At 49.2% G+C, this 67,586-nt stretch overlaps 6 protein-coding genes across 15 annotated transcripts in view; 2 read left to right on the top strand and 4 right to left on the bottom strand.

The window, feature by feature from the left end:
* F8 (coagulation factor VIII) overlaps positions 1 to 18,043 on the bottom strand; it is a 23,797-nt gene extending 5,754 nt beyond the window's left edge. Inside the window, exons 1-16 of the mRNA XM_034064316.1 lie at positions 17,892 to 18,043; positions 14,299 to 14,423; positions 13,893 to 14,015; positions 13,484 to 13,696; positions 12,368 to 12,439; positions 11,817 to 11,924; positions 9,918 to 10,139; positions 9,476 to 9,710; positions 8,596 to 8,770; positions 7,524 to 7,617; positions 6,618 to 6,829; positions 6,038 to 6,188; positions 5,715 to 5,924; positions 1,736 to 4,370; positions 1,311 to 1,476; positions 441 to 647 (exon numbers count right to left, since the gene is read on the bottom strand). Of these exons, the coding sequence (XP_033920207.1) occupies positions 441 to 647; positions 1,311 to 1,476; positions 1,736 to 4,370; positions 5,715 to 5,924; positions 6,038 to 6,188; positions 6,618 to 6,829; positions 7,524 to 7,617; positions 8,596 to 8,770; positions 9,476 to 9,710; positions 9,918 to 10,139; positions 11,817 to 11,924; positions 12,368 to 12,439; positions 13,484 to 13,696; positions 13,893 to 14,015; positions 14,299 to 14,423; positions 17,892 to 18,043 (5,100 nt within the window). The remainder of the gene's footprint in view (positions 1 to 440; positions 648 to 1,310; positions 1,477 to 1,735; positions 4,371 to 5,714; positions 5,925 to 6,037; positions 6,189 to 6,617; positions 6,830 to 7,523; positions 7,618 to 8,595; positions 8,771 to 9,475; positions 9,711 to 9,917; positions 10,140 to 11,816; positions 11,925 to 12,367; positions 12,440 to 13,483; positions 13,697 to 13,892; positions 14,016 to 14,298; positions 14,424 to 17,891) is intronic.
* A 7,415-nt stretch (positions 18,044 to 25,458) lies between these two features.
* FUNDC2 (FUN14 domain containing 2) lies at positions 25,459 to 30,181 on the top strand. The gene is made up of 5 exons (XM_034064346.1): positions 25,459 to 25,533; positions 25,920 to 26,067; positions 27,293 to 27,368; positions 28,411 to 28,545; positions 29,841 to 30,181. The coding sequence occupies exons 1-5, from the start codon at positions 25,515 to 25,517 to the stop codon at positions 29,916 to 29,918; spliced, it is 456 nt and encodes a 151-aa protein (XP_033920237.1). The 5' UTR covers positions 25,459 to 25,514; the 3' UTR covers positions 29,919 to 30,181.
* A 5,137-nt stretch (positions 30,182 to 35,318) lies between these two features.
* On the bottom strand, positions 35,319 to 43,748 carry CMC4 (C-X9-C motif containing 4). 4 transcript variants are annotated; one of them, XM_034064025.1, is made up of 4 exons: positions 43,699 to 43,712; positions 43,327 to 43,378; positions 38,310 to 38,377; positions 35,319 to 36,803 (listed from the first exon to the last, which is right to left on the bottom strand). In XM_034064025.1, the coding sequence occupies exons 3-4, from the start codon at positions 38,365 to 38,367 to the stop codon at positions 36,637 to 36,639; spliced, it is 225 nt and encodes a 74-aa protein (XP_033919916.1). In that variant the 5' UTR covers positions 38,368 to 38,377; positions 43,327 to 43,378; positions 43,699 to 43,712; the 3' UTR covers positions 35,319 to 36,636. The 4 variants fall into 4 exon arrangements, with proteins under 4 accessions (XP_033919916.1, XP_033919917.1, XP_030906744.1 ...); XM_034064026.1 differs by lacking the exon at positions 43,327 to 43,378 and having other exon boundaries at positions 43,699 to 43,748; XM_031050884.2 differs by lacking the exon at positions 43,699 to 43,712 and having other exon boundaries at positions 43,213 to 43,331.
* On the bottom strand, positions 39,356 to 43,754 carry MTCP1 (mature T cell proliferation 1). Of its 7 annotated transcripts, XM_034064021.1 has the most exons (6): positions 43,699 to 43,709; positions 43,327 to 43,378; positions 39,994 to 41,125; positions 39,722 to 39,892; positions 39,517 to 39,568; positions 39,356 to 39,434 (listed from the first exon to the last, which is right to left on the bottom strand). In XM_034064021.1, the coding sequence occupies exons 3-5, from the start codon at positions 40,108 to 40,110 to the stop codon at positions 39,521 to 39,523; spliced, it is 336 nt and encodes a 111-aa protein (XP_033919912.1). In that variant the 5' UTR covers positions 40,111 to 41,125; positions 43,327 to 43,378; positions 43,699 to 43,709; the 3' UTR covers positions 39,356 to 39,434; positions 39,517 to 39,520. The 7 variants fall into 7 exon arrangements, with proteins under 7 accessions (XP_033919912.1, XP_033919913.1, XP_033919915.1 ...); XM_034064022.1 differs by lacking the exon at positions 43,327 to 43,378 and having other exon boundaries at positions 39,994 to 40,975; positions 43,699 to 43,754; XM_034064024.1 differs by lacking the exon at positions 43,327 to 43,378 and having other exon boundaries at positions 39,994 to 40,930; positions 43,699 to 43,754.
* A 382-nt stretch (positions 43,755 to 44,136) lies between these two features.
* BRCC3 (BRCA1/BRCA2-containing complex subunit 3) lies at positions 44,137 to 50,408 on the top strand. Its single transcript, XM_005140353.3, has 8 exons — positions 44,137 to 44,262; positions 44,487 to 44,606; positions 45,192 to 45,279; positions 45,915 to 46,003; positions 46,639 to 46,694; positions 47,223 to 47,354; positions 47,922 to 47,965; positions 48,885 to 50,408. The coding sequence occupies exons 1-8, from the start codon at positions 44,158 to 44,160 to the stop codon at positions 49,034 to 49,036; spliced, it is 786 nt and encodes a 261-aa protein (XP_005140410.1). The 5' UTR covers positions 44,137 to 44,157; the 3' UTR covers positions 49,037 to 50,408.
* Positions 50,409 to 56,007: 5,599 nt separating this feature from the next.
* Positions 56,008 to 66,305, bottom strand: ZC4H2 (zinc finger C4H2-type containing). The gene is made up of 5 exons (XM_034064395.1): positions 66,118 to 66,305; positions 61,727 to 61,898; positions 60,299 to 60,471; positions 59,458 to 59,620; positions 56,008 to 58,363 (listed from the first exon to the last, which is right to left on the bottom strand). Exons 1-5 carry the CDS (start codon positions 66,246 to 66,248, stop codon positions 58,250 to 58,252), a joined length of 753 nt encoding a protein of 250 aa, XP_033920286.1. The 5' UTR covers positions 66,249 to 66,305; the 3' UTR covers positions 56,008 to 58,249.
* Between the last annotated feature and the right edge of the window lie 1,281 nt (positions 66,306 to 67,586).

Raw genomic sequence — 67,586 nt, 5'->3', positions numbered from 1 at the left:
ATGCAGGGTGGGAAGGCCATGCTGGGTTCACTGGGGGATCCCCACTCTGCCCCAGGCTAAGAGAGGGGTGCTGGAAGTGTTTGCATGTACTGTCAAGAGAAGTGGTGTCTGTCTGTCCAACTGTCCAACAGTCTTTACCCCATTAACATTGGACCTGTAGGTCAAATTCAGATGGATTGGGCAGATGGTAGGGGACTGCAGAATGCTGGTTCCCTACAGGTCTCATAAGTCTGGTACAACCAGGGAAAGAGGGGGAAACCCCAGTTAAGAAGAGGGAAGAGGAGAAACAGCAACATGCATTCAGCACTGTCAGACACCTGAGAATCAGCACAGCCACAGCTTTCAGCACAGCACCATAGGAAGATCCTTGCCCTCACACCCAGAATGCATGCACGCTGCCCATCTCTCCTTCCTGCCCCATGGAGCAGGCTCCCACCTACCAGGTCCACGTTGGAGAAGTAAGCCCAAGCCTTGCAGTCGAATTCCTGCGTGGTGGGTGCCATCTGGGGGAGGACTTTCCAGGTGTACTTCCGAATCTGGCCAGGCTGCACCACCTCTCCACCCTGCATTGCATCCTGCATCTCCTCATAGGCTTGCAGTGTGGAGTGGAAGGAGAAGGGCCGTGAGGCCAGGTTCTTGAACGTGACCTGCACCGGAGGGAAGGGAAAGCAAAGGTGCAGCACTGAGAGTGCCCTGGATCCTGGGGTTGGATGCAGCCAGCAGGTGGGAAGGAGGCAGACATGTCCCTGGTACCCAGACCTCCAGCTGGTCCCCATGCAGTGAGCAACCCCTGCTGATCCACAAGCTGTGGCTCTGCAGTGGGACCCCAGTGGAAAGCACATCCTGGTCATGTCAGCAGGATGAGGCCCTCTCTCTGCTCAATGGGAGAAAGGGCAGCTACGCTACAGTCTCTGGAGCCCAGAGGTGATGAGTGCATTCTGGTGAAGATTTCAGTGGAAACCAGGCAACTTCTCCAGGCCTATGAGCCTGGTCAAGAGCCTTTCACCTCTTCCTTAGGAATGACCTTTGGAGGTAGAGGAATCCCAAACCTGCCCTCACCTAGAGCACCCAAAGAAGCTGTACTGACCCTGTTTAGCTCACTGCTCTTTTTACAATCCCTTTACCTAAAAGGCTCCTCATGGAGCCCAGGAGCTGCTCAGCCTGTGCTGTTACAGGGATTGGCTCTGTCTCAAGCCCAGGGCTTTGCATCCAAACGCCCTGATATTCCTGCCATTCACTGAGGTCACTCTGAACAGAGCCACCAATGGCAGGATTTCAGGTTCTGTAGGAGATGGGAACTTTCAACTCACCATGATGACGTCTTCGACTTCTGCCCTGATGTATGGTCCGAGGATGCCCAAGTGCTCGTCCAGCTCTCCCCGCAGCACTGGCTGTGTGAAGGAGTCATCCATGTACTCTCGGAATACCACCTTGCGGTACTGCTGGAAAGGCTTCCTCCTGCCACTGCGGGGGTCCCTGCAGGGGTGAGGGCAGTTAAAGCAACAGAGCAGAGCCTGGAGCATCCCTGACTCACTTGCAAGGAAGCTCAAGGCTCAAGGTTGCTGGAGTCACAAAGTTCCCCAGGAGAAGGGAAGGTGCTGGGAGCATCCTTCCATTAGGCTGCTTGGTTGGGTTGTACATAGACCTGTGATCCTTCCTTCCAGGACATGCCAACACCCGCACCAAGCCATGCCACACAGTGCAGGAGGAATACATGAGGGACAGTCACACTTACATGGCTTTCAGGAAGTGCTGGGGTCTCTGGTTCCTGTATTCCCACATCACCTCCACTGCCGCAATGAAGTATTGCCGTACCTCCCCCTGGAAGGAGCGCGGGTCGTGCTCCTCTTCCTCATAGATGTCAAAATCCTCCATGGTCTGCTCTGTGTCACCGTACTCATCATATTCTGGCTTGTTGGCCTTTGGCCTCGAGGGGCTGGAGTGGGTTCCATTGTTCAGGGCCAGTCTCTCCCTATGACCTGGGCTTTGGCTGCTCTTCCCAGCTGTGCTGTTGCTTTTTCCATCTTCACTGGGCTCTCCTAGGTCCTGTCCCTCTCTCTTCCTGGTTTCTCTGAGGACATCTTCCCCACCAAGCTCCTGCCATCCATCCGGACTGGCTTGCACATATCTGGTTGGACCTGTGGCATTGCTATGGTTGTGAGCAGGGCTGCTTGAAGACAGGGAATAGTTCTCTTTGGAGGCTGGTTTCATAGGGATTTCTTCTGGGCTTTCCCCATATGGTTTTTCAGGCACATAGTCCTCAGTGGCATTGGCCTGGAGCTGCTGATGCTGAGAACTGAACTGACCCGGCTGTTCCACAGAATTGGTCTGCTCCTCCATCCGGCTTCTCCCCTCAGCTTGCTCATTCCCAGCACCTCTTCCTGGATGGAGCTCAGCCAAAGCTGCGCTCCCCAAGCTCCCAGCGTGTCCCACTGTTCCCAGGGTGACCATATCCCAGTTTGAGGCCAGGTCTGCAGCTTCGGAGCTGCTCGCTGCCATTGCTGCCCTGCTCCCCCCTGCTCCCCATGTAGGTAAGGAGCGCCCGCTGCGCTGAGCCCTGTCCCTGCTGCTCTGAGCATGGCCATCTGTGCTCAGCCTCCCCTCGGGATGCACCTCATCAGTGCCATCTCCCTGCAGAGCCTGTGGAGCATCCTTGCCTGGCTGTGGTCTCCCCTCAGCCATGTTAGGTTTGGTATCCAGGCTTTGCTGGGCCACCATCACCTTGGGCAAAGTGTGACTTGGTGTCAGGGACCTCTTTCTGAAGCAAGTGCTGCTAAAAGGGGAATGAGGTCCACACACTTTGCTATTCACTGCTGGCTCAGGGGGCTGGCTGGTCACATCCTGCTCTGCTCTGCTCCCCAGTGACCTGACCTGCCGAGGCAGCTGGGCAGGGCCACTCACGCTTGGAGCTGGAGCTCTGTTGGTTAAGAAACCATTTGGGAACTGCCTTGTGTCACTGGCCACGGTGCTCAGCTCAGACAAGGCAGGGTTGTCCACCTCTGGCAATTCCTTAGTGGCTGTGGCATCCTGAAACACTGCTTCCAAGACTAACTCATCCCTCTCTTCTGTTATTATATAGCTGGAAGGCTCGAGATCATTGGTTTGTGCAAAGGTGGTTTCTAGATGGTTTGTGCCTTTGGCAAGTCCCCTGGCTTCTTGTTCTGGGCCACTTTTTGCAGGCAAGAAGTTACTCTCCTCTGTGAAGATTTGTTCTTGCACAGGTTTGCTGGGTCCCGGATCCATGGAGGAATAATCCCCCCTTTTGAAAGGCTCATGAAAGCCTTGTGAAACCACTTTGTGAGGTCTTTCTTCCAGCCTGGCATCGAGCTCATTTGATGAATGATTGCTTTCTGTGGTGTGACTGTGAACCGCAGCATGAGAAGTCCTGTTGTTCTCTGTCTCATCTGAAGATGCAGAAGGATTGTCCAGTGTGGAAGAAGAGTTATGATCAGTACTTAAAGCTGCCTCTGCATTGATTGTCTCCTTTGGCTCATCTAGACTCGAGGATATTTTATTAGTCCCTGTTAGTAACCTGTCCTCAGCACCCTGTGAAGATGTGTCTTGGAGCCCCAGATTGTGCTCCAGGTCATTCTCATGAAATGAGCTCCTATTCTCTTGAAGAAGAGCTTTGTCAGCACCAGAAGCAATTGAGTCCCACAAGCTTGGTGCATGAGTAGCTGTCTTCCGAGGCTCTGCTTCCAGGATCAATGAGGTACCACCAGGCTGCATCATTGTCCTTGCCACTGGCTCCTGCACCTCTGAGATGTTTGTCATCTTCTTTCCTGCCAGAGCATCTTCTGGAGCTGGCATGGTTTGGTGCAGCCATTGTTGACCTTCTGAGCTCACAGCACCACGGACCCTTCCACTGGCACTCACCAAGTGTTCTCCAGGTGAAAGAGCTCCAAACCCTTCCTCCTGGCTGATTGTTTTTGACAACTCTTTGTCATCTTCCAGGAAGGATTCATAGGACACTGGCTCATAGTTTGTATCTGACAGAGAAGACATGGGAGCATCAGGTGGGTGTGGGACTGTTCCTAAAACTGTTGATGTGCCATTGGGAATGGGGTCAGAAATCCTATCATTGCTCAGGAGGGCCCCATGGCTGGGTTCTGTCAAGCACAACCTTGGCTTCTCAGTCTCGTTTCTGGAAGAGGTGATATTCGGTTCCCCATTCACACATGGCCTGCGCCATCTCTTTCTTTTAGAGAAGCCCCTGGGTTGGAAGTCAAAGTCATAGGCATCCTCATACTCAAAATCCACATAATCTTCCCCATCAGGGTATTGCTCCTGCTGGCACTGTGAGACTGTGAACTTGGCACGCATCCCTCGGTCTCTGTAGTCGGGATTCAGGCATCCCAGCATCCAGACACCTGTCTCAAGAGGGCAGAAGAAGACACATCAGCCCACCACAGTGGGAAACCAGAAGAGATGCCTTCCTCATGCAGCCCTCTTGCTAGTGCCTCCTGTATTTACATGATTTCATGCTTTCATAACCCCTAGAGCATCTTACAGCTGGACTCAAGACATCAGGGTTGCTGGCAACATCAGAGCCAATGCTGACAAGCACCATCAGCAGGGCCCTGAGGATAGACTTGATGAGACCAGTTAACCCACTGAGAACCCACAAAGCCTCCAGCAGCAGCGTAATCACCATAATTCACCTCCAAAGACATGCTGGTGCTGTCAAACACACCTCTGCCCTACACATCATTGTCACAGCTCTCCCACTCAAGGAGGGAGAAGTGCGAAGGCTGCCTCATGCTCACTGACATCCCCGGCCAACGCGTTTGCTCCCGGCAGCAAGTGCCTCTTCCCCAGGTGCCAGGAGTGGGTGAGGAGTGTGTAATAACCAGGCTCTGACACTGGAGAGAGCTGTCACCTGCTGCTGCCTGAGCTGCTGGGTTGCTCCCGATCTGCAGGCAGAAAGCAGAGCCCAGATCATAGAATCATAGAATAGTTTGGGTTGGAAAGGACCTTAAGATCATCCAGTTCCAACCCCCTGCCATGGGCAGGGACACCTCACACTAAACCATATCACCCAAGGCTTCATCCAAAATGGATGCACTGTTTGACTGGGTTGTAGACAGCTACCCGGGGTATGTCGGAACCCTGTCAGCTTGGCTCAGAGTGCAGTGCTTGTGACCATCATAGCAGTGTTTGCAGCCCCGTGATAAATCCTATGTTTCCTCTGCGAGTGAGGAAATGGTTAATGGCACCACTTCTGCAAGAGCTAAGGGGAAAATGGGGAGTGGGGGGAAATAAAACTGAACTCTGAAGCAAATCCCTCTAGGATTTCCCTATGGCTGTGCCTTCTGTCCTTGCAAATGTACGGAGATAAACGGGATGCTGTGACCAGTGCCTGAACCCACAGCAGGGACAGCACTGCTGCTCCCCTCAACCTCCAAGCTTGGAGCCAAGGGTGCAGATCCAAGGTCCACTGTACTTATGTTACTGCTGCCAGCTTACTGGTTTATCAGCATGTGTGGCCTTAACACACCCCATTGATGAAGTGAAACATGGTAATTTAATTTCTTTGATTTAAGCTTTAGAAAGGTTTAATCACTGCCTCTCACTTTGCTGTTCCAGCAGGTTGTGCATCCCTTTGCTCTCAGGGCTGCCAAAATGCAACTGGGCACCAGAAATGGCCAGAGGTGCTCATGTATCTCTGCTGTGATGCCAAGCCCATGATTTATAGAATAGCCCATTTTACCAACCTGGCTTTTCCAAGCTCATGAAGACTGTTTCTCCAGAAAATGGGAAAAGGGTAAGCACATCCTCAAAGACCATGTTGCGCTTGAATGTGTTTCCAGAGAAGAAGATAGAGAGGAAATCTGCTTGGGCTCCGACACTCAGGACATACCAGTACACAACTTCATGCAGACAGAGCTTCAGTTCAAGGTTGTCAAACACAAAGCCATTAATAGCTGGAAGAGAGCAGAGGTGAAACATTTTGTCAGGACCTGATGACCCCGTGGCTGCTACACGTTCCCTGTTTGTTCCCGAAGGCTTTTCAGGAGGCTCCTGGCTGAGCACTCACTGTGCATCACGTTGGAGGCATAAAACTCAGGGTCCTGGATATCCACATGGGCTGCGTCAGTGCAGAACCTCCTGATGTTCTCCTCCAGGTACCAGCTGCGGTTCTCATCAAAGACTGAAAACAGCACCAGCCTTGTCCTGTCTGACATGATCTGGAAGGCAGAGAGGGAAGCAGCTCCTCAGAGTGCCCCAGGGCCCAGTGTAACTGCCAGGTCTTAGCCTGGGTGCATGGGGAACAGTTTACTGCTATTTCACAGGAGATAGGGTTCATGGTGGGAGAGAAGGGAGCATGCAAGGGAGGATGGAGAAGGCAGGGGCATTGAGACTGATGGGAGGGCTGGAGAGAACAGGACAGACAAATCTGGTTCTACCCAAACCCAAGCTTGTTTGAGGCCAGGTTGGACAGGACCTCAAGCAACCTGGTCTAGTGGGAAACATCCCTCCCAATGGCAGTGGGGTTGGAACTAGTTGATCTTCCAACCCAAACCATTCTGTGATGCATCTATGATTCAAATATTCCACTCACTGCAGTTATTCCATCCTTTCAGCCTGGCAGTTGAAGCAGCAAAGGAAGGACCCACCTGATTTCCCCTCTGATCCATGGACTTCTTAAAGCAGATCAGGAGAGGCCCAATGAGACCCGAGGCTGTGTCTCGCACTGGGTCGATGGAGCTGTAGTAGAAACGGGTGAGGCAGCGAGGATCTGCCTGCGTTGGCCCATCCTCAGTGGTGACCTTCCAGCTGTAGGTAAATGACTGGCCAGGGGGGATAGGAATGTCCTTCACATCCTTATCTGGCAACACAGAGCCCAAGGGCAGGTCAGTTAGGTCTGGAGTGCTCCTGCAAGGGCTGACCCTGCTGTTAAAAAGAGCTCAGAAAGGAGGTTTCCTGACCATACAAGTTGCATAGAAAAGTACCCAAACCAATGCACATCCCAGGAAGGTGCACTTGCTCGCATGCACGTGCATGGAGAGTTGATCAGGACAATGGGAGCCCTTGGGACCAGGTGAGCATGGAGGGGCAGATGCCTTTTTGAAAGCCCTTGAAACTCCTGCAAACCGGAAGATTTGCCCAGCCTCAGACAAAGAGAAACCCCCTTGAAGCTGTGAGAGGGAGAGTGTGAATCACAATGAACCCCCACTTTACAGCAAGGCAAGGGTGAGCCCATGGGGTGAGGGCTATAAGCAAGCTGGTTCCTGCCTCCTCAGAAAACGGAGGCCTCCAGGATGGATGGAACAACATGGTCCCACCTCCCTGACTGAGAATGCCCCTTCCTCCAGCCATCATCCAAACCCTTCTTCGAGAGGATTACATGGCACCAAAGGTGACATGGACCAAGACACATCATCACCCCCAGGATTCCAGGGTTCAGGTGCTTGGACGGGTGGGTTAGACAACCAGTCTTCCTACAGGCTTCAGGAAGCTCTACTGGCCCAGGAGGTTGGCAGTGGCCAAGTGATGTCCCAGGTTCCTGTGGTCTGCCTTACCTTGAGAAGGCTTCATGGCATGGTATGGCTTGACGCTGGTGAGGCCGTGAGGGTAGATGTTGTATGGTCGGCTTGCCAGGTTCTTGAACACGATCTGAAATGAGGGCAGGCAGCAGGAATGGTCAGTGCTTTCTGAACAGTGTGAGCCCTCTGTTTCCCCAGGGGGCAAACACTGGGCAGCAGTGCTCTGGGATCAGATACCTGCCAGTGTCCAACTGGGATTAAACCAGACATGTCTGGGACCATAATGTGGGAGTGAGGATAGAAGAAATAACTCTTTCTCTACCAGCCTACACTGTCCACTTTTCCAGGAGGTGCCCATCTTAGGGAAGGCATGTAAATATCAGATTCATTAAAAGGAAAGTCTTTAGTCTCACTTTGCATATGAGACAGAAGAGGTCTGTTAACCCAGGAGGCTTCAGAGGACAAACACACCAAGTATGTACAACAGTCAACAGCTTCAAAGTGACCCCCACTTCACTGCTTGAAACCCTTCATTTACTTCTCTAAATAGCTTTGGGGGGGTTTGCCACAGGCACTGCCTTCAGCCTCATGCCCACAGCTGCACAAGGAACCCCAGGCAGGAGCAACAATGTGAAGCTCCTGGAAATCATCCCCTTCCTCCTAACATCAAACAAGTCAAGTGGTCAGTAGAGGCACCTGGGGAGACACAAGCAACAGTCCCCAATACTGTGTGATAAGAGCACATAGACGGAGAAGGGCAGAGGATGAGAGGACACTCCTGCCTCTGAGGCTGAGGCTGAGAGTGCTGGATGCCATTTGTCATGGATTGATGCACACAATTCCTACAATGTCTGCAGTGAAGGCTCAAGGAGACTGGGCCATACCCTGTGCATCTCTGCTGATCTTACCAAGAGTATTTTAGCTTTAACCCTCAGTAACATCTGCTTTTCTGGTGAACTTTGGACATTACCAAACACAGATCACCTCAAGGTGACAGAGCACCTGAAGGACTTATGTCCGACCCTAGTTGTAAACCAGGTGCTATTAGGAGGAACAGCATCAAGCTTTGAAGTTTCCCCTTCTTTGTTGAAAGCAATCTCCCTCTTACCTTAAACTGGTCTCCAATCTCCCCTTTAATGACAGGCCCCAGAATTCCCTTGTCCAGTTGATCTGACACCTTGCGCTTCTTGAAGGTTGCATCCTCGTACTCCACAAACATCACTTTCTTATACCTTGAACCTATCCGATGAGGACCAGCCTCCAGGAACAGGCTTGTCATGTTTCTGCAGGCAAGGCAGAGAAAGAGCAAACAGACACATGTGGGACACTGTCAGAACCAAAGCAAGACCTTCCATCATCCAAGGACCTACACAGCTGTCTGGGGACTACCAGTGCAAAGTGGGGACACCAATCACTGAATCACAATATGCATCATAGGGAATATCATTTCAAGTGACTCAGTGCTTCTTTAATGGAGAAAGCTTCATCTAGGTTGCACAGTAGCAGCGTTGGGCTGAGAATGCCATGTTCTGGAGGGAAGTGGTGACTGTGAGAGCTGAGAGCATGGCAGGTTGTCCTGTGTCAGGGAACACTCCCAGTGTGTGAGCATCAGGCAATAGACATGTGCCTTTCTTGATCATCCCAGCTCCTTCCAAGGAGCAAGACCAGCCCAAAGGGTCACCAGGCATTGCTGCCTGGTCAGAAGGGGTTGATGCCAGAGGTCCGGGTGGCAGGGAGACAAATGCCCTGGAGGCAAATGCTTCTGCAGGACATTGAGTAAAATAGAGCAAAGCCTGGTCCTGCCTTCCCATGCCCTACCAAGCCCATCCTTGTCCTGCATCCGCACTGTTAGCATTAATGAGGAAGAACCAAACTGCCCAGGTTGGGCAGAAGGAAAACAGATTTCTGTGGAAAAGCAGAAGAGCTGGTGGGGCTGCTGGTGGGGCTGACTTAAGAGCAGCCTCATGGGCACACATCCCCACTCTCACCTGTCCAGGGACACTGGCTTCACAGGGGCATAGTCCCAGTCCATTTCCTCAGCAGCAATGTAGTGAGTCCAGGTCATAGGCTTATCTTTGGCAGAAGAGCGCACTTGGATGACATGATAAGCTTCTTCATCTTCTTCAGAGTAATCCATGTCCTCTGGCTCATCTGACAGCTTCCCCATCTTCACCAGGCGCTCCTCCAGACACTCCTCCACCTTCACAAAGGCCTCCATGCCAGCTGGGTGCAGACAAGCCAGGCAGAAAGGGTCACACTGACAGGCCATCACACACATCAACCTATGCCATGCTCATCACGGGCTACACTGCATGTAGATGTAACCCTGTGCAACAGGAGGGGCCATGGAGCTGCAGCACTGCACAGACCCCTGAGCCCAGGCCATCCCCTGCACTTCTTTTCCCCCATGCTCTTGTGGAATAAGGTTACCTTGCTGATGGGATGGTATCTGGCAGAACATCCGAAACCAGCCAGCAGTTCCTGGCATGATCTGGGCTGTGAGATAGGTGGCAGGGGAGATTTCTAGGCTGCTGAGACGGTGGCTTCTCACCAGGAATGTGTGGGCTTCGAAGAAGATGGAGTGAACTTCTGCTCCAGTGCCCAACCCGATGACGTGCCAATTGACCTGCTTCTTAAGGCACAGGGTGAGACCTGCCAGGAGAGAAGGAAAGCACCTAAGGGTCAGCACTGTGTCCATCCCTTGTCCCCACTCAGAGTCTGACATGTGCTGAGTAGAGTCCCCTGCCTAGCAAGGTGATGGTTGCAAGCTGGAAACGTCATATAGGTATGTCAGTATAACAGTCACATTATCCCCCTGACATAGGGCTAGATGTACAGAGTGGCTTGACTTTGGCAAGAGCTTTGGGAGGTGTGCTATGGGAGCTCACAGCAGGACACAGTGGCAAAAGAGGTGGATGACTCTATAAATAGTGGGACTGCAAAGGGGAATCATTTGTCTCATCACAGCACTGCCAAGCCTGACACTAAAATATTGGATCAGGGGCACTGCTCCTCAGCAGCAGTTGATATACCCCAAAAAGGGCAGAGAGAGGTCACTGGGATTACTTGGAGGCTGGAGAGATTTCCTTCTCTTGGAGAGACTCAAAGAGCTCCGTGTTCTTTGGAAATGGGAGAGGACTGTAAAAATACATTCCTAGGGAGAAATCTGTGTGTGCTGAAGGGCTCTGCAACATAGCAGGGATGTAAATAACAAGTTCCTGGAAGCTGAAACCAAACCAAGTCAAATACAGAGTCAAGCACTTATTTTTGGCACTGGAACGGATCCCAAGAGCCCAGGAGGAGACAGGGTGGAGGCTCCATCCCAGGGTCCTCAGCTCTCCATTGCCACATCTCCATCAGACACCTCTCAGGCTAGGTCCTGCAGACAAGGGGTTGCTGGGTGAAGGTGGATACCTTCCGGAGGGGAACCCACTGTGCAGACACAGCAGCTGACCATGACCAGCTCCTGAACTCCATCATCACCAGGACAAGGAATTCAGGGGAATTTTGCCTTTTATTGGAGAACGGCCAGGCCCAGGAGGGAGATTTCAGGGTGAGGTTCAGGCACATTGCTGATGGTAATGACTCTCCTGATGGTGTTTCCCAGTTTGCCCTGGAGATTCGCCACACTCAGGCAGCTCCTCACCTTCTCCCAGAAAAACATCATAAAACATCAGCCTTTGTCTTCATTGAGACCACAAATGGCCTTTCCTTTTGCTTTCCTGGAGAAAAGGAGGCTGAGGGGAAACCTTGTCACTCTCTACAACAACCTGAAAGGTTGTAGTGAGCTGGGTGTTGGTCTCTGTTCCCAAGTAACAAGGAACAGGACAGAGGAAACAGCCTCAAGCTGCACCAGAGGAGGTTTAGATGGATATTAGAAACAATTTCTTAACTGAAAGGGTTATGAAGCACTGGAACAGGCTGCCCAGGGAAGTGGTTGGGATACTTGAATGATATGTAGATGTGGCTCTTGGGGATGTGGTTTGGTGGTGAACTTGGCAGTGTTCAGTTAAAGGCTGGACCCGCTGATCTTAAGGGTCTTTTCCAACCTAAATGATTCTATGATTCTATTCCCCTTCTACACCTTCTGCAGAGGTGTGTTGTCAGCCCCAGGTGAGGAGAGCTGAACTCTGCCCTCAGCACTACCTCCAGCATCATTCACAGGGCTGCAGGAGATGAAACTCTTTGTTACCAGCACAGGCAGCCAGAAACAGGTCCTGTCCCAGTGTAAATGAGCAAGGCAGATCAAGGTGTTGGGATGTGATAGTCCCTCCGGGGGAATACAGCCTAACAGGTCCATCACATGGAACCTCCTCTTGATGTACTCACCAGGCAGTGAGCCATTGATGTAGCCATTGATGGTGTGCAGCTCTGTCCTGTTGTGAGGCATGGGCTGAGGAGCTGCTGAGGAGCTGGGCTCAGAGTACCAGCTTTTCCCTGTGGAGAGAGAAGGTTGCAGTCAGCTTTCACTTGAGAGTACTTCAAAGAAAAAGGAAACCTTCCCACTGGGCTGAAACAGGATGAAAGCCAAATTCCAGGGAGGTCAGATGTGTGGTGCCTGTTGGAAATCCACGGCAGTCCTGGCCATGGCTCTGCATGAATGTGGTGATGACTACTGCATGTGACAGGGCATTACTCCCCACTGTTTTAGCCTGTGTGATGGGAACAAGGCCAGAAGAGCTGGGGAGACTGCAAGCTCCCTGGCACCTCACAGGGCAACAGAAGGAATGGCCGTACTGCACTAGGAGCTCATTCCCTGCAGGGACTGTACAAGGCTTGGGACGCAGAGTGGAAGCTCAGATGTGCTCACACCACAGCCAAAGCATGTGCTGTGGACCAGGCTGAATTCAGAACCCAACACCACTCAAGAGGGTAGTTACCTTCATCAAACACTGCAAAGAGCATCACGAACTCTTGATGCGCGTTCTCGTTCCCACTGCTTGCCAGGGTCCCTGCAAGATGCCACAGGATAGATCTCTTTAAAGGCCAGAATCTCCTGAGGGGATTCCCTTTGTGCCCTCCAAGAACTGGTAAGTCAGGGCCAGGCTGTGCTTTGTTTTTACCACATCCCATGACTGCCACAGCCCCGTTTCCAGCCTCGCAGTCCCCAAAAGCCCATGGTTGAGGGACAGCTGCCCCCAGAAGGCATCGAAAGGTCAGTTTGTGCTGCCTCCCCCTTGCAGGCTCTAAGGATCCACTTACTCACCTGGAAGAGCCCATTTTATTCATCCCCCTCATCAGCACTATTGTCTGCACTCCTTGTCTAGACTTGGTGGAGAAACTGCTCTTGGTGAGTCACTGGAGCCTGCAGAGTGATCTGGGAGGAGGTGACTCGTGCCCATTCCTCTCCAGTGACTACAGAGGGATCTGGACAACTACAGCTACTGGAGATGGCTCAAGCAGAGGTGACCAGTCCCACCCCAGGTACACTTCTTGGTGCCTTGCACCCAGCAAGTATTAACAGTCAGGATTTCATCACCTCAATGTTTACCAAAGGAAGGAGAGAAGCACAGGGAATGCAGACCAGGCAGTGCCCCAGGTGTCCTGCCTCTACTGCCTGAGCCTTACTTAATCCTTGCTGATACAAACTTCCCTCTATTTCTTCCAATGACACCCTTTGACAAACACCCTGGCTGACCCTGAACAAAGCTTGGTGAAGGAAAGACAAACACTTATGTCTCTGTAATGATTCTATAAAGACAAATAAGGTTTGAAATTTCATCTGTGGTCTGAAGTCTTGCAAAGGAAAGAAGCAACCAGTTTCTTTCCTGCAGGGAAGTGCAAAGTGTGTTTGAACCCTCCACTGGGGTGAACCCTTCACAGGGACTCTTTGAAGAAAGGCCCAAACCCCAAAAGTACTGTTGTTGATCCCAAAAGTGTTGTCATTGACCACAGCTTACTGACTCCATTGCCTTATGCAGCCTCTGGAAGGCACCTTTATCTGCTTGTCAACCCATGATTGCACACAGCCTCTTCTCATTCCAAGCTGTCCTTACCAGGTCGGCACACAAGCAGGGCTCCGATCAAACCAGAGTTGATGTCCTTCACACTGTCGGTGTTGGAGGAGTAGGAGTGGGTCAGACACGATGAGTCGCCATCCGTCGGGCCCTGGTTTTGAGGGATCTCCCAAACATACGTGTGTGTCTTTCCTGGATCCACCCTGTCACCCTGCTTCTCTGGCTGGCTGGTCTCATCCTCATACCCTGCACCTAAAGGAACAGCCAGAGGTGACTGAAGGTGAAGGTGGCAATACACAGTGTCTAAGCCATCTCTGTAACCGCTTGCCATTGTAGAAGGGATGCAAATAGCAGGATCATGGAGGGACACGCTCCCTCCTGCCAGGAAGGTAGCAGAGCAGGAGGTGATGCCCAAGGGCTTCCAGCACTTGGCTATTGCCCGACTCACCCTCCGATGCCTTCCAGTAGGACACCCCAACAGCGTGGAGGTTGTAGGGGCGTGAGGCCAGGTTCTTAAACATGATGACCACCACATCATAGACTTCCGCCTGGATGGTGGGGCCCAGGAGACCTGAACAGAGGGAGACAATAGGGTCAGGCTGATGGGGTCAGGCAGCTCACACCCAGACATGGGCCCCAAAGGGTCTGGACTTTCCACCTTCACAATCAGCAGTTGTCCCTCATGTAACACGGCACCAGCAAGGCTCCCTGCATCCATCCCAGCAGCTCTGCTGTACTGGGATTCTGCCCAAGCACTTTCCCATTCCTGGCTGAGAAGCTGCCAGCACCCAACCCAATGAGTTTGGCCACTGTCACAGAGAGCCAGGGCTCACCATGCTGCAAGTGCTTCTTACCCATCCATGCTGGTTTGGGCTTGGGCTGCGTGAACGAGGCATCGGCGTACTCCACAAACACAGCCTTCCTGTAGCGGGGAGGGTCACCAGGCAGGGGTGGCTGTGGGCCCGGGTGCCCTGACACACTGCAGGAGGAAGGAGAAGTCAATGCTGACTGCGCAGCCCCATCCATGGATGGGCAGCAGCCATCCTCTTCCTCCCCTCCCTTTGGCACGCCAACCCTGGGATCGCTCACCCTATTGTATCCTTTGGGTATCCTGACAATCTCCAGGTGTGTTTGGAAACGTTTTGCTCAGCTCACTGATGACAACATGGCAGTGATTGGTGTCATGGTGTTAGTCATGGTGGAAGCAGACACAAGGGCAGGAGGCACAGCATCATACCCAGCTGTGCTTGGAGGCACAGCTGCAGGTATCGCTGCAGCCTCCTGCCTCATGCCTTGTCTGGCTCTGTGCTTCCCTGCTGGCACAGACCTGGAGCTCTGGGAGTGCTGCCATAGCGGTACCACAGAGGTCTCTGTCCTGCAGCCCTCATCCCCATCCTCTTCAGGTGTGGCAGACACATCACATCATATATATAAATATATATGTATGTATGTATATGTATATATGTATATATATATACACACACCTATATATATAAAACCTCAAACATCCTCCCCAGCTCCCCCCAGGAAATAGACTTATGTGGGACTCCAAAGCAGGGTTGCAGAAGTTTGCTCTGCAGTCTGAGCAATGTCCCCACATTCGTTTCTTTTCTGACCAAACGGATTTACAGCCAACCCCTAAAAACTATTCCTTGCAGCACGAGGATAAAGGAGCCTTGGATGTATTTCACACCCCACTTATCTCTGCTGGCCACTTTCTATCCAGAAGTGGCTTAACAAATTCATTTTCCAGAAGAAATCCAGCACATTTATTAGGATAACAAAGCCATTAATTTCTCCAGGGAGTTTAGAGGCTGACTTATGAGCCCCAGGACTGAGACCATTTCCAGTAACCATACAGACCACTTCCAGCATCATTTTGTTTGGAGCAAAAGCCAGGTGGTATTTTCATTCCTCTGAAGGAGCAGGGAGCATTGCTCTCCCCCTCTGACTAAGCCTTCATTCAAGCAGTGTTTCCCTCCTCAAGAGGAAGAGGAAGGAGACGGAATGACTCAAATTTAGGAGGGGGTGACACACACAGCCCCTGCAGCTGGAGGATGCTGTAGGGAGAGTGGGCTTCACCTCGCAGGGTGCAGAGCAGGACACACACCCATCTCTTGCCTTTCCCACCCTAGCTATAACCCCACACTTGGGTGGGCAGGAAGCCCCCAGCAGACGTGGGGCCACTGCCTTTGCTTAGGAGCCATTGTCATTCCTGGCTGGATGACAATAGAGTCTGGACCGAGCTTTGCTCTCCAGGGTGACCCTGTGCTGGGAGGTGGCAGCACTGAGGGGTTGTTGGCACTGGGCTATGCCTTAATCTCTAACTTGCAGAAAGCCGAGCTTTGAAAATACATCCCTAAGACAATAAGATCTGGTCCTGCTGATTCTGTGGTAAACAAGGCAGAAATCCTCTGGAGCCAGGGGGATTTTGCTGGCATGTGGGACATGGCTGGGAGGAGACTTGGTGACACCAGGGCTCAGCGCTGGGTCCCAGCTAGCACAACAGAGCCTGACAGCTTTTGCAGGGAGCAAGGAGCCAGAGTTCTGTGCAGGGGCGTCTGATTCAAGTGCTTCTGGCCAGTCCTCTGCACTTGGGGTCCCCATAGACTTCCTACGCCAAGGGCAGCTGAAGCCAAGGCAGGGAGGTAAGTTCCTGGCGCCTTCAGTCCATTGTTAGCAGCACTATCTGCTCATCTCTCAGAGCCAGGAGACAGCCAAGGTAAACACCCTGCGCTGCTCAAGCACTCAAACACAGCCTCGTGCTACGTGGTCACCAGCTCCGAGCCAGAGCTGAGATCCCTGGAGCCGGCGCAGGATGTGCTGGTCCTGGCTCTGACCCTGCCGGCAGGGCTGTGTTTGGGAGGAAGAGAAACTGAAATCATAGGGAAGGTGTAAGCAGCTCCGGGCTGGTGTGTCTGAGCCCATTCATTTGACAGGGCTTCCCACAGCTGTGCCAGAGAATGCACTGGATACCTACAGGGGGTTGGAGGTCCTGCCTGGATGCGCACCCTTGGCTCTGCCAGGAGATGCTGGTACCACAAGGGAGAACATGCACAGCTCAGAGGGACCCCAGCTCTGCCTGCAGCTCTGCTCCTGCCACACTCCCCTGGACCACTTCTCCCCAGCCTGGCTGTTCTCCTGTGCCCTCCTCATGTTAGGGGAGCCAGGCTGAGGCTGCAGGAGCCAGGGGAAGGGCACTGACATCCAACTGGGAACAGCTGCACCAGCAAGCCCCAGTTCACAGCACAGCTCCCCAGCGAGCCACACTGCCCAGGCCTGCCTGGCTTGGAGCATGCCACTGAGTCCCTCTGAGAAAGCCAGAGCTTCCAATGACCTCAGGCTGCCTGGTGATGCCCTGCTCATCCCCAGGGCAGAGACAGGTCCCTGAGTCACTCCTGGGTCAGAAACAGCGCACAAGCACATCATTAAATCAGTGCCAAAATGAAAAGCCACAGGGGTGAATTAAGAGCAGGAGTGGCCCCACCTCCACTGTAGACTAATGGATCAAAGTGCAGTGCTAGTAAGAGCAGGGCAGAGGGGGCATTGGTAAAACCTGCTGGATGAAGTCTTTCTGCTGGTAGCCAAAGAGGAATAAACCAAGGCCACTGACACAGTGACTCCAGCAGCGAGTCAGGCTGACCTGGCCATCACCAGTGCCTGACCACAGCTCCTCACTGCCTGAGACAGTGTGGGTCCCCAGGCTGAGGTCAGAACAGCCCATTCACAGCCAGCTGGGTCTCCAGGTAACACCCTCCCGATGCCTCAGCAATGTAACTGCCACTTTTCCTTCTTACTCCAAGGTATTTGTGCAAATCCACCACATGCCCTCCTCCCTCCTGTCACTGTGTACCAACATTGTTCTTTGCCCAAACACTTAGCAATTATCTTAATTCCCTAAAGGAAAAACTTCAGCATCAGCAATGTAATACACACAAAGATATAACTAACTAAAGCTGGGTTTTACTAGGGACAGGCACAGCAGAGAGCTTTGCTGCTCTATGTCAGGGGGCACAGTCAACCTCCCTGTGCAACCCCCAGGCAGGGAGGCACCATACCCCATCTCCCCTCACATCCCCCCAAAGCTCCCAGGATGTAAGCAGAAGGGAAAGCACAGCCTTGGAGAACCAGCTCTTGGCTCCCCGCACAGACTTGAAAGGGTCACAGGCAAATGACATTAAGATCAAGCAGTGCAGAGCAGCAGTGCAGAATAAGTCTTTATCTCTCTCTGCAGGTATATTCCATATGGGCATTATTAAGGGTTGCACTTAGTGACTCCCCATTGCCCAGAAACACCCATTCCCACCTGTACCACCAGCTCAGTGAACCCCCACCACCACCAGGCTGCCCTCGTGCACCGTCCTGGACCCAAGCTCACAGTGCTGTGCATGCAGGGTGGGAAATCACCTATAGCAGGGATCTGGAATTGCCATAGAAAGAGCTTTACCCTGTGGGTGCTTGCAGCACGGAGAGCAGGTCGCTGTGCATGTAGTCCCAGGTAGTTTCCACGGCAGCAATGTAGTACCTTCTGACTTTGCTAATGCCCTCCTCAACCAGGCAGAGGAACAGGAGGCTGCGCAGGGCTCCCATCAGCATCATGCCTGCTGGCTGGGAACCGCTCTGGCTTCAGGAGGAGAAGTGAGAAGGAAGAAATGAGAAAGGCAAGAGGAGTGAAAAGCCTTTATCTTCCCATCCAGCTGCTGTAATCCACAGGAGATGATGATGATTTAAAGCCAACACCTACAGGCTCAGTCAGAGCACTGGAGAACTGCTCAAAGACATCAGGAGCGGGTTAGTGCGAAGAGGAGCGTGCGAGCGATGGACTCCCCCTCTTCCCCTGGGGTGGCAGTGACAGGAGGAGAGGAAAAAACAAAAGGAAAGGGAGGGCAATGCAGGAGTTCCACTGCAGGAGCCGGAGTCCTGGCTCATGTCCTGGCCCGTGTCTGTGTCCAGGAGTGAGGTGAGGAAAGGGAGGGTTGCAGAGGAAGTGGAATTTAGGTGCGGTCTCTGCCTGGTCCCACCTTCCCTCTCACTGAAGAGGGGAAGAAGAGCAGGTTGCAGGCCAGCACCATGCTGCTGAGCAGGCTACAAGGGCCCTTATTTCCCCTGCAGGTCTGTCTGGGCTTCTACCTGTGGCTGGAGCTGCCTTGTGAGCCTGTCAGCCTGCATAGCGTGAGGAGATGGAGATTTAGGGGGAAATTTGCTTTCAGGGTGCAACTTACTTATTGCTGAGAAGCAGGAGAAGCTGCCCCATACCCCCCAGCACTGGGAGCCTGAAGGGACAGGGCTGGAGGTGAGGAAGTAGCCAGGGATGGATGCACAAACATATGAGAGCTGTATCTCTGTCCCCTGAGTGCCTGCAGCCCCAAGCAGTGATGGTATAGCCACACAACCTCACTTGGAACCACATGGGAGGGAGAGGGTTGGGGTGATCCCTGGGTGTCCTCCTCCTACCTATTGCTCCTCACCCTTTTCCTCTTATCCGTGGGTCCTGCAGCACAGCTCAGAGAAGATGCTCTGGAATGTTTGCACCAACACCTTCTGTTCCAAACTCACCAATCTCCAATAGCTCTTTTAAACAGCCCAGGGAATCTCCTCCCCTTGCTCCCCAAATGCACACACGTGCTGATGCACACAGGCCAGCGCACGGCTCTCCTTTGGCTCACGAAGGCAGGAAGATGAAGAGGAACGCCCTGCATGGTCCCGGCGTCTGCTGGGCGAGCAGCGCAGGGAAATGGCCCATAAATCATGCTGTAGGGCAGCAAGAGTGCAACAGGGGCGGTGACCCCTCTGCTCACAGTCCCAGTGTGTGCAGGAGCATCCATGTGGCAGGGGTTGGTGCCTGGGCAACAGAGGGAAGCAGTGGGGATGGGTGTTTTGGGATCTCAAATGGGAATTCTTACTGTGGAGCGGGTGGGACTGGTAGGCAATGGGATAGAACATAGGAGTTGAGACCCTTGGGTAGAGGTAATCCCAGTGGATGTGGGAACACATTCCCCAATGTTCCACTGCCCTATGTAGCCCAGCAGAGCCTGGGACTGACCCTGAGCATCCCCATCCCATGGGCTCATTGTGCAGTAGCACCCCATGTCCATAGCGTCAGTGATGGTCCTTAGAGAGGGCCCAGTTCTCACCACCTCAATGGGGACACCCCTTCTCTTTCCACCCCTCTCCTTACTGCAGCCCCAGGCCCAAGGGAGAGAACCATCCCAGGCAGCTGTGTCTGGCACAGCAAGGAGCACGCAGTGGGACTTCCCCTCAGCCTATGTAAAACCCCAACCCACTGAGGGGCTGCCCACTCCTTCCTGCAGTCACTGAGGGGCTGATGCAGCAGGAACCGGGGCAGAAAGTGCTCCCCCCACACCACCCAGCCTGCTCCAGGAGAGGCAAAGAGCCAGCGAGGAACACATTTCCTCCTGCTTGTAGCCTGGCTGCTGGCTCCGTGACCAGCCTGGGGCTCCCTTTCTGTGTGGGGAAGATGAGCAACAACCATGTTCCAGTAATCATCCTGGGGCAGAGCAAGCCGTGTGTCACACGTGGGGATGCCCTGCCTGCTCTGCATCACTTTGTCCTGGGGAGGTGAAGTGAAAGGATATTGTTGAGGGCTGGAGGGGAAAGGTTGTCCGGAGGGCTGGGAGACACATGGGAGATCAGGGCCAGGCTTCTGGCACCGGTGTCCTCTGCAGTATGGACGTGACTTTATTCCAGTCATGCTGCCTGGGAATCTCCCTGTGCTGTGAGACTGTGCTCACCCGGAAAGGCTGGGAAAGGTGTTCTTCCAGAAAGGAGCACGTGGGGAAAATGTGGCCAAGCAAAGAGTATGACCATGAAGGGAGCAGTAGGGGGGATGACAGTTCAGGATGGGCTTGTGGGAGGGATGGGGTTGGTTGTCAGGAGGGGAGCTCCAGCTCTGGGTGCAGCACAGAGGCTTCTTGCCTGTAACCCTGGCAGGGATGCTCCAGGCACTATGGGATAACAACACCTGGGGATCACGGAGGGGAGTCAGGCAAACTTCCACTGGGGGCTGCCGTGACAGGAGCCTGGACACAGTCACAGCTCTTGGCTGTGATACTGGCAGGTGCTTGGTTGCTGGTTTTGACCATTTGCAGCTACTGGGAGGCAGCTCCAGGTTCCTAAGCCAGAGATATAAGAGCAAACTGGAGAGATGGGACCCAAACGAGCAGAACCCCCATATTATTAAGATACTCAAGGCTGTGGGAAGGGAAATTCAGGTGTGAAACAGAACACTTGGAGACAACTTGGGCAGGGGGCAGCTCCCATCTCCTGCTGTGCACAGTGGGGAGCTTTGTGTAGGCCCATGAGAGCCAGGGCAGAGGGAAGCGTGCTGAGAACAAGCAGGAATCTGCATGGAGCCCACTCCCAGCCGGCAGAGCCTGCTAGGCTGGAGCCCACATTCCCAGCAAGAGGGGTGACACTGGCAGCGCCGGCACTTCCTGGGCTCTGCAAACCCCTGTGGGTGTCACTGCAAAGCGTCAGCATCACCCGACAAAGAGCTGTGCCTTTGCTAGACCTATGGAGAGGCACCGGCATTCCAGCCCTGCCCAGAGTGAGGCACAGCCGCCTGTTCCCAAACCTCCCCGTGAGACAGTGCCAGGGCATCGTCCTCCCATGTAAACATGGTAGGGAAGCCAGAATGCACTCCTGCCCCCGACAGCCCCAGAGAACCCTGCTTGGCCAGAGCCAAGGACCCACGTGCATGCAGACAGTGCTGGCTGTTTCCCAGAACTGTGCAGTTCCCAGCTCAATACGGTGATGGGCAGATAAAAATGACTCAGAGCAAAGTGAGCCATGTTTAATCTTCTGGGACTTTTTGTGTGTGCATGTGAGAGCAAGTGACTCACGGCAGCTTCTCTGGAATGCAGAGTATCTCAGAAGCAGCAGCCACTCATGGAACCATAGAATAGTTAGGTTTGGAAAGGACCTTAAGAACATCCAGTTCCAACCCCCCTGCCATGGGCAGGGACACCTCACACTAAACCATATCACCCAAGGCTTCATCCAACCTGGTCTTGAACACTGCCAGGGATGGAGCATTCACAACCTCCCTGGGCAACCCATTCCAGTGCCTCACCACCCTAACAGTAAAGAACTTCTTGCTTATACCCGAACCTGAACTTCCCCTGGTTCAGTTCAAACCCATCACCCCTTCTCCTGTTGCTACAGTCCCTGATCGAGAGTCCCTCTCCGGCCTCACCCTCACCCTTCCCAGCACTTGCACGTGCAGAGAGCACCAAAACTGTTCGTGCTCTGTGGCACTGGCAATCCAAGGGAAAGGACCAAGAGCCCATCCCTGCTCTTCCACAGACACACCCTGGGTAAGTCCCCTCCTCATGGGCTTGCCATGCATCATCCCTATGCCGCTGGGCACGAAGTGCCGGCTGGCTCCTGCCCAGGCTGCCAGCCATTCCCACCTGGATGTGTGCCACGCTCACTCATTGCACCAGATGCCACAGGAAATCCCTGGCACCTCTTAAGCATCTCCCTGCACAGCTGGAGTGGGGATTTGCAGCCTCATCTTCTCAGCCAGCACTGGGGTTTAGTCACAGGGGATGTGTTCACTGCATGCACCAGCACCGCTGTGCTCTGCAAAGGCAGAGGTACTTTATGGGGAGCTGCTTTTTTTGTCAGAACCCACTGTCTTGGTTAGGAAGCAAGAATATTCAACCACCAACCCACAGCCAAAACAGGCATCTCTCATGGTGCTTTTGTCTCCATTCAGGCTGCTGCAAACCAGCCCAGATGGACAGACAAACCCTGGCCAGTCAGTGATGGGAAAAGGTGTAGAGGGAGGGATTGTCAAGGAAGATGGCCTGGGATCCTGTCCAAAGGGGCAGAAAACATGCAAGAGTTGAACGAGGAGATTATGGAGCATCCAGGAATCGTTATTCACTTTTTATATAGCTTTCTTATTTATTCACTTTTATTTATATTCACTTTATTATATAGGGGAACTGTTGCGGGGACAGGGAGCAGCAGGACTTGCCCATGGCCACCTGCAAGGCAGCAGCAAGCAAGGAAGATAGAATCTGTATGGTCTAAGCAGCCACTAAGTATCATTTGCCATGCTCCAGACTGGCTGCATCCATTCATGGTCCAAAATCAGTGCTCCACGGCAGGAGGGATGGCTCGAGGGGCAGCCAGGGGCTTACTCCTGCTCTGAGCCCAGCGCTGTGGCTGCTCAGCCTGCCTCCTGTTCCCTTAGCCCACCATGTAGAAACCCCAGCTGCTGGCAGGAGGGAGCAGAACGCCCCTTCCTTTGTGATGGGGGAGAGCTGGCCTGTGCTGCAAAGTCCCTATAGCATCCTGGGGGGAGAGAAGGAGAAGGGCTGTCACCCGCACCCATAGCGGTACAAAGGGCTGGAGCCCGAGTTTGTTTCATTTCCAGGACATGAGAAAAGATTGAGAGAGAAGGCAGCAGATAGAGAAACCCCACTGAAAACCCCTGTGCTCGGCTTTGACAGGGCTGAGCTGCTCATTTCCTTCCTGCAAGCTGCAGCGTGGCCCCAGCCAGCCGTGAGCCGGGGCTGTCCCTGCAAGGCTGCATGACACCAGCGTGGATGTCCCAGCATGGGAAGGGGAATTCAGACTCTGCTTCTCGCTGTACTAAAAGCAGTGACACAGCCCCAGCAGAGCACAGGGCCACGAGGCTGGCAGCATCGGAGCCACATCACGCTGAGCCATTGGGATAGCAGCTTGGGAGCACCAGGACACTGCAGATCTCCAGGTCCCTGCGCACCCGGGACACGTTTCCTGGCTGAAGGAGATGGGCAGGTATGGTGCCTCTCTGAGGTGCACAGAGGGGCATCGTGGGTCCATTTACAGAGCATTTTTGGGGTGTCTACAAGCAGGTACAGGCCAGGGGGACATGGGTTTGGTGACTGCATTATTGCCCAGTACTGCTTGTTCCTGAGCACAGGCTGGGAGGCAGTGGTGGTGCCAGGAGGGAGGGGAATGGCTGTTCTTGCCTGTGTCTCCTGAGCTGAACAGGGCTGCTGGCCAGGAGGGTGCCTTGCAAGGAGCCCCAATGGTTGTGGGGTGCTGAGGTGGAGTGCTGGGCCCCACTGCCGTGCCCACCAGCCCCTGTGCCACCCTATATTGCAGGCTGGGCTTGACCCTGCTGCAGAGGAGCCTCCAGAGCTGCAGCTCTTCTATCAGCCCAGCTCCTTCCCCACCATGATAGGAAGCTGCTCTGGGTGATGGCACACGTGTGCTGGGAAAGATGGGGCTGTATTGCAGATGCTCAGGCCAGCAGAAGCCTCTGGGACCATGTGTATAGGGAACACCCCAGCTAGCACCAAAGAGAAGGCATGAGAGGAACCCTGCCTGGCCCCAGGGCATGTGGGCAGCCGTTTGCCTGGAGGAAGGAGACAACCTGGGGACACGCATGGAGATGGGAACCCACCACATAATGGACATGCAGGAGACCCCAGTGCCACCTGACATCGGTGTTCAATGGGATTTCCAAAATGAATCATTGCCACAGGCACCCGCTTGCCCCCAGCCACCCCTCCCCATCAGCCATCCCCTCCCCTGCCCCATATCTTCTCTTTACAGGGGAAGCTGCTCTGCTCACTGCCTAGAGCCGAGGTGGAGACCCGGCAGAGACATGGTGCTCTTGGCTGCTCAGTAGTCGGTGTAGGATCTGTCCGTCAGTCTCACTAACAGCTACATCTGATTACTGGGTCACCAAAGGGTGACCACACTGCACCTGCCGGAGCTGCCCTCTGAGCTGCTGGGTATGAGACAACTGGGAGTGTGGTGGGAGCAGAGGGGAGCCCTGATCCTGATTGATGCCATGGGGCTTTGGCTGCCCAGGAGAGCAAATGCAAGAGCTTTCCAGTCACAAGAGAGTAAATAAACCCTCGTGGAGTGCAGTTCCCTTCTCTGTGTGGTTATGAGAGCGAAAGCCCTTTGGAGCATCCTCTCTACAGGGTCCCTCCCTCTCAAGGGCTGGACACCTGGATTCTCTCCCTCTGCATCCCCATGGTGTCCAGCTGTACCTTACTGGGCCCTCTGCACCTTAGACAGCCTAGTCCCAAGGCCCAAACTTGCTGTGGGCAGCAGCCCCCAGGGGATGACTGCGTGCAAGACAGCACGACTCAGCCACCGAGGAATCGCTGTCCCCATCTCCCAGCTTTCCTTTGAGTGCACACACACTGCTCCAGCCAGTTCCCCTCATCAGGACAGCACAGGAAACACGTGTGATGCTGCCGCAGCTCTCGACTTATCTCTGCCGGCCTGAAAGGTGGAAGAGGATGCTGTTGGCAACCAGGACGGCCCAGGCACACAGGCTGCATGCTGCCGCTGGCTCCAGGAACGCTGTTCCCCCACCTGCGCTCCAGCTCCACTCATGCACTGCTTCCCCCTTACCCCACACCAGAGTCAAGCCCGCTCCTCCTTTGCTTACATCTCCGGGGGATCTCTATGCTTTTTGCCTGTTGAGTCTCAGGTTTTCGGGCTTTGCTACACCCTGGGCAGCTGCGTCCCCAAGTGGGAAGAAGGTGCGTTTTGTTCTGCAGGAGCTGGAGTGAGGAACGGCTCAGACACGGCAAGGATCATTGTTCTAGGGGAGACCATCAGATGTGTCACTGCCCGGCTGCCCGCATCAGCGCAGGGGCACACCAGGGCAGGACAACGTGCCTGAGCCCCCAGCCCCACCACATACCTGCCCTGCTCCTCTGCGGGACCAACACGGGAAAACCAGTCCCATGTCGGAGGGAGCAAAGCGACGTGGAAGCTTTAAGACGCTCTTCGAACCCGCTTTGTCGCTCCGCTGGTACTACAGGCTCCCCCATGCGGCACCGGCCCCTGTACTGGAACCAGCTCCCTTAGGTCCCATGCACGGCCCCGGGGACACCCGTGGGGACACCCGTGGGGGGCAGGCGGTGCCGCTGCGTTAGCGGAGGGGATGGCGGAGCAGGGGGGAATCGAACACGCGGATTCCGGTACCGTTAGCGCCGCCGCCGCTACGTCACAGCCGCCTTCCCCCGCTGAACGCGCTTACGCCGCCGTGTGGGTTTACTTGGCCGCTGCGGCCGTTGGCGGAGGAATGGCGGCGCGGGGCGGAGGTGGGATGGGAATGGGGATCGGGATGGGAGTGGGGATTGGGATGGGAATGGCGGGGTCCTTCCGTTCCCCTCCCCGTGGCGGGGGGGTTACCGGCTTCCTCCCCTCCCACTCCGGAGACCGGGGCCTGTCCCCTGCGTGCGGCCGTTTCCGTTGGGGTCCCGCGGCGGACAGCGCTCTTCAGCCCGTTCCCCACGCCGGTGACCTGCGGGAGCACCGGGGGAGCACGGGGTCCGAGGGGCTCTGCGGCCCTCGGTGAAGGGCATGGGGCTGGGGGGTCCCAGAGGGATGCCAGACCCTACGGGCTATGGGGCTGGGTGTGGGTCCCGTGTCCCGGGGGGGCTATGGGGCAGCAGCCCCGGCGCTGACCCTCTCCATGTGCCTGCAGGTGCGGAGGACACCTTCAACATCCTGGACCTGGCGGAGTTCACCAAGAAGCAGCCTTGGTGGCGGAAGGTGTTCGCCCCCAGCTCGGGGTCCAGGGCTGAGAAGTACAACGTGGCCACGCAGCTGCTGATCGGAGGGGTCACGGGATGGTGAGAGGTGCTGAGGGTGCTGGGGCTGCTGTAGCAGGCAGGATGCTGGGCTTTGGGGGGGCGCTGGCTGCTGCAGGGGGGTATATGGCAGCCGTTCAGAGGAGACAGGTGTCCGGCGTGCTCAGCCCAATGTGCCCTGGCATGGTCCTAAAAGCTGTCTCTAACATGGAGCTGGAGAACTGAGGCTGTCTCCTAGGGAAGAAAATGGCATCAGGCTTGAATTTTGGAGGTGAGAGAATTCTCTTTAACTCCTGCCATAAAGTGGTGGTGTTAAACTGAGGTAAATATGAGCCTCTTGGAACGAGGATGCCTTCTTCCCTGGAGATGGATGTGTGTCAGACGTGCACTAAACCTCCTGGGGAGGTGGCTTATTATATCTATAGGCATGCTTGATGGGGTTTGTGTCACTTGTGCTGGTGGCTTGTGGCTCTGTTGGCAACTTCATTCCCACAGCAGCACTGTTAGAGTTGAAAACTTGGTGTAATCACACTGCTTCTTCACCTGGCATGGGGCAATTTACAAGGGTAGGACAGATCTCTCCCTTGTATCCTCACTAAATGTATGTATTCTGAAATGGGTGAGAGAAGGTTGCTGTATTGTTTGCAGTGTTGGTAAGGAAACTGTGGTCAAAGTAGAGTCTGCTTTCAGTGATACAATACATTAGCCCTTTGCTGAGCAATGGGGTGTTGCTTGCTTGAGTTCTGGTGGCTTCAGTGATGGCTTTCATGTTGAGGATGTGTAACCTTGGAGACCAGGACAGCTTTAGACCACTGCTGTCTGCTTGCTTCAGCAGTTTTCTCATCTGAAAAATGAAAAGCAAGTAGTTGTTTGGGCAACAACCCGCTTGCCTTGTGCTCTGCTTCCCATGCTCTGTTGTGGAGCAGCAGCAGATGTGCTGCCTGATTTCCCTTCAGAGATGCTGCCAGCTAAAACCACCTCTGCCTTTGGTGAAACTGTGTGTTTGCAGTGACTCTTTGGGGAGTTGACATTGAAGAGAGAAGAATCAAAACTGCAAAAGGCTGAAATGTGACAGTGAGCAGCAAAAAAGTTGTAAAGCTGGGTGCAAATCCTTACTCACTGGTTGCGTGTGCATTCCCTGTGCCATTCATCGCTGTCTCTGAGTCCTGGGTAACCACTGCCAGAGGCAGCCTTGCTTGCAGGAAGCGTGCTGGGGAGGGTGCGTTTGTCATCTCATTCTCCTGACTGGAATGTGGTTGATTTGTAGGTGTACTGGATTCGTCTTCCAGAAGGTTGGAAAGCTGGCAGCGACAGCGGTGGGAGGGGGCTTTTTCCTGCTTCAGGTGCGTATGAACAGCGAGCCAGGCTTTCTGAGAGCTCTGCTGCTGGGGACAAAGTGTTGTCTGGTGATCATTACCTGCTGGGACATGTGGGTCCAGTTCCCTGCTCTTCCAGGAGCTCCATGTGGAGCTCTGTGTGACTGTGGATGTCAAGGGGGAGTGTTCCCTGGGGTAGATGCAGCAGCAAAGCAGGAGCAGTGTGTGTAAACCTGAGGACTGCCAAAAGGTGCTGTTTGGTTTAGGGGCTGCTGACAAAGGCCAGGCCAAAGGCACATTGGGGCTATTACTGCAGGGGCATCTGAGTGAAGCAGGGAGCAGGTGAACCATGTACTTAGTCCTATACTGTACTTAGTCCTGTAGTTAGTCTCATGGAGGTATGAGAAACAGCCCTAGATGTCAGGAGGTGTTTGTCCATATCTGTGATGTCCTTCCTGTCAACCTGGCTACTTGAGTCAGGCCAGCACAAATGAGGCTCTTTGTGAAGCCCTGGAAAAGAGAAACGGAGATCTCCAGGAGCAGAGCAGTTCTCAGGCCTTGCTCAACAACCTTACTTGTTTGCTTCTCAGGACTGTCTCATGTTGTGACTTGTTCTCCCCGCTCTTCTGGCTCTGCTTGTTCTCTTGGAAGCCAAAAGCTTGCTCTGAGCATGGAGAGTTTCACTGCTGAATCATCCTGCCCAAATAAAATAGTTAGAGAGGAGCAGGCTATTAATAGCTGTGTCCACCCACAGAAGCAGGAGAGCTACAGAGAGTCCCGACAATATCCATAGCAGTTGTGAAAGGCAGATGCCAGCATTGCTTTAAAGAGTAGAAGCTGAAACAGGCTTAACTGCAGCGTGTGTCCTGCTGGTAGGGGATTCCTGTGAGCACAGGTGTTACAGGAGAATCAATACAGCTGCAGGGCTGGGTCCTTTGTCAAGTGTGCTCATCCTCTCAGCAGTGTGGCAATGGGCAGGGAAGCTGGGTGGGCAAGGGGGGCTTCTGTTTAGCCATGATCATACAGGGCTTTACTTCAGGAATATTCTTTCCACCCCTCAAAACTCTAGATCGCAAATCACACGGGATACATCAAAGTGGACTGGAAGCTGGTAGAAGGGGACATGAATAAAGCCAAGCGGGAGCTGAAATTTCACACCAGTGGTAACAAAGTGTCTCCAGAAGTGAGAAGCAAAGTGGATGAGGTGAGACAACTCTCCCAAGGTGCGTGCAGGTGCTTAGCTGAAGGGACATCAGAAAACAGGATTGACTCCTGTCCCAGAGGGATCCTTTATGGATCTTCTATGGTGCAACTGCAAGGGAGGAATGCTTGCATGACAGCAAAACTGGAGAGGTGGCAAAGGCTGTGGATGATGTCTGCCTAAACTAATAAAACCTAGAAGGCCAATTGCATCGTGGCTTGTTTCAGCAATAGTGTGGCCAGGAACAGGGTAGTGATTGTTCACCTGTACTCAGCACTGGTGAAGCTGCAGCTTGAATCCTGTGTTCAGTTCTGGGCCCCTCACTACAAGGGAGACATTGAGGTGCTGGAGCAGGGCCAGAGCAGGGCAATGGAGCTGGTGCAGGGCCTGAAGCACAAGAGAGATGGGGAATGACTGAGGGACCTGGGGGGTTCAGTCTGGAGAAGAGAAGGCTCAAGGGGGACCTTATAGCTCCCTACAACTGCCTGAAAGGAGGATGGAGAGAGGTGGGGGTTTGGTCTCTGCTCCCGAGGAACAAGTGCTAGGACAGGAGGAAACAGCCTCAAGCAGCACCAGGGAGGTTTAGCTTGGATGTTAGGGAAAATTTCTTCACTAAAAGAGTTATGAAGGACTGGAACAGGCTGCCCAGGGAAGTGGTGGAGTCACCACCCCTAGAGGTGTTTAAAAGATGCGTGGATGCGTCACTTGGGGACATGGCTTAGTGGCAGACTTGACAGAGTAAGGTTTATGGTTGGACCCAATGATCTTAAGGGTCTTTTCCCATCTAAATGATTCTATGATTCTGTCTCTGCATATCTGGGACAGCCAGGGTGAAATCTAGGCATGACAGCAGCTTACCATGTGTTGCTTCAAATTCCTTGGGACTGGGACAAAATGTGCTGGGGTTGGGGGGAGAGGTGTCTCTTCAGCCCAACAAGAAAAGCTAAGCAGATCTGGCAGCAGAGTTGCCCAGTGTACCCTGGGCTCTGCTGTCCCCTGCTCTGACACACAGAGTTAGCAGCCCCTTGTGTCAGACTGACTGCTGGTTGGGAGATAGCCTTGGAGCATGTAGGCTTGGACTGCAGCTCATGAAGCATGTGAGCTGCGCTGGGACTGGGTCAGTTCAGAAGCTGCACACACAATGATTAAATTAGGCAGGGAATGTCATAAGTGGAATACTCTCCCTGACCCAAGCAGTGGCCTCTCACTGGGAGCAGAGCCTGAGGGATGTCTTCTTTTGGGGAGGGTGGGTGACCTGCTGCTGTTGAACACTGTTGGCTCTTCTCTCCTGTGCTTAGGTGATCATATTTCTGAAGAAGAATGTTATCCTGACTGGAGGGTTTGCTGGAGGATTCCTGCTCGGATTAGCATCCTAGAAACTGCATTTGACTCTCCATCTCCAGCCTTCCCTGCCCTCCTCTGTCGTTTTCTCGCACTTTTAAGTCAAAGGATGTTGTAAACATGTTCAGTTCATCCTGTCCGTAGGTTCCAGCCTTTTTTCTTACAATGCTGCCTCTGTTTTCCAACCTTTTCCTCTGGGCTATTAAGATGCTGGGATTTGTCTGAAACTTATGACTCCCAGTGTATCATTGTGATTCCTTTCCCCACTAAATATGCCCAGCCCAAATTTTCTGATGAGTTGCAGCCTCTTAAACATGTAATGGCAGAGAAACCTCTTAAATGAGCTTCTTCCCAGGTGCTCAGGGCTGTTACATGTACATTTGTCTGCCAGAATATGTGTACAGCACCTCCCAGTTGTTCACTGCTGCTTAGCTTGCACTTTTTCTGCCCCAGTACCTGGGAAGCCTGTGCATCCCTCTGTCCAGGGATGGTGTGTGCAATCCAGACTGTGCTTGGCTGTCCTGGAGTGGATGCTGGAGCATTGGGACAGGCTGGGCTGTGTTCATAATGAGCAGGTTTGTGCTATATGTGGTGCTGGGGGTTCTCCTGCCTTGCCCCTGCCATTGCACTGCACTTAGATGGCTGTTTGGCTGCTTCTCTGCCGTTATTTATACCCCTTACTGGAGCTGCAGCACTGGCACTGCTGATGGAAACACCGGTGGCTCTCCAGGCTCTTTCCTCATCATGTGTTCTGAAAGTCACCAAGCTTCCTGTTGTGTTAGAATGTGCTTCTAGAGCATTAGAGCAAGTGCTTCTCACTTGCTAATGGGCTGGTTAACCTTAGAAATGTGCTGAGGTGCTCTCTTGTGGAGAGCAGGCTTCCAGTGTGCTTGACCTGTCCCTGTCAGGCTAGCAGTGTGTGCTTCAGCTGTGTGACTTCCTGTAAATCACCTTGGGCCTCACACTGATGATTTTAGGTCTGCCATGACCTTCTCTGGCCACTTTAGTGTTGGTGATGCTCTTAGAGCTGTAATCATGTGGGCCAGGCTCACAGGCAGGAAATGCATGCCTCTTTAGGGTATGTTGTACTGGTCCAGGGCCCCTCTTGCCAGCTCTGCTGGAGTGGTGGCAGGGAAAAATGTGAGTTCAGTCCTTTACCTGCCTCTGTAGAGCACAAACTCCATCTCCTCAGTCTCTGCAAGCAACTGAAATGACAGAACTGTTGGGAAAACCAGGCTGTGCTCATGTGGGAGAGGCTCATTTCCACACTTTCTGCTTTGGTTATGTTCTTCCTCCTTTGTGTTTACAGTCTCCATCAAAAGAGCTGCTTGCTTAATTCTATCAGCTGCAGCCCTTTCCCAGATGCAAAGCTAGGCTGGTTTTGGACAGTCGGCCCTAGTGCAGCTCTGTGCACAGCAGAACTCTGAGCTACAAGAGAAAATGACTAAAAATAACAGAAAATCCCTTAGAGGGGTCCTGCATTGGCTGTGCCAGGCAGGCAGTGCTGCTTGGCAGAGCGTGGAGGCTTGGGTGACAGCATGATGGTGTCCTCCAAGCAGGTACATGTAGGAGTTCTTGCCAAGGATTTCTTCTTTTGTGTGTGAAAGTCATCCATCCTTGAGTAGGAAAAATGCCAGAGAACAATGATGTGCGTGGGTGATGGGGACGCTGCACCCCATCTCCAGCACTGTGTAATGCCTTTCTGATCATCCACTGCTGCTGTCAGTATGGCCAGAAATGGGCATCTTCCCCCAAAAGCTGCTGGAATGGTGGATTCTTCCACCGAAGGTGTTGGAACTTGCAGTTAATGTTGACTGGAGTGTCAGTGTAGCAACACGTTGACATAGCCGAGGTTTTCTCACCCTCAGGATCTGAAAAAGACTGCAGATAATCAGGAAAACCAACCCAAGCAGTGATCTCAGCCCTTCCAGGTAACTGCTATACTGGGCATGACATGTTGTGATATGGAATACCTCTGGCTAGTTTGGGTCAGGTGTCCTGTCTCTGCTTCCTCCCTGGCAGAGCATGAGACTCACAAAGTCCTTGGTCTGAGTGAACATTACTGAGCAGCAACTAAAAACATCGGTGTTATCAGCGCTGTTCCCAGGCTGAAAGTCAGAACCACAGCACTGCACCAGCTACTAAGAAGGAGAAAAATTACTGCTACTGCTGAACCCAGGACAGGTCTCTTGGTCCTGTCCTGCTGTACATGGCCAAGGGGAATGAAGGAACAGCTGGGCTGAAGTCTTTTAAATAATGGTGTTCCTAAAAGCCACCTGAGACTGCAGGACTGATGTGATGGAGCAAAGGTCTTCAGGAAAGTGGTGTTTAGAGGGGAGTGACATGTGATGGTGGTGGTTTTGGTTTGGTGTTTTGTTTCTAGGAACCCTGCAGGATAGATGCATGAATAGATACACTTTTATTGCAGGGTACCTCTTGTTCCTGTACGAAAACAGTCTTGCTGCCCCTCCTTCTGGTGTGCTGCATGACACAACTTCTTCTGAGATGCACTAATCTCCAGGAAGCTTTCTGCAGTGGCAAAGCTCAAAGGAAATCATTAACAGACTGTACCGATGATTTTCAGGCTCAAATAAGTCACTATTTCTGCCCAGCCCCAGGGAAGGGTGTGCTGGGTTCTGCTCCATGAAGTCCCAGCTTGCTGCTATGGAGAGAAATTGCCCAGAGAGGGAGCTAAAACTCCTCTGTTGCTGCTGAAAGGGGAAAAACAGAATCAGAATCATAGAATAGTTAGGGTTGGAAAGGACCTTGAGATCATTCAGTTCCAACCCCCCTGCCATGGGCAGGGACACCTCACACTAAACCATATCACCCAAGACTCCATCCAACCTGGCCTTGAACACTGCCAGGGATGGAGCATTCACAACCTCCCTGGGCAACCCATTCCAGTGCCTCACCACCCTCACAGTAAAGAATTTCTTCCATAGCTCCAATCTAAACCTCTGCTGTTTAAGTTTCAACCCATTACCCCTTGTCCTGTCACTACAGTCCCTAATGAACAGTCCCTCTCCAGCATCCCTGTAGGCCCCCTTCAGATACTGGAAGCTGCTCTGAGGTCTCCACACAGCCTTCTCTTCTCCAGGCTGAACAGCCCCAACTTTCTCAGCCTGTCTTCATACAGGAGGTGCTCCAGTCCCTGATCATCCTCGTGGCCTCCTCTGGACTTGTTCCAACAGTTCCATGTCCTTTTTATGTTGAGGACACCAGAACTGCACACAATGCTCCAGGTGAGGTCTCATAAGAGCAGAGTAGAGGGGCAGGATCACCTCCTTTGACCTGCTGGTCACACTCCTGTTGATGCAGCCCAGGATACGGTTGCTTTCTGGGCTGTAAGCACACACTGCAGCTGGCTCATGTTCATTTTCTCATTGACCAACACCCCCAAGTCTTTCTCTGCAGGGCTGCTCTAAATCTCTTCTCTGCCCAACCTGTAGCTGTGCCTGGGATTGCTCTGACCCAGGTGCAGGACCTTGCACTTGGCATGGTTAAACTTCATGAGGTTGGCATCAGCCCACCTCACAAGTGTGTCAAGGTCCCTCTGGATGGCATTCCTTCCCTCTAGCGTATCAACTGAACCACACAGCTTAGTGTCATCGGCAAACTTGCTGAGGGCACACTCAATCCCACTGTCCATGTCAGCGACAAAGATGTTGAACAAGACCAGTCCGAACACTGATCCCTGATGGACACCAGGGGTCTCCAGCTGGACATTGAGTCGTTGACCACAACTCTTTGAGTGCGACCATCCAGCCAATTCTTTGTCCTCCGAGTGCTCCACCTATCAAACTGATGTCTCTCCAATTTAGAGACTAGGATGTCATGTGGGACACTGTCGAACGCTTTGCACAAGTCCAGGTAGATGACATGAGCTGCTCTAACCCTGTCCATCAGTTCCGTAGCCCCATCATAGAAGGCCACCAAATTGGTCAGGCAGGATTTCCCCCTAGTGAAGCCATGCTGGCTGCCACCAAGCACCTTGTTGTTCTACATGTGCCCTAGCATGTCTTCCAGGAGAATCTGCTCCCAGATTTTGCCAGGCACAGAGGTGAGACTGACTGGTCTGTATTCCCTGGGTCATCCATTTTCCCCTTCTTGAAAATGGGGGTTATATTTCCCTTTTTCCAGCAACATGACAAAGTTACGTTGAGTTTGATGTGAATGCAGGCAGGGAATGAAGAAGGACTTTGGGATCTGGTAAATCTTTCTGCTGTTCTGGTGTGGGGCTTGTGGATAGCACCATTTGATGCTCGGGGCCCACACTGGAAGCTTGATGCTGAATCAACCTCGTTAGGGATGTATTTTCATTGCTGCAGGTGTCAAGATGAGGTGTTCCCACCCTTCCCCACCCCCTGCTCATTTTGGTCTTGTTTCAACAACTTCTGGCATCTGTTACAGTATGAAAAGGTTTAAAACACACTAGGCTTTTAAAGTGTTTTTATATATTGTATGTAAATGCTTGTTGAAGTGATATTTTATTAAACAGCTTTACTCTAATAGCTTCTATGTGTGGTCTCTTGACTTCTAGGGAACCAAAGTGGTTTTGTCTTGCCCTGCATCTTGCATTTGACTGACAGAAGCAGTTCCAGCCAGTCAAGTAGCATGAGCCCAGGTGTGTACCCCCGTGGCCAAGAAGACCAACAGCATCCTGGCCCATATCAGCAATAGTGTGGCAGCAGGGCCAGGGAAGTGATCATCTCCCTATACTGGGCACAGTGAGCATGAAGACATGTACAAAGACATGTAGACATGGCAGTTAGTGACATGGTTTAGTGGTGCATTTGGTGATGAAAGGTCTTTTCCAACCTAAATGATTCTTTGAGGCCACCAGCCTTCCCCCCTCTCTGCAGGTAACCATGGGCTGCATTAATAAACCCCTCTCCTGGATGATCTTGGTACCAATCACCCCTGTCCCAAACAGGTGAATGCTTTGGGGTGGGAGCTGATTCTACTGGCAGCCTGCCTTCTGAGCCTCTCTGCTGAGCAAGTTTGTACCACCTGAGTAGAACTGGGCCTGAAGACAGGGCTTTTCAATAGGCACAACAGAAGCCTATATATTTATTTTTTATCATCTGTTGGTAACTTTCTTTCCACTGCTCCTGCTCAGGTAAGGCACAATGGAAAAATGAGCAACTCATCCAAGTATTTGAGGTGCTTCACACATTGTGATCACTTTCCCCTTGTTTTCAAGACTATTAAAGCCTGCATATTGTCTTAAGGGTTTGCTTTTTGAGGGGAGGCAGTGGGAGGAGAAGGGCAGCCCTGAATTATTCCGATCCTGAGCGTGGGTTATGAAAACACCAAGCAGCTTCTGTTTAAACATGATGGTATCACATGGAGCCCTGGACAGTGAATGGCAGCCAAGCCGCCTGGCTTGCAGCTACCTTGTATTCTGAATAAACAACCAAGCTGAGACCACAGTTTGTTCCAGTCATTTATTTTGTATCATGGTATTTCAGAGCAGTGAATACAGATGGTTGGCTCTTCTAGGCTTCAATACACTCAACTATTGTGCCTAGACTACAGTGGTCTGTTTACTGAAGCTGTATTTCATAAGTTGTACTTGATCACAGCACAAAAGTCCTTTACGGCTAGATCTAATGACAGAGTTAGGAGCCTAGTGGGTTCTAAGTCTGGTATTTAGGTGCCTAAGCCCTGTAATGGACATGGCACCCACTGAAGTGCCTGGACTCCTGTTACAGGGGTCAGAGAGACTTAAGCAGCTCTGAAGGGTGATGCAGGAACCTGTCTACTAAGCTCTTCCTACAGGTCACAGGAAATTCTGCTGCACAGGTGAGAGCTTCTGAAAAGCCATCTCTCCCTGGGGTCCAGACACAGCCGGCTTGGGAGTGAGTCTGAAAGTGTTGAAAGCAAGTGCCTACAACTGCTTGTTGAGTAAGCAGCGCCTAAATCAGTTCTTGGATCTAGCCCAGGGCTTTGTGATAGGCCTCTGGGTACCAGCGGGTTGAAGGATGCTGGGTTTGTAACATATTGCTTAAAGGTTTTCAACTACAAATTTATAAATTTTATATCAACAGTCAGATCTTTCAAATGAATATTGCTTTTTGTTAAAAAAAACCCTACTCCTGTAGCAATCCCTGAAGTAATGTTCCTGTAACATCTTTGTCATGCAAATAGCAGCGTGTAGGCAATTCAAATAGAAAGTAATCAAAAGTCTGTCCAGTGGGAAAGTGAGGCACTTAGGCAAAGTGACTGTAGTCACTCGTGATCTATGCAAGACCTAGGAACAATCCCCAGACCTGATTCCCTTTCTTGAGCTTGAACCACTGGACAGGCACATGTCTGGAACTACTGCACGATGGCAGCAATACCTTTGCTGTGTCAAGATGGGCTTGTTTCATGTGTCATGCTTAAACTCACTCACTTGTCTGAGCTCATTTCCTGTACCTCTCACTCCAGAAGCTAGAATAACTCGGTTCCGGTTCTCCATTTTGAGAGCAAGGATGGAATAGAGTAAGGTAAGCATCCTAAAAACATCAAGTTGACTTTTCACAGACACAGGTGCAATGCAAAGACAATGCAGATGACGTTTTGGTACAGAAACTACAGTCTGTTAAGGAGGCCATCTGTTGGTACTACGTTATACTTTTTGGTGTGCCGGGTGGTGTGTCCTTGGAGCAATCTGGCTTTCCTGAAAGTCTAAAGAAGGCTTGAAAAAACCACACACGAGCTCTGCAGGTGAGTCCCTGCTCCGGCACCTGCTGGAGCTGCATTGTGTTACTGAGGTGATGGGGGAATTCCTTCTGTCACCTTTAACTTTCCTCTCTCCCTTTCTTCTTTCTCAAACCCTGAACAACAGATGGATCTGCCCCTGGGGTACTGGGCGCAGCACTTCCGCATTTCTCGAATCACAGCTTCACACTTAGACTCCATGTAGTTGTTCACTGGAAAACAAGAAGGAGACATTAAGTTTGCAGAGGGGAACAGGTTTTGTCCCTGGAAGGGACAAACGCAGCTCAGGCCTTCAGCTGCTGGGCAGCATGTTTCTCTGAAAGCAAAGCTGTTTAAAAGCATGTCATCATTTTCTCTGCTCTATGCAAATCTCTCTGCTTTCCTCTCTGTGCAACTCCACATCATGAGAATACATGAGTAACAGCAGCACTGCAAAGTGAGAGCTAGAGAAGTGGTGCACACACACACACTGTGCATGTAGCACGGTCAAAGAGCTTCTTTGCTAACACTTAACCATCCAGATCAAACCTGTACGCAAACCTACGCAGGTGAAATACTTGGAATAACTTCCATGAATGTTATAAAAAGAACACTGTCAGAGGTGGGACCAAACCAGGGTCAAACAGTAGCTTTTAAGTGCTGTCACCATGGGGAGAGAAGGCAGCCTTTCATGGGAGAATGCTCCAGATAATAAAACCAGTAAAAGGCAGTATCTAAACAAGTGTAAGGGACACGTAGAGGGGTTTGTTTGAGCCTTTGCTTTGAGCTGAACACAGCTTCAAAACAATCCTGGGAAAGACAGGCATCTACCTGACTATTGCTTTTCCCTACTTCTCCCAGATGCTTTCCTTCCTATGATCCACCCCAGCTATATTTTAGCTAACCTGCTTGTAGTCTGCAAATAAAATAAAGGCACAAATGAGTTGCCATGGAACCGGCTTGGCTGATTTTAGCTGTGGCATCACTTGCCTCCTGCCTCCTTGTCCCTGAGCTAACACCATGAGTTACTCTCACATGGCCAAGGGCTCTCCCAGGTGAGTCAGGAGGAGCTCTTTCCCATATGGCTGAGCTGCCTTGGCACAGAGGAATGTTCTACTCGTTCTATAAAGCAAATCCTTTTCCAAGAAGCAGTATTATCCTCTGCAAGTAACAAGTCTGCTCTTCCAAACTTAGGCTCAAAACCCACATTATCACATCCTCTCCCTCCTTATTTAGCTAAGATATAAAAAGCAGCTGTTAAAGGTCTTCAGAAGGAGACCAGCTCATACCTTGAGGCCAGATCACATATACCAGACCCATTCCTGACAGACATCTGTTTGACCTGCTCTTAAAACACGCCTGCGTCTAGAAGCTCTGCAGTCTTCTCATGCAATCCACCCACCGTCCTCACTACCCACTCTGTGAAACAGCTCATTATAATGTCTAGCTCTCCACACCTACAGCTCAGTCCCAAGACTACACATGGGATCTCACTACCAGCATGGATAACACTCTGAAATAAGCACAATATTACTGTTACAAATGCGCTCTTAGGTATTAATGGTGTCTCCGTATTTACAATCAAGCACAAGGGAATTTATTAAAGCCAGAGATCACCATTTTGTTTGCTTTGCATCCAGGTGATGCTAATGTGCCATCTTCCTTCTCAAGGTGAAAGGAGAACAGGATTAAGTGAAAAGAATAAAGTTCCACTAAAAAGACAAAATGACACTTGGTACCTTGCAAGCATTTCTGTATTTCACAGGCTTGTTTCTGGCAGGGATCCTTCTGGGGCATGTTCAGAGAACTAAAATGATAGGAAAATGTTACTGTAGAAACACCATGCTTTTCAGAGGTCAGGGGAGCAAGACACAGTCTTAAAGCCAAGACTTTAAAGGGCTCCTAATTTCCCTCTCTGTCACAGACAGTGCAGAAAACACCTGCTGCTGCTTGCAGATGCCTGCCAACATACACAAGAAGTCTCTGTGTCTGGCTAAAGGATGACAATGTGGACAATGAATACGGGAAGTTTTATGTTGCTAGGCTTGGAGGCCTTTTTCTGGCCAAAATGTGTCCTTTCCCACTTGGATGCACAAAGATTCCAGCAAAGATTCAAGTTAACACAGCTAACACTTCTGTGCCTCTAGACCTTATACTATACCATGTACTGTGTAAAAGCCCTCTCTGTGAGCCCTACACAGCCAAGGACTTGGTATTAGTCATACATATAGGCATTTTAAAAAACAACCAAACAAAACAACTTGTGTAGGTCCCATAAAGACAACAAGGAGGGCTCTTTCTGATGCTGTTCCAGGAGAAAGTCTCTTGGAAAACCCTCCCTCCCAAAACACCCCAAACAACACGACAGACGGGAGGACAGCTCCATCCTGTTCAAACCCCCAGAAAGCAGGAGTCAGACACAGCTGTAACTGTTCTTTTCTGTTAAGAGACCAAAGGACAAGCAGAAACTGGTGGTGCTACTATAGTAGTTGGATGGGAGACCTCTACAGGAAAGCATCGCTGTTACTGGAAGCGATCACAGGACTTGAGCCCAGTACTAGGGATGTGCTGCCTTTCCAATTGCTGACCATTCACCAGCCCACAGCTCTTTCCACTGTCGCTAGGGCATTATTTCCAGCATCCTGGCCAAACTCCACTTAGGGCAATTACATTCTGCCTACCTAGAACTCCCCCTGACGTTTCACTTGGACACAATACTCCTCTTCACTGCCTGTCCTAAACTCTTGTGTGATGTTGCTGTGTGTTGTTAAACTGCTTCCACCTCAGAGGTGGCTGCATTTCAGTGGTGAGAGAATCATTTATTGTACAAAATATACAACGACATCTTCCTAGAGCCACTGCTCCTGAAAGACAAAAATTCATATTAAAGAATGACTGGGAATAAACAAGAGCACAGTACAAAGCAGGGATAACGTCTACACATACCAGATTAATCACCAGGCACGAGTTTAAGCAGCAGTTCTTCAACACCACCAAGCTGTAAGCGACAAGGAAAAGTTCAATACGTCTACAGTTACTGTGGCTGAGCTAACGGACTTCAACAAAGTAACAGTCCTTTGCCGTCCCTCAAGGATCTCAAACGACTTCACAAACAGGCATGACTATGGCCTATTGTTGCCACCATCCTTACCATGAGATGGTGCTCTATCTCCCAAACGCGAGAGTTACTATCCCTGTACTGCTCACCCTGGGACAGCTGCCACATATGAGGCAGCCGGGATGGGGGGAGCTGGCTGGGTCGCAGCGCCTCACCCAGGGGAACCTGAACTCTTTGGATCCGAGCCCTCAGCATACCTTCCTCCTGGGGGAAAGTAACAAAAAGAGCAGGCAGTTACCGGCAATGCAGTAGAGGCACCTGCAATAGCAAAGCTACAATCACTGGGAAGCTCAAAGGACACTTGCCTCTTCCGCAGCCACAAGCCACGTTTTGCGGTGCTCATCGCAGTAAACACCTACTCGTCGCACCCACAGTCGGACAGGAGGAGTGCCAGCATGCCCTCCTGCTGCCATGCCCTCCATCACGTCAGGATGCTCCCGTTAGGTGGACGGCATCATCCCGCAGGATGCACACGTGGTCTCTTTAGCTCGGAATACATTCACGGAGAAAGCTCTCAGACCTGAAAGGCACCTCTGGGTGGCGTCTGACTTATGGTGTGAGATGCTATGAGCTGAAATGTCCCTAAGCATCAGCCTGGGAAACTGAGGTGGTGCCTAAGTGAACAGAAATGGCATGACAAGTCGTACTCTGGGACATGCGTGCTGTATGGTGTTTGTAAGGCATTCTGGGGCAAAAAGGTGCTATTGGTAGAGAGTTAAACCCTGTGAATATTGGCTTTACTTATTCCACTAACAGTCATGTTAACAGTCTTTGTGTAAAACAGAGAGGGGGGAAAGGAAGAAAAGTGGTTTACACAGGAGTTCCGTGGCTTAATGATGGTCTAAATCCAAAAGCAAAACTTGTGACAAGAGGTGGAATTAGCTTAACAAGAACGAAGATCACTCTGGAGACAAAGCATGAAACTCCGTACGCACGACTCTCATACTGGGAACTTGCAGAGCTGTCATTGTGACGGGTCCTTCGTCTCATCTCTCAAGACGATGGCAGCATCGTTCATTCACACACAAGCTTCTCGTGAACAGCTCTTGGGACTCTGCGTAGTTCAGCTTTTAGATGGTTACAGAGAGCCACCAGTACCAGCAGGGGCAAAGGAATTTTGGACATTGAGGTGGTTCTTCCTACCGGGAGTTTTGTGTAACAGCAAGTTTATCTGTATACCGGTTAGATCAAGCTGAGCCATTAGCAAATGAAGGTCAGGGGAAATGGTTCTCTCTTTGAACCCTAGAAGAGGTAATCAAAATGGTACAGACAGTCTTCATTCTTTATCTAGGTTTAAAGTAGAACAGAATTAAGCTGTAATACATATAACATCCTCCTGCTACGAAGCAGATGCAGTATTCCTATCCCAGTGAAACACAGTGGTCTTCTGAAAACTTGTAAAGTTACAAGGCACATTTCAGACAGGAGCAAGAAAATCTGGGTACAAAATAAAGTAGGGAAAGTCAGGGAGAGAAAAAGAAAACCGTTATACATTGAGCTATAACAGGTAACATGCTTCCACGCTGCCTTCTACATCTTACACCAGAGCTTCTCTACCTTTTTGAATCAAAGAATCACCCGGCCGAGCAGCACTGTCACAGCATTTTAATCTCTAAGACAGGAAACTTTGGATGTTCTTTTATCATTTCTTTTTCCCCCATTCTGTTTTTATTTCCTTGTTGGATGTGTGGGAATATGTACGTGTGTTATAAAAAGCACCACTGTTCTGAAGACCACCCTGTGACAGGGGACAGCCATTCCAAGCAATGGCCCAGCAGCTCGATCCCCAGCATTTAATGTGACAGCAAACTGAAAAGCCTTGCAAGGGCTTCAGGAATAACCTGTGAGGGTTAAAGGGACATTTCTGTAAGTCCTTTTCATTCTGCTTCACCTAAGCCACTTTATGAATTTAATCCCCTGCGTGGAAATGACTTTGCCCAACAGTGAAATGCAGCAATCGCTGCTCATTTTCAGTCAGCTGAATGTAATCACCCAGGTTGGAATTCGGCCAGGATACTCTCCTACTCTGCAGTCAACTGCCAAAAGCTCCATCATGACCAAAAACGCTGAAGAACTTGCTTTTATTCCATTCAAAGCTGGAATTCCTACAGCTCATGGTCCCAGAACCACAAGACTTCGGTACTGGAAAACCATGACTCAGTAAGCAAACACTCTATCCTACTGTAAATAAACTCTCCTGGAAGGTCTCCTGTCCAAATACTAACCTGGCTCAGTGTTGCTGAACTACAAGTAGGAGGGCTGAAGCACAACATGTACACTTGCGTTTACTGCATGTGACCATGGAGGATAGATACAGGACAGACAGAACAAGGTGTAACACAGGGACACTGCAGAATGGGCCGTGGTTAACTTGTTCTCACCCTTTGCCCAACTAATCTGTCCCAAACTTGAACTCCACAGCTCTGAGTTCAGTTGCCAAAAGTCCAAAGGCTCAGTCCAGCCTTTCTTTTCCACAGTCTCTAAGACTGTTAGGAAGGGGCTATACATAAAACCCTGCAGAAGCATCTATTGGGTCTGAAGTGAGACCGGTCTGTCTGCAGCACTCGAACACACAACAGAAACAGGAGATTTAAAAGAGCATGCTCTCAGACACCGGCACCTGAAACTTTCAGCAGGCAAAGGCAGATACAGAGCTTATTTTGGCAGATTTTATCATAAAACAATAAAAAAAACCCTGAAGAAAGACCTGGGTGAAAGGAGGAGTAAACTTATTGCTATTTAAGACAAGTTGTAAAACCTGTTTCTTATGCTGTTTGCTTCACAATCTATTTTTACAACCACCATATCCAACAAAACCCCAAGCAGATTAACTCTGCAGGACTGCAGCGTCATCCTTTGACACACACAAGTGCATCAAGCTAACTGCACAAGTCTGAGCTGTTTCAGATATCGAATTGGGAAGATTTAAAGCCAAATCCCCATGGATGGGGACAAGACTCGCAGGGATGCTGTCCATTCAGTGTCGGGCCTTACAAGTTCACTGCTGCTCTGGGACCTGGGTGGATTTCCAAGCCATAGGATCTAGGAATAAGTGTGGAAATGGCCGGGAGGAGGACTGCAGCTTGTGGTGAAGACAATTTATTTACTTTTAAATTGGGTACATTCAAATACTTTACAAAACCAGTGCAATAAATGGCTCGGCCCATGCCCAGGGCGGGAGGTCTGCATGCTGAACACGATGCACCCTTCATCACCTTCTGTTTTAAAAGGGGACTGGGTCAGATCGCTAGAAGAGTTCAGCTGCCATTTAGGCACCAAGGGAAAGAAGTGATGCTGAGCGTCTGTGCATCAGGCACAGCGTTGTGCTAACACAGCTTCTGGAGCAAGGCTGCCCAGTCTGCCCTTCTGGCAGAGTGTGCAGCTGCCTGTACAGCTCTGTGGCTGCAGCCTTTAGGGAGCTAAAAGGGAGCTGAGCTTCCCTGATAAACACAGCCCGTGTCTTGCAACAAGCAAGCTGAGGGCTGGGATGAGCTGTCTGCTGGTGTCAGAGCACGTTGACTCACTCTAAAGCTTCTTCGTGGGGGTCTGGACTCTACTCTGCCTGGAGCACTCGCCCCGAGCAAGCAGCCCTGTGACTCCGCTCTGCCCAACACTACTGAGGGGTAGCAGATGCTCACCGACCAGCCAGGGCTGTCCAGCAGCGCGGGGAGGGAAGCTCTGTGGTGGGATCTACAGAGACAGGGAGACAAAAAGAGATGGACACAGCATGGGGGGAGCCCCACAGAAGGGAGGGCAGCGGGAGCCGGGCCTGGTAACGGGGCTGGCCGGTGGGGAGCGGGGGGGGGACGGCAGGGTAGGGAGCGGTGCGGGGAGGGCCGGGGAGGTCCGGCGGCCGCGGCGGGAGGAGTGCGCAGCACGTCTCCATAGCAACCGCCTCCCCCCCGGGCCGGGCCCGTGGGGCTCAGCGGCCGCCCCACGGCAAGAGACGGCACCGGGCGGAGCGGGACCCCCCGGGGCCGGGCCCCGCGGGCCGCCCGCCCCTGACCTACCTGCAGCCCCGCGGCAGGTGACAGCCAGCGCCGTGTGCACCGAGCAAAGCCTTCCCCCGCCCTCCCCCTCTGACCTCCCCGCGGCTGCTCGCAGGCCCCGGTAGCCGCTCCGTAGCTAAGCCCCGCCCCGCCCCGAGCCGCGCCGGTCCCCGCCTCCCCCCCCCCCCTCCGCCCCACACCACACCGCACCGCCCCGTCTCGGTCCGCCCCGCGGCGGGCAGCGGCTGCAGCACGGAACCCCGCCGCTGCCGCTCGCGTGGGCGACACGGCGCTTCCGCCGAGCGGCACCGCTCGCACCTCCGGAAGCCAGCGGGGGGGTTTGCCGCCTCTGATTGGCTGGAAGGGTCGGGGAGCCTCGCTGGGATTGGTTCCGCTGCTGAGTGAGGGCGGGGGGAGTGGGGCTTGGCTCCGGCTACTTCCGGGGCTGGTAGAGGAAGACGGGGGGGTGGTGGTGGTAAGATGGCGGTGCAGGCGGTGTATCTGGAGGCCGATGCCTTCTTGGTGTGCCTGAACCATGCGCTGAGCACCGAGAAGGAGGAGGTCATGGGGCTCTGCATCGGCGAGGTACCGGCGGTGCGATGGGAGCACCGGGAGGGGGGAGACGGGCGGGGTCTGGACAGCAGGACCGTGCTGCGGGGCCTCGGCCTCCCGTCTTGTGCTGCTGTGAGAATGGGAACGTAGTGTCCGGCAGGCTTCCCCTGGCTGTGCTGTACTGGATACCTGTGCTCTGCTGGCGGCCTTGGGGTGGTTACTGCCGTAGGAGAGGAATGATCTGTTCTTCCCGTCAGGTTGACACCAGCCGGATCGTGCACATCCACTCTGTGATCATCCTGCGCCGCTCGGATAAGAGAAAAGACCGTGTGGAAATCTCACCAGAGCAGCTTTCAGCTGCCTCTACTGAAGCAGAGATATCCTTTTGGAGAGGCAGCAGCAGGCTGGCCACTGATGTGGTTACATCAGGACTCATTTTACGTGCTGGGACTTGTTCTGGTTGGCTTGGAATTAATTGCTTCCCTCCTGCAACTGTTCTCTGGAGTCTTCATTGGTTCCAGTGTTTGCAGTGTACTTATGTTAGAACTGGTTTTTGTAGTATCTATATTTGAGCATAAGCGAATCCAAAGTATGTTGTGGGGAGTATAGCTGTTCAGTAGGAGACTTAGTCGATAATGAAAGGTTAACAAGTCTCTTTCCAAGCAGAGTGCATTGGAGAGCCTTTTCCCTACATCCATTCAAGGATGCTGTTTTAGACAGGTTGCTGCTGTGTTACTGCCATGTGCCAACAAAATGCAGTTTGCTTCTGCAGTAGTGGCATCCTGCCAGTGCTGGGGAAGAAGCTTCCATCAGCTTCTTGCCGTGTGCCTTGTCACCCCTCCACAAAGGCATCTGGAATTCTGCTGGCTGATCAGAAGCTCTTTTAAAACTCCCTTGGTTTTCCTTGTGCAAAAAACCTTCTATTTGCTCTGCTGGTTTCCAAAGCACCTTGACTCACACACAGGTTGGCTGAAATGACGGGACGTCCCATGAGAGTTGTGGGCTGGTATCACTCTCATCCTCACATTACTGTCTGGCCATCACATGTTGGTGAGAGCAGTTTTGTTCTAGGTTCTGTATGAAAACTCACAGCAATAACTAATAGTATGGTTCAGTTTACTGCTTTTTTGTCAGCTCTTCACATCCCAACTATCAAAGTTTGGTTTCTCAGGCATCCTCCAGTAGGACAAGATTGTCACGATGGGTGTCAGGAGCATCTGCCAATGTAGCCCCATTCCTGAGGCAGGTGCACTCAGTTAAAGCTCAGCTATACTGGTACTACTGTTTTTTCAGACATAGAGTGTAGGGAATAGCAAAAAAGGCTGTGGGAATCACAGTGCTGCTGTGCTGGTTTTTGACATCTATGACTGTTAATGCAGAAAAAAAGCTTTTTTAAAAAGAAATGCATGAGTATCTGTTGGACATTATGGCTATAGGGTGATCTGTGGCACCAAGCTGATGCTAATTTCTTCTTCTGTAATTCATCCTGTATTTATAAGATTTACTATTAATTGCATTTTAATTTAGTTTTATCTTTTTAACGTAGTCGCTTGGAGTAAAGACTTTAAAATAAAGCTTGTGACATTTGTAACCAAGTTCCAGGTCACCTTTCAAAAGGTGCAAATCCTTCTCTGCTCCTTCAGGTGAGCAGTGCAGATTTCATTCTCTTATTTCTTTGTCTGCAGATGTCCGCACACAAGCCATGTATCAGATGATGGACCAAGGTTTTGTTGGGCTTATCTTTTCGTGCTTCATTGAGGACAAAAACACAAAGGTAGGCAACTTAAAAATGACAGTAAACCCTCCAGGTGCTCGTGAGCAACAGGGTAGAGCTGAAATCCCTGCATGCAGCCTTCAAGAAGGGCAGAGCTCTGCTTGGAGCACAGTCAAAGCATGGCTTGAATGGTGATGTTTGGATCATAATCCCAATGACAAAAGAGAGAGTTATTAATTACTCTCTGTTGATTTACAGCCTGGTTCTCCAGCCAGCAAAGCTGGGCTGCCACCAGGTTTCTGGGATTGCATCAGATGGCTGCAGTGTGTGTGTGTGCTGAAATACATGAGTGCCCTTCAGCTGTTCAGTCCAGCAGGTACAGCTTATTGCAGCTCTGTGCCTTGGCCTCCTTAGGAGATGCTGCTGTAGTGTGAGATAAGCTGGCAGCGCTGTGTCTTGTCTCAGTTTTCCAGGGAGCTGCTGTTAAAGGTTTTCTCCATAGTTAATGGGTTTATCAGTATGTGCTTGTAAACAGTTCCAGCACAGCAATCAAAGTGAAAAGCATGTCCCTTTGCAACCTGGTACAGTGTTATTTGAAAGCACATTCTGCTTCCTGAAGGATTGTGTGGGTTTAGATGATTATTTTTGTTTTACTTTTTTACTCTTGGAATCTGACTTCCTGCCATCTCTCTTAGACAGGCAGGATTCTCTACACCTGTTTCCAGTCCATTCAGGCCCAAAAGAGCTCAGAGTGAGTACAGCAGAAAAATACTATGTCCAGCATCAGGTTGTATTTAATCTTGTCTCAAACGGCTGCTGTCACGAGGAGCAAATACCGTATAGAGATGCCTGAACACAGTCTCCATACTTCGGCTAATGCAGGCTGAAGAGAATCTACAATTTAGACCTTATTAATTTAGCCTAGATAATGTAGTAGTTTTAAGATGTGTGTAGGACACTGTCGTCTGGGTATTTGTGCTGTAATCTGCTGTGTAGAAGAGCCACCTTTTTACTTTCAACTCTAGAGGTCGCAGCTTCAAGCTTGTGTAGAGTGGTGCAGAGTCCCTGCCAACCTCACATATGCTGTGCGTCATATTGGCAGTACTGGCTATTTAGTTGCTGTAGCATTTTATCATTACAGTTTCAGACAAATGTGTGGCTTCAATTTGCCTAGCAACTCAGGCATGTGTTCCCAAACATGCGCAGTGTCAAGCATCAGACAAACTGTTGCAGGTTTGCAGAAGAACCTTGAAGTTAATTGTGTCTGATGCCTTTTTAGATATGAAAGGATCGAAATTCCAATTCATGTTGTCCCCCATGAAACCATTGGGAAGGTGTGTCTGGAATCAGCTGTAGAGCTGCCCAAGATCCTTTGCCAAGAAGAACAAGATGCTTACAGAAGAATTCACAGGTAACAACACTGGGACTACACCCCTCTCCAAGACTGTCTTTGCTAACACGTGCAACTCTTTCTGTACTTCAAAGCACCATAACCTTAGTAGGGGTGTAGAAAATAAGAAGTGTTAGCAGCTCGTATGCCTTTATGGGAGAACTGGTTGAATACCTTCACATTAAGGAGTTGAAGGTCCCTCAGTTTTGCACGCAAGAGCTAAGTGTAACTGCTCCTTTGCTGCAACGAAAAAGAGATAGAGCACGTGTGAGCTAATGGTGGCCCTTTAGTGATATGTCTGTGTGTGACAGTAGTTAGTGTTTAACCAGGGTAAGTGCTGAGAAGAAGCATGAAAAATTTGATTAAGTATCAGCTTCATTTTTTCTGCCTCTGGTGCTCAGCACTGATGTTTCTGTGCACAGGCTCTTTTGTTATCCTTGTGAAGGTACAGGGCTTCCACATATGAAGGGGTTTAGATGTACCTGCAGTGTCAGTGACTTGTAGGTAGCTGGTTCTATAGCCTGGGTTTGCCTAATAGGCAATCGACTGCTATCTTGTCACTAACCTCATTCTGTTCATTTCTGTCAGCCTCACCCATCTAGACTCCATAACCAAGATTCATAATGGCTCAGGTAAGGATTCCTTTTTTGCATGCAGTGATCCAGAATGCTGCTCCCAGAGTCTAAACAGCAGTCTTGAACAGGGGCTGGTTTGGCTCTAACTCTGAGGGACAGCAGACCCCAGCTGTGTAACAGCCACCCACCCTTTTCCATAAAAGGCACTTGTAAAGCTATAATAGCACAAACTTTTGCCTTTTTCTTTGCCATAGAGTTTATTTCCAATCACAAACCACTGTGTAACCCAGAGAATTCCCTGAGATTGTTGTCTTCTTATATAAAGTCTAGTGGAGGAACAGAATTGTAACAAAACACTTTACAGGAAAACATCAAGGGCTGTAGAATAACCTAATCCTGGGCTTTATGAATGCTATTGTGTCCTTTGACCTTTACACAGTTGATTAAAATTGCAATAGACTTTTGGTTTGTTTGGGGAGTTTTGGGTTGGTTTGGGTTTGGGGTTTTTTTTCTGTTGGAACAGCAAGGGGCTTTTGGATTTGGTGAGTGTTAAAGAGTAGTGTCTGGTTGATGTGTGATTGTGTCTTGTGGCATATGCATGTAACATACAGGAAATGCCATCTTTGCTTTTGCCCATGAGATAAGGTGAATCCTAATTCCCACTTCTGTTCCAAGATAAATACCCCATTGGCTATTTTCACCTGTTCAATACCTGAGGAATTCTTTGCTTCTGGATTTAGAAAATAATTGGCATCAGTGATGATACAGATTTTTACAGATTCCTGTCTAAAGGTCAGATTGGAATAGCTTGTTTCTCTGTTTAGCAAGCTGCTGATTCTGACTCTCCTGTGGGGATGTCTGTTTGCCTTGGCCAACATGTTGGAGTGCTGCCTCGGCTGTCTCTAATGCTCTTGGCTTTGGGGTTGTTGTAGCCTTTTGTGTTTGCCCTGGCATGATATCTTCTTGCTCTTTCCAGTGTTCACAAAGAACCTCTGCAGCCAGATGTCAGCCATCAGTGGGCCACTGCTTCAGTGGCTGGAGGACAGACTAGAGCAGAACAAACAGCGGGTTCAGGATCTGCAGCAGGAGAAGGAGCAGCTCCTGGAGGAACTCGCTGCTTTAGAATGAAGGAGAAAATGCAGCCCCTTCAGAAAAGAGACATGAGAGAAACTCTACAAGACCTACTTCTGGCTGAAGGGTAGCCCGACATTGCCTTACAGTGAAGATGCTAGCTATGCCTCTTCTTGCCCCAGGCAGCAAAGAGCACTTCTACAGGATAAGGGCTTATCTGCCCCACCTTGATGGAAAGCAGTGGTATCTCTCCAGGTGATGCATGATGCAGTGCAGTCACAGCTCAGTAGTGCTTTTGAGCAGCTCCTGAAGATACATCAATTCTGGAGGGCACACATCTAGGGAACATGCTGTTTCTCCCTCCCCTGTGTTTTGACAGAACTCTTATTGCTTTACATGTATTCCAGGAGCCTAGAACAGGAGGGTTAGAGAGGAACAATGTGTCCCTGCAGTCATAGCTGATGCTGCCAACTTCTGCCTTCTTTTAGTAGCTTCAGTTGACTGATCTAGTAACAGATTACTGGTTATCCACCCAGGCAGGTAGGAGGTGGGAGGGGAGCTTGGGAAGAAACCTGGAAGAACTTTGACAGTAGTATCTGTGTTCAGCATACTTGAAACCAAGTAAAGAATTCCAAAGCCAGAGCTTTTTGGAGTAGAAATGAAGTGGATGCTACAAAGAGCCAGTGCCTGCATTTTTTTGACACAGTCTGTATTTTCTTACTTCATGTAATGCTCTTGATGCTCATCACTGAGGTTGTATACAAAATGGACTGTTCCTGCTGGATCAGTGGGAATAGTGCAGTCCTTCTGGAGGGAAAGAAGATAAGTGATAGCTGTGCGAGCCTGTCATTCTTACACACTAAACTTAATTGCTGAAGTTTCATTAGATTGAAGTGGAACAAAGTACCTGTTGCTGAACTAAGCCTTCAAGTGTTCCTGCTGTTGCATTTCAGAGTGTCCCCCATCACATACACAGCCATCTGCATTCTGTTATGTGAAGTCTGTCTCATGTGAATGAAAGAGCCAACAGCACAGTTAAAACTTCCATTTCAGGTCCTTGGTTCTAATCTAATCCATGCTCAAGTAGACGAAAATGAGCTCAGTGGAGGTTGTGACATTGCTGACAACTCATGAGCTCGATTATTGCTTTGGGAGAATGAAACATGGGAGAAAGAGGCATTCTTTTTCCAGGGAATAGCCAGTATTGATTAGCGACTGCAAATTGCTGTCAGACCTGGAACCCCTCAGCCAGCTTGGTTTTGTCAGAGTTCATGTTTCAATATTTCTGCATTGATACTTGCCGCGGAACAGACTCAGTCAGAGATCAATGTGATCAGACAAAAAGCCATTTATTGCAAAGCATTAACTCCTTATATACTATTGCTCACACATACCTACAGTAATTTGGCATATCATGATTGGATACTTGTCTTGAAGACCCTTAGTGACTAACACATAATTGGTTAAGCACAGGTGTGAGAACTTGACCTTGAACGCTTGCCAACAATCCACAGTTCTCATAACTCAGTGAATTACAGCTTCTTATCTTGCTTGCTTAGGCTTCCTCGGGCCTCCCATGGCCTTGCTGTATCCCTCGGAGTTATTCAGAGCTCATGTACCAAATATTCATTTTCCTGTGAGAACACTGTCTTCACAGATACTGGCAAGCCCTCAAACAGTAGAAGTTCTTCCAGGTAAAATGCTCACTACTTTTAACAAAAAGTGCTGTGAATAGTATTTTTCTTTAGTTAGTTTTTAACTGTCTTTATCTCAACCCACAAGTTTTCTCACTTTTACCCTTATGGTTCTTGCCCCCATCCTGCTAGGGTGAAGGTGAGAGCCACTGACTTAGTTACCAACCAAGGTTAACCTAGTGGAAGCCATTGTAACACTGCCCATCTCTGCAGTGGGTTATTGGCAGAAATGCTGTGTTTCAACTGCTGACTGCAAACCAGAATCTCTTGTGTTAAGTTTCAGAATTGCAATCTAATTTATAATGCTGCTTTAACATGAATTCTAAGCAAGGATATAGTGGTGTAACTATGCAGCATTGAATGCCAGTAACTGATACACCAGAGCAGTTGTGCTTCATCTTTCTGATAACATGTTTCTTTCTCACATCACCAGTTTTGGTAAAATAAACTAACAGAGAACTCCACAATTTGTGTACTTAAATAGGCAGTTAGCAAGATGAATGTGGCTGAATTGTATTTGGCTTGTATCTTATGTCTTGAGTGTGTGCTTTTCTTTACAGTTTCACTTTAGACCATTTGACCAGGTTGCTCCAAGCTCCATCCAACCTGGCCTTGAGCACTGCCAGGGATGGGGCAGCCACAGCTTCTCTGGGCACCCTGTGCCAGCGCCTCAGCACCCTCACAGGGAAGAGCTTCTGCCTAAGAGCTCATCTCCATCTCCCCTCTGTCAGGTTAAAGCCATTCCCCTTGTCCTGTCCCTACAGGCCCTTGTCCAAAGCCTCTCCAGGTTTTCTGCAGCCCCTTTAGGCACTGGAGCTGCTCTAAGGTCTCCCTTTAAGGAGCCTTCTCCAGGCTGCCCCAGCCCAGCTCTCTCAGCTTGGCTCCAGAGCAGAGCAGCTCCAGCCCTCGCAGCATCTGCTCAAGCAGCTCCACGTCCCTCTTGTGCTGAGGCCCCAGAGCTGGATGCCGACTTTAAGAGTCAGGTGTCCCAAGCACTACCCGCAGCATGCTTTTGTTTCCCACTCCTTGACCAAGCTTATCTAAACCCTTCAGTTACTTTCTGTCGGAGGAGGTGGGATTGTCTGTGTACTTTAGTTTTAAAGCGCATATCATAGCCCCAGGGTAATTCAGTTCTCTCCATTGGCTCTCACCACCGACCACCCGTGTGCATGCAGCAGCCCCGGGGCTGCATTAACACCGGAGGGTTACACCGAGCGCAGAGGTGTGTGACGTCACCCGTGACGTACTTCACCCGCGACGTGCCGGCCCCGCCCCCCCACGAGAGGCTGAGGTGGCCGTGAGGGGCCCTGTGAGCGTGAGGCTGCTCCTCAGGAGCCGGTGCGTCGGGAATGGGGCCCGAAGGGAGGCATGGAGCGGGCATGGAACGTGTGGGGTGGCGGTGAGGGTCAGGGCAGATGGTGGAGGTGATGGGGCAGCCACGGCTTCTCTGGGCACCCTGTGCCCCACATCCCTCACAGGGAACAGCGTCTGCCTCATGTCTGAGCTAAATCTGCCTCTCTGTCAGCCTTAACCCAATCTCCCTTGTCCCGTCACTGCCAGTTACCAACTGTAGATCCTGAAGTGTGGTAACACCAGGAGGAGCTATGGATGTCTGTCTCTCTGGCCCAGCAGATCATGGAGTATGTGTAAAGCTTTAAAATAAACCCCAAGTAAACACACAAAACCCGCAGAACAACAGAACACACACTTAACCTGAAGCAAACTATTCAGATCTGAGTAACAATTCTGTAACTTTATGTAATGAGATGTTATTCCATCAAAGTTAATGGTTTGGAAAAGTGCTCTCGAAGTATGGTAACCTAATTGGTCTCAATGCTCTTTGCTTTGTTTTGCAGGGTAATCCTGCAGAGGACACTTGAGAAGCAGCTGGATGCAGCAATATAGTAGTTCATTTCAGTCTCATCAAGTATAGGAGACATATCAAAAAGGTAATAGGTTTATAATACCAGGAAATCAGTGCTATCAGTCTTACAGGCAGTTAAGCATTGAAAGCACTGTGGGTTAAGTGTTTCTATGTGAAAGTTTGAGAGGGAGCACTGACCAAAGCACCAGAAGCTGTTTGGAGCTCTGGCACAACCAAGTTTGCTCAAACTTTTTCGTTTTTATTATTATCTTACAAAGATGAATGAAAAGAAACCAAAGAACAATGACATTTGTCTGAAAAACAGAGACTTAATTGAGAATCTCTTTGATAAATTAGGGGGGGGAAAAAGGTGGAAATGAGGATGCAGAGGGCAGTAGTTTTCCAGGAAAATGGACACAGAAACATGCAGGTTTTGTCCATTACTCAGGAGTTCAACACAGATGACTGTACTTATGTCTGACTGAATTAAACAAGGCTTATCTCACCAATGAGATTATGTATTTGATGATGCTGATGTTAAGTGGAATTATACTTGAAGCTTAAACCACTGGAAATGCAACTTCAGTCTGCTGGATCAGAACAGCAAACTATCAGAGCTGAGATGCTGCAGATCTCTTGGAGAGAACCTCTGTAAGAAATCATCTCTTCTACCTACTTGCATGTAATGTCGTTACTATGATAGAAGTGTGTGTATCAGGAACAGGAAAAAAGCCCTTATAAAGGTGTATTTCCATTCAGAGAATTAAGTCTTTAAAATAACTGGCAATAGCAGAGGTCATTTCTCAGGACTGGAGTTACCATGCTGCTGTAGCTTACCTCCTTTGCTGGCAGTGTACATTGTATGTGGGCTTTCCTGACAGAACTGGGTTAGGAAGTGCTCCCATAAGCTCCCCAGTCATCAGTTTGTGACTGGTATCACCAGCACACATTAGAAGAAGATAGTCTTCCTAATGGCAAAGCAGGACTCTTTGGAAAACAGCTGTCTCTACCTCGAATCACAAAGGGCATCATGTCTCTTGCTGCTTTCAGTTTAACTTTAGAAAGCAAAACAAAATGTGAGGTTCCTCAGTAGTACAGAACTGTGAAATATCCATCTGGGGTTTGCCCTCTTGGGAATCTAGCACCTGACAGAAGGTGTTGGATATGAGTCTTCAAACTGAAACCTGTCTGAGCAAGACTTGTTCCCACCTAAGAGTGGTTTGTTTTGGGTTAAATTGGCTGGGAACTAGCTCAAGCTGAAGCACTGTGAATCAGTCACAGACAAGAAGAAATGTCCCTTCAGAGCTTTCAGTGGTTGAAAAGGGACGTGATTTCCTTGTTACTTTTTCTGGGTCTGAGTTTCACAGCTGGATACCTCCAGGTGCAAGTAAGGTATTTTTATGCACGCAAACTATCCAGGTCCAGTGTGAGTAGTCAGTGGCAGCAGAAGATGGGTTTGTTCCAGAAGTACCTGCTTTGGGGAATTAGACACTGTTTATGACTCTTACACAGATGCAGAAATCCTGCAGCTTAAGCACATAGTGGTTTGTGTTCCTGAAATGTGTCTAAGAAGTTTGGCTGAGTTAAAACTTGTCTTGCTGTCTCCTTTTCCATTTTCAAAAGCTCATTAGAAGGGATATTTATTTCCCTGTATTTCTCTCTATAAAGTTTCTACGCAGATAGAACAGAATTGTGGCTAATTGCATCCTGTAAAAGAGAGAACTGGGGTTTACCTTTAGGGATATGGCTGCTTATCAGCAGCACAAACAAGTAACAGATGTGAAAATACTGTGCAGGAAGAAAGCAGGACATGAAACAAACATTTATTAAAAAGGACTGTACAGACAACCAGGTAGCCACTGCTACTCCTGGGCACAGGAGTAAAGTATTTAAAACACAGAAGTCAGAGAAAACAACAGATATTGCTAAAATATCTAAATGCTAAAATGAAAACCTATGTTAGAGGAATGAGAAAGCTGTAAAATAAAGGAAAGCACTTTTATTCATTTAAAGTGCTAGTAATGTCTTCATTTCTTGAATAGTCTGCTACTAGAGGAACACATCACTGGCTATTCTTTCTTTCAAAAGCAGGTTCTGTAACGTTTCAGTCAGTGTCCTCTTTAGAAAGCTAAAGTTGAATTCGGGCAATGCAAGTATTAAAATCTGGTTTACTTTTTCCCTATAGTTAATGGGTTCCTTGGCACTAAAGTTTGAACAACTGATCTACCCCAGCCTGGGTATGAAAATGTCTATAGTAAAGTCTTTAGACACAGTGGAGTGTTGGCATTCTTTTAGCATGAGCTCAAGGGATTAGGGGAGGAGGCTTGTGGGGTTTTTTTGCCATTTGGTTGCAAAACAACAAAACTCTGAGTGCTTTGAGGCAAGTAAGGAACCAGGAAAAGACCCTGGAAACCATCTACAACAAAAGAATTCACTGATTTTGTTGCCACTTGAATACCCATTGAAAAGGGAATGACAAAGCCCAGGTTAAACCAGCCTTTAGTAATGAAAAAGTCTTGTAAGTGAGAATGTTCTCTTTGTGGCTATTAGGGTAATTTAACCTAAATAAGAATGAATTTAAGCCAAGTGAAGAAGTATCTTCAAAGAACTTTAGGTACAAATGAAGAGGCTGTTGTTGCTCCATGAGCAAAAGTGTGGAGTGTTGGTAAGAACTGTAGCTCAGATAGCTTCCTCCTCTGACTGCAAAACAAGAAATCACTGTTTCACAATTATCCTCTCATTTCTTGAGAAAGGTGCCTGGGAGAAAAGGGCCTGGACTGTCATGAGAAGAGCTCTTCAGTGAAACTTCCTTAATTAATCTGTGAGAGAAAATGAGAATACTGGTTCCCTATGAAAGATGCTGCTTCCCTCCCTGCCCCTACCCCCAGAATCCCTTCATACTGATTTTGTGTCCTTGAAATAGTTAGAAACATAGAATATCCTGAGTTGTAAGGGACACATAAAGAACATCAAGTCCAACTCCTGCTCCTTAAAGGATTAACTAACACTAAACTGTATGACTTAAGAGCATTGTCCAGATGGCCCTTGAACTGTGACAGGTCACTGCTGGAACCACTTCCCTGGGAAGCCTGTTCCAGTGGCTGACCACCAGCAGTTCCTCATAATTCTTGCCCTCAAGACCCTTCACAATCTTGGTTTCCTTCCTCTGGACACACTCTAATAGCTTCCTGTTCTTACACTAAGGTGTGCAAAACTGCACCAAGTACTTGAGGCTGCACCAGTGCAGTGCAGAGAGGGACAATCATCTCCCTCAACTGACTCTGCACCCCAGGATATGGTTGACCCTTTTGGCTGCCAGGGCAAACTGTTGCCTCGTATTCAGTTAGACTCATGCTCAGCAACACAGGCTATTCATATGGCAGAATTTGGTAAAGGATGTGAAAACAGACTTGTAAACACAAAGAAGATGGTTGATACAGTCATGGCGCAGTCATAGTTTTTTCTTTTCCTTTTAAAAAAAGCAAACCTTGTTAAACATGAGGGCACAAGAGATTAGTTTAAAAAAGTAAAAATACAAAATTGCCATACTAAAGTAGCAAATGGTGCATCCTTCAGTTCAGAGCTCTAGAGATCTCAAGAAAGAAAGAAGCTGGCAAAGTAACAGTGAAGTGAGCAGCTGCACCTAACCCTATCTATTTCAGAACTGTAAGTTCAAGTCTCTATACATCTATTCTCTATTTACACAACTTCACTGCAGATTGCTCATCCATTCTCCACTGTCACCACTTCTTGACAATGAAGTGGTCAATACCATAAAGTTTATGTACCACTATTGAAGTATGCTGCTCTCATGCATTCACTTTGGGTGAGTCCGTATGCTGTCCTTTAACTCTGTGTGCATTTTCCCTGAAGCTCATCAGGAATTGCTTGAAACAGGGCACACAGCATGTGGCTGCTTTGACATTTAAAAGTAGAATCTAGGATTTGCATAGGAAACATGTATAAGGATAGTTAGCACACTGCTGCCACTCAGAGCATGGGATCAGACTATCCTTCATTCTTGCTATCTCAGAGACTGAATTCCAGTAATTCAGGCAGTAGAATCTGCTCTTCTCATATTTTCAGGGGCACATGGTCATATTCTGCCTCTAATGTTGACAGATGTTTATTGGCTATACATGAAACATTAAAATGGGAGAACACCACCTGATCTTGACAAGAATTATAGGACTATATTCAATAAAACACTCATATGTATTGTGGTAGTTAGGAAATTAATGGCAACATATGTGATTTGCCCAGTAAAACTCATTTATCTGGATTTGTAGAGATCTGGATTTGGCAAAGTTCTGACCGGAAACTTGCAGCTTCCCTGTTCTTCAGGCAAAGTCCTCAATATAACCATTCAAGCATAACAGTAGAGGAAAGCCTGGCTAAAGAGGGAAGAATGTAAACAGGCAGTCCCTGCCTCCTAAAGTCAGTGAAAGGAATATTTAATGCTTGAGATCAACTTGGACAACAAAGGTGGTGACAAAACTGGGATTAGAAATGAGTGAATTTTAAGCCCTGGTTCTGTAGCTGGGTCACTGCCACCCTCCCCATTGAAAGAACTGATGATATATGAGGTGAAACAAAGGAAAGACATGGATACAGGGAGTGGTCTAGAGGATCCTTTAGTCAGGGTTCTTTTGGCACATGTACTGAGCAAGAAAAAAACCTGGGCTGAAATAAAGCTTACTTGAAAATGCCCTATTCAAAGACACAAAAGTAAGAAGCTTTGGTTGAGGGAGGACAACGGCACCAAAGCCGTGCAGTTGACATTGTTCCTGGTGCATGTTACTGAGCTTCCCTGTGCTCCAGTGGAGGGTGTGTATGCCAAGGGAGATTTTTGCTGTGGAAACTAGGAATAAAAGATGTGAGAATGGCTGATGTTGCAGTCTGTGTACATATCTCATACATGTTTCCTAGGGAACCACAGTGAGCTGGTTGCCCATAGAGCCTGGAAGGACCACTAATACAGTTCAGTTGATCCTTGTTCTTAAGTCAATCAGTCTTCTGACTACTGAAAATACCATATTAAGATGTTAAAGCATCACAAATTACGTCATTCTTAGAATTTCATACACAGCCAGCAACTTGATCCCACTTCCACATTTTAAGTCAAGTTGGAGGGAATGGTACAATCAAATTCCAATAAATCAAAACTGACATGTGCTCTTAATGCACTGATTTCCTTTATAACCTATTTCTATTTCCCCCTGAACATTTCCTGTACAAAAAGAGCTCTACTGGATGCCCAAACCTATGCAGTCTTCCTAGCTTGGAGAACAACTTGTTCTTTAGTGAAACAAAACAAGTTATTTCAGCGCTTTGGATAGTCTCAATCTTGTAGTAACATTTGTATTTAAAAAGAGAACATAAAAGCATCTGTGGTAATCACATCTGGCCAATAGGAATAGCCTTGCAACTGGATACTTGCATAAGAGTTCTACTTCGTTTAGGAGTCCAAAAGATGGAATGGTTGAAATGTTAAAACCATAGCACCAGTAATACTTAACTTCCTAAAACCAAATCCTAAGGACTGGAAGGAAATTGAGACAGAACAGGAACATTGTGCTTACATTGCATTAAATAGAAAACAAGGGGTCAGTCATACTTGAGGCTGCACGTCAGTAAAGTCTGGCCACATCTGCAGTTCTGCTGGAAGGGTACTGGAATGGGTCATGTGTTTGCTTGTCAGTCTTCTGGGTTTCATTCATCCTGTTTCCTCTTGGGCTTTTTGGGATTCCGAGAGCGGCTCTTCGCTTTGCAGAGGGGACAGATGGGTGCGTTCCGATGAATTTGTTGGTGACACGATAAACACGCCTGAAATACGACATTGCAGCTCTTGTTATACAAACATACAAGTGGTGGTACCCAGGTTATTGAGTATCACATTCCAAGTTATGGAACACACACAAATAATTAAGGCCTCTTGCCTTCAAAGGCAAACCAGTGCTACATTCTATACAGTGCAGGTCTTTGGATTTTACAGTAACTTTAGACCAACTAAACCACTATTTTAGTTTGTATGTTACTGAGACTGCAGCTCAGCAGATGCGTGGTTCAGGTAAGTATCGGTAACCTTAACACTGAATTCTATTTTGTGTTAAAAGGTCATTAAAGATGTTTACAACTGTGCCAGAGAAGTTACAGTGCAGGCCAAGTGTGGTGTCACAGAATTCAAGGCAGGAGCAAGTGGTTAGATGAATGACACGTATTTAACACAAGATGTAGAACTCTACCCTTTTGCTCCATACTAAGCCCTTTAACTTCCATCAGCATACTACTTTCAGAAAGGCTTTGTGATGATGTGAGTGCAGACAGTAAATACAGAACTATGGAGTGTACCTATGTCAGTTTGCCTCCTTAGTGAATCTTTGGAACTTGGGTGGGATGAATATCCCTGTGGAATTACTGAGCTCTTTTTACTGCCTGCAGGAGCTGAGTAAAATTGTCACGTAAGTGCCTGTGGTTCGGTTAAATTAATTGATACTGACTTGAAGATCCCAAGAAGTGCAGAAACAATCACCTTTTCTGGTAATTTGTACCATCAGTAAGTACTCTCTCTCATAAAATATGTGCATTGCTCTAATATGAACTTCTTTGGAATTAACTCCTAGCTATCAGTTGTTCTTTTGCCCAGCATTTTTTTTCTGTCCTGCCTGTCTCTCACATGAAACAAGAGGAGTCAGAATTGACCACATCCTTGCTGATGGAGAATCTTAGGTCATAAAGGAGTCAATGCAGAGCCTTGCCCTTAACCCTTCCTGACCGGTGCTACTACATTAAGTCTACTGGGGTTGCTTTTTGATTTGAGCCACTGCAGGAGAAACCAGAATCAGGACACATCATTTTTTCTTTTCATGAATTGATAACAATAAGCATAAATGAAAGCCCAGCACATTCCCTGTCCTGACCTTCATTGGAGGTGGCTGTTGTCTGAAAGTTGCTGTCTGTCTGGTATCTTGTTTCCTGGCCACTTGCAGCTGCTGGGCAGCTGCTGCAGCTGCAGCCAGAGACTCTGGGATGGGAGGCTCCTGTGGTTCTGTCTGCCATTCCGCCTTCTGCTTTTCAAAGTAGCTAGACAAAAGAAAATCAAATCAAACATATACCCACCTTCTGGAGTATTCCATTAGATTGTAAAGGCTATTTTGTGTTAAAATACAATGGATCACGTTTCCCTATCATCTTACTGCACTACAGACAAATTACCTACACTTAGATACCACTTGGACTAGTTCATAAATAGAATTGATGGTATTTTCCTCTGCATTTGTACACTTCAGCCAGATTCCAGATTTTCAGCTTCTAAGGTACTGTGATGTACACCTGGATATAAATCTAATAGGATGGCAATTAGATAACATACATATTTATTCTTTGATATATTTAGATGCACCTCTGCCAAACTTAGTTTTTATATTTTATTCTATTAAAAGGAATAACTTTGATATGCAATATATGAAGACATTCTTTGTAGTATCAAGGTGCTTGGAATGGAAAACAACATTTCCGGAGAAGTGCAAAGGACATCTTGAAAACTGTATCTGTGAAAATGATGCCAAGTGTGCTGGGTATTAAGAGAAATGTCACTTTCTTAAAACATCTCTTGCATTTAAAACTGATCTGGAAAACAAAGGACACTGTTCTCTGAATAGTACCTAATTCTGACACCCTCTCCCATCTACAAACACAAGTAAAATGACAACCAGTAGAATCAAGGTATAAAGCCAGATAATGTTTGCTTTGGACACTTACTCAAGGGACAATTTCTCTTCCTCCTCACATAGATCTGGCAGCCTCTGCAATCCCAGAGTCATCCGCAAAGCATCTACGTGCTCCTTCAGGGGTTTGTACTCCTCATGCAGGCGACGAGTAGATTCCAGGAGCTTGTTGAGGTCATTCTCAGACTGCTTGATAGTATTCTCCATCTGAAACAGGAATATGGTTTTAAAGAATCCTTCCTTTAACAGCTCTCTTAGCAAGAGGCTGTACCAGAAAGAAGAGACTTTTCTCACTCAAGCTGGAAGGGATTGGAGACAATGCAGTAGTAAAACAAAAAGTAAAGCTATCACGAGGATTAAACTGGGCAAGGAAGAAGCAATTCAAAGTGACACATGAGATGCATTTTCATTTTAAAAGGTGCACTCAACCTATATGTCCTTCTGGTCAATATTAAAAACAGGTAGACAGGCTATAGGTACGTCAGCAAGTGAGGAGCTATGGAAAACTCTCAGGGGACATTAAAAAACCAATTAGAATAAACTAATTTTCTGTATTTCTAAGATACCTGAACACCAATGGGCAGAAGCTAACAAACAAGCTAAGGAAAGGTTTCTGCTTCTCTTACTGCAGTAAAGCGGAGAAAAAGACAATGTTACATGAAAAGGGGGGAGAATGAAAGAGAGACTGAGGTTGTGCAGCTGGGATAGGGAACAGACTGTTCAAGTGATAAATAAATGCAGTCTGCACATCCAGTATGTAGCTTGTACTTGCTTACAATGTGAGAGTTTTTTTCATCTGGTGCAAAACATGGATACCTTCAGAACAAGAAACCACTATAGAGCCATGTGAGTGCCCTAACATGACATCAAACCTGCTGGTCTAAAAGTATATTCCCCATTTAGTCCCTCTAATTGACCAGTCTTCCTTGTTTATAAACTGGGTTTCTCTTATTTGTATTCATTCCCTTTAGGCTGGTGCTTCATCATGTTTGGTGGTTCCATTCAGTGATGAAGGTCAGCTCTCCCTAAGAACTTAACGAATATGTATTTAACTAAAATCTCTTTTCTTCCAAACCCCTCCAATCATAAGTCCCACCTAGCTGCCAAAGGTTCTCTATTCTGAGGTGCTAAAAAAGGAAAGACTAAGGGAATAACAGTTTTCTATGGGCCTGCCAGAGTGATGTTACTGTGCCTGCTGGTAAAGCTGTAGCTACAGTGGACTTGGTTATCTATCCTCTTGGTGCACATGCTGATATGCCACCATTACAAAATAGCCTGCCCAACTCAGACAGGGGAAGAAACAATTATTCTGAGCTAAATAGACTTTGCCTGCTCTATAGGATTCCAGGATGATGCTGCGGAGCCTGGATTATGGAACCAGTGATGTGCACAATTCTGCGACCTGTGGAGTGATTAGTCTACAACTGTTAGTCAGGCTGTCCACAGCTGGACTGTCACATACCACATTAATATCAGCATGGATCAGCCGCAGCTCCTCCACGTGAGCCATCTTCTCTTGCAGCAGCAGGTCCATTTCCTGCTTGTATTCTTTCAGGTGCCTCTCCTCAGACTCCAGGGCTTCAAACTCTGCTTTCAGCCGCGCCTTTATTTTTTCCATCTGCAAAGTCTTATTCCTGGATCCCAGTGATAGGTAAAAATACAGAGAAACAACAGTTAAGTCACTGCAATGTATTTTTGTGAGGTGTCACTTTATATGTGAATAAATGGGAGAAGGTAACAGCAGTAACAGACAAGGGCGAGACTAAACATGTCTGAGAAAAGATGAGGTGTAACAAGAACTGAATTCTCATCCCAGCTCTTTCTGCTGAGCTTTTCAGTGCTATTAGAATTCTTATATTGAGTTCCAAAATTAACAGAACATTGTCAGGCTTTAACAGTTGGTGTAGATTCAGAGAATTGGTACCAATAAGAGTTCTACTGCATCAGTTATGTCAGATTAAACCAAAACAGAGAAATCCAGAAAATCTGGGAGGTTTAGCACAGGATTCTGAGAAATGCAAAATGAATTGGAGGTGATTGCAATGTCACACTGGCGAAGGCTATGCGGACAGTAATTTGACCTGCTAAAATACTAGCTTCAATGTCAGGTTAAAGAAAATGCTCAAGCAATTACGTATCAGAGTAGTGAAAACTCAAATGACACTGGCCATCAATGTCCCACCTGCAAGCAGCTCTGCATTCTCTTGGTTCTTTGCCAAGACCTAGTACCTGTCACATTTGTAAATGTTTCTGCCCATATTCTGCATTCTGATACCTTTTTCGTTTGTGCAAATCCCTAATTCCATAGCACAAATGTTGAGTCCTTATCTCTCTCTTCACAGCTAGTAATTAAGGAGTGTGAGTTTCAGTCATCAGACCGTTTAAGCAGGAGTGTGATTCCACACTCATCCAGGCTGTTGAAAAGAACAAACAAACTGTTCTTGTTCCTGTTATATAGTTAATGAAGAGGCCTTAGTTGTTTTTCTTGTGCTGGAAGTTAGAATATGATACTGGGTAACCAATGTGTCAACAACACTTCAGTGTTTCTATCAGGAGGCTGCAATGCCACATTTCAGGCATGTAATCAAGAGTTCCAGGACTCCTTGCTTTACTTTGTGTGAAACAAGCAAGCATATAGTATTCCTTTTTAGTTGCTTAACACAAATAGATCCATACTGGTTTCCAAGTGCAGTACTGAATAACACAGTAGACTTCTTACAGGCGTGATGGAAGAGGGAGGTGGAGAAGAAAAGGTTTCCACTCATACTTAAATATACTATTCCCATCCCAGTGCAAATTAATTGCAAGCAGCAAAGCTGACTACAGAATGCAGTCTGTAGATTATAGGAAGCTGCCTATCAGATCAGCAATGAAATCCTAGCACAGGGATTTCACCCTGATCCTAGAACTGGGTGTGTAACTTCCATTCCTGCTAGGCCCAGACTTACTCCTATAGAAGCAAGCAACACAGGTCTGAGGTTTTTAATGGAAGCAGAAGGCACTGTTTCTAGAAAAGGGGATTCCTAAACCTCTGTGGGGCATCTGTTCCTGTTACAAAGTGTTTTCATACCCAGTCCCCAATGGCTCTTTCTGAAACTGCTTTATATCATACTTGCTCTGAAAAATCCTTATCTCACCATTACAGTAAAAACCAGCTGATGGAACAGTAAGTCCATTAGTAAAAGTTTTATGAAGGGAATGCAGAAAGCCTGGAAAGTAGATGGAATTCAAGCCTGTAGCTACAACAGTGTCTTTAATGTCATTGGCAGTGTTCTGACATCTACTAGACAATGGCATATACTAGCCTGATTGTAAGTAGAGGACATAAACCTCTCTACCTCCCATTTCAAATGTGGCAATATCCCACTAAGAACCATCCAACCATCTACACTTGTTTTCCTCATGTTTCATTGTTCCCATTTACTTAAAACATTTATTTAGTAATGGAAGCTTTGATTACTGAAACTGGGAGTATTTGTCCCCAGTTTCCTCCCTGTTTCTTCTCTCTGTATTTGTGGCACGCATTCACTTAAGAGAGTGCAAATCAATCAGTTTCCTCACTGTTATGAGTCACTGTCTGTCATGCTCTGCCAGACTGCTCCCCAGCAAATGAGTTGCAGGGGTTTATTTCAGTCCAAATGATTAACTTTTGATATTAGGAAAGAAAAAGTGTACACGAGTTACAACTCTTCCTGTTAGCACAAGGCAGTATCCAGTAATGTTCTAAAACAGAAACTATGTGATTTCTAGACTGCTAATGAATTCTGCCCTCGTATTGTTTTCCCTTCTGTTTTAAGTTCTTACACTGCATTGGTGAGAGTAGTCCCTTAGTGCATCCCAGCAGGGCTTTAAGCAGTGAAACGAGCATCTGCCATCAGTAAATTCACTCTCATTCTTTATCTCCTCACAGTCAGAACACTGAGGGCCAATCTCTAGGTATTTGCTTAATGTCATGACTGGGGTTATTTCTGTGGAACTACTTAATGCATATAAATAAGCACATGCAGGTATGTTTGGATTGTGGGCACATACAAATGCTTACTAACACCAGTATTCCATTGACTACAAATGTATGTATAGATATAGATATGGATATAGATACAGGTCTTCAAAATCAGATTCCAGAATCCCTTCAAAAACCCTGCTGAGCTGCCTTTAATAAGTGATAGAGATCAACTACAGGAAGGGGTAATTTCTCTGATTTTGATTGCAAGTGCTTTTTCCCTTCTTTGCCTGTAGGATAATCATGGAATGCAGATGAAAATGAAGCCTGCCAAATCTATCAAAGGTGTGCCTGTAAATAAGAAACTCTCCTGTTCATTTTGAAGCAAATGCTTCATCAAATGCAAGCTCCTTTTGAAACAATTTGGGCAGGAAAAAATAGGTTTATTTGATCAGATTTTGCTAAAGGCTACTCAAACTTGCCATCAGTGTTGCAAGGACTGACTTTTTGACTCTTTGTTTTCAACTTTAAAATATATTCTAGAAACTTTCATTGTACAGTAAAGCCAGGAACGTCCCCTTTACAGCACCTCATGCTACAGACCAACAGCAGAAATGTCTTAGTTGCAGTTTATGTATCATGTTTGAATAGATTACCAGAAAACTGAATGCACCATAGATTTCCAAACATAGGACACCACTCTCTCTGAAAAGATAATTTCATGACATATTTATGTTAACTGTTATAATAACTGGAAAACAAACTGTAGCAGCCCATAGCTAGATCTGCATTTTAAATTGGAGCCTGCCTAACAGTTGAGTACGAACGCATTGTGCTTGTTCTGCAGAGCATGTGTTTGTTGTCCCAGCTCTTTCTAAATAGCTTTGAGATGTCAGACACACGAATATTTTTGCTTGACCTTTATTCCCCTTAGTGGTATGCTGTGAGGAAGGCTGAGGCCCATACCCTGCTGCCTAATTCACCTCTTCTGTGGGTAAAATGTGCTGCTTAGGGATGCTGTTACCAGCCAGCAGTCTCTGCACCCACCTGCACACACTGCCCGTGGCGCAGCCTTTCTCCCCTGCCTTCAGGCCTCTCTCCCCCATAGCCCCTCGCTAGCTGCCATGTCCTAAAACACTCCTCATGTGGGGTGACCTACTGCCTGCACTCCCTGCACCTCCCGGCTACATCCAAACCCACTGCCTTCAGTTCTTTTGTAACGCGTTTTGGCTCCGGGATGTGTAGGTGCCTGCTGAACACAGGCAGCTCAGGCCTTACCCTGAGTATCAGCGCCCTGAGCCCTACCTAAAGCTAAGCCACAGGCGGGGCCGTGCATCGGGCCCCTCTTCGAACGCACCGTGCGAGGGTCGCCACCAGCCCCACGCCCCCCCGCAGGCCACTGCCCAGCGCAGCGCTGAACCGGTGCCGGTCTCCCTCCCTCTCCCCACACCGGCCGCCCTCGGTCCTCGGCTTTCGGTGCCGTGCTCTGCTTTTCGTGCCATCCCCTTCCTTTCCCCTCCCTTTCCCAGGGAGGCAGTGGGGCAGAATGACCGATTCATGCCGCAGAGCCTCTGGAACAAGAAACGATAATTCAAAGGGCTTTGGAAAGGACATCGCGGCCCGACACCACTCCCCCCACTGCGCGGGTGCTGCGTCCTTCCCACCCTACACTCCTCCCGTTACCACTCGGGTCCAGTGCTCTGGAAACGCACGGCCGCGGCCGCCCTTTCCCAGCAGCAGAGGCTCCATCCCTACTTAGGTAAATGTATGCTCAGCTCTTACCACAAAGCCCAGCGGTGCTTTTCTTTCCCTCGGTAGCACAATAGCTACTTTCAGATCGATGCAACTCCTCCGCTCCCCCGAGGAAAAAGCTGCCTCATCTAAACTGATGCGGCACAAAGCAACCATACCTGATCTCCTTGATGCTCTCGAGTTTGCACATAATCTCCTGCTCATCTGCCATGCTCTTCACTCCCGATTTAAACCTCCCGTGAAATGTACACAATGCCGGGGGGGGAAGGGGGGGAGAAAGAAAAAACATACAATAGACACAATGTAGTCACCCCCTCCTGGCATATGGGCTCTGAGCCTGTGCGGTGGGCTCTAGTGGGAGCTCTGGGACTTGCAGTCCAGCCTCCCACTGTTGCCAAGGCAGATAGGCAGCAAAAAGACTACAACACCCACAATGCAGAGCAGAGCGTTCCTGCCCTTCTTCCTGCAACTACACTTTAAATCAGTTTGTCACACGTTATGTCAGAGGCGGTTGGGGGTACAGACTTTGGTTTTAAATTGACAGAAGGGAGATTTAGATGAGACATTAGGAAGAAATTCTCCCTTGTGAGGGTGCTGAGGCGCTGGCACAGGGTGCCCAGAGAAGCTGTGGCTGCCCCATCCCTGGCAGTGTTCAAGGCCAGGTTGGACTGTTCTTTAGTTTTCCTTTCTTTATTTCTGATACCATACATAGCACTTGTAACTATGGAAAAGAAAGCCAGAAAGCAAATAGAACTGCTGGATTAAGGAAAGTGGCCACTTGGTCTTTCTGTTATTTTCCTTTGGTCTCTGTTATGTGCTAAGCACTGTGGTTTAATATATGAAGATAACAGTTTTATCTCAGAAGGTCTCTTCCAGGATCTGCACTAAGGCACCTAAATCCATGGTCCTTCACCTGTATGCTCAGTAAAACCCTGGGGTTTACCAGCTCTGATGGTCGTGCCATGCTGAAGGGTCAGCACATTAGAATGGAAGTTAAGCTCAGGGTCTAGGCAGTCAGTAAGGACACTGGATTCTGCAAATGCAGACTTCTGTGTGTTACAAATGTACAAGCAGCAGTGCATTAGTCTTAGTGGCTATAGCACACCACTCAGCAGTGGGTAATGGGAGGCTGATGAAAAGGGAATTCTGGAATATATTTGTTCTGGGATGTAACAGAGATGTTATCTGGAAGGCACTGGATATACTTAACTGCAACTCAGCACTGATCAGACTTGCTGGTGTCATGTTAAAAATGGACAGAATGCAGAGGAGAGCAATGGTCAGTGTTTTGGGGAATGCGAAAGACACTGAATGCAAGACAGTGTGGATGTATTTACATGGCATGTGGTAGATCTGCTTGAGTTGGGGCTTATGGTCATAGAACTGAATATCTTGAACCAGTTGCATCTGCAGTTACAGACTAAAGGGCAAGTGGTGCTTCTCATGTGTGAATATCTGTGCCTGGGAAGCTGGCAAACTGGAGTGTGGGGTAATAAGCAGCCAGTGTGAGCTGTTAGAGTGGTGGAACTGAGGCAGCAAATGTCTTATCAGTGGGAATTTTGTTTTCCTACACAAATGACATTGGGGGATCAATATCCAGTAATGTGGATCAGCCCCTGTGCCAGGC

The sequence above is a fragment of the Melopsittacus undulatus genome, chromosome 6, assembly GCF_012275295.1.
Source record: "Melopsittacus undulatus isolate bMelUnd1 chromosome 6, bMelUnd1.mat.Z, whole genome shotgun sequence".
In the NCBI taxonomy this organism is placed as follows: Eukaryota; Metazoa; Chordata; class Aves; order Psittaciformes; family Psittaculidae; genus Melopsittacus; species Melopsittacus undulatus.
This window is presented reverse-complemented; position numbering and strand designations above follow the sequence as displayed.

Coding starts and splice junctions, on each gene's coding strand:
- BRCC3 (XM_005140353.3), top strand. CDS start 44,158: ATGGCGGTGCAGGCGGTGTATCTGGAGGCCGATGCCTTCTTGGTGTGC. Junction 44,263..44,486: donor TGGGGCTCTGCATCGGCGAG/GTACCGGCGGTG, acceptor TCTTCCCGTCAG/GTTGACACCAGCCGGATCGT. Junction 47,966..48,884: donor CAAGATTCATAATGGCTCAG/GTAAGGATTCCT, acceptor TGCTCTTTCCAG/TGTTCACAAAGAACCTCTGC.
- MTCP1 (XM_034064022.1), bottom strand. CDS start 40,110: ATGGAGGGCATGGCAGCAGGAGGGCATGCTGGCACTCCTCCTGTCCGA. Junction 39,893..39,993: donor GGCTTGTGGCTGCGGAAGAG/GCAAGTGTCCTT, acceptor ACTTTCCCCCAG/GAGGAAGGTATGCTGAGGGC. Junction 39,569..39,721: donor AGATAGAGCACCATCTCATG/GTAAGGATGGTG, acceptor TGTCGCTTACAG/CTTGGTGGTGTTGAAGAACT.
- CMC4 (XM_034064026.1), bottom strand. CDS start 38,367: ATGCCCCAGAAGGATCCCTGCCAGAAACAAGCCTGTGAAATACAGAAA. Junction 36,804..38,309: donor AATACAGAAATGCTTGCAAG/GTACCAAGTGTC, acceptor CTTGTTTTCCAG/TGAACAACTACATGGAGTCT.
- ZC4H2 (XM_034064395.1), bottom strand. CDS start 66,248: ATGTTTTTTCTTTCTCCCCCCCTTCCCCCCCCGGCATTGTGTACATTT. Junction 60,472..61,726: donor TCCATGCTGATATTAATGTG/GTATGTGACAGT, acceptor TTCCTGTTTCAG/ATGGAGAATACTATCAAGCA. Junction 58,364..59,457: donor AACAGCCACCTCCAATGAAG/GTCAGGACAGGG, acceptor GTCGTATTTCAG/GCGTGTTTATCGTGTCACCA.
- FUNDC2 (XM_034064346.1), top strand. Junction 27,369..28,410: donor GGGGCTTTTTCCTGCTTCAG/GTGCGTATGAAC, acceptor TCAAAACTCTAG/ATCGCAAATCACACGGGATA. Junction 28,546..29,840: donor TGAGAAGCAAAGTGGATGAG/GTGAGACAACTC, acceptor TCCTGTGCTTAG/GTGATCATATTTCTGAAGAA.